Source organism: Amphiura filiformis, chromosome 12, assembly GCF_039555335.1.
Source record: "Amphiura filiformis chromosome 12, Afil_fr2py, whole genome shotgun sequence".
NCBI classification, from domain to species: Eukaryota; Metazoa; Echinodermata; class Ophiuroidea; order Amphilepidida; family Amphiuridae; genus Amphiura; species Amphiura filiformis.
In genome coordinates this window covers 57,172,371-57,244,459 of record NC_092639.1, presented here as the reverse complement: position 1 = coordinate 57,244,459, position 72,089 = coordinate 57,172,371, and the positions used below count along the sequence as shown (strand labels likewise).

At 36.3% G+C, this 72,089-nt stretch overlaps 3 protein-coding genes across 4 annotated transcripts in view; 1 reads left to right on the top strand and 2 right to left on the bottom strand.

Moving 5' to 3' along the window:
* Positions 1-11,076, top strand: part of LOC140166465 (26S proteasome regulatory subunit 6A-B) — a 14,498-nt gene extending 3,422 nt beyond the window's left edge. The window contains exons 2-11 of the mRNA XM_072189944.1: positions 1,249-1,329; positions 2,056-2,181; positions 2,892-2,996; positions 3,801-3,910; positions 5,431-5,521; positions 6,340-6,483; positions 6,695-6,940; positions 7,915-8,060; positions 8,533-8,614; positions 8,872-11,076. Of these exons, the coding sequence (XP_072046045.1) occupies positions 1,249-1,329; positions 2,056-2,181; positions 2,892-2,996; positions 3,801-3,910; positions 5,431-5,521; positions 6,340-6,483; positions 6,695-6,940; positions 7,915-8,060; positions 8,533-8,614; positions 8,872-8,982 (1,242 nt within the window). The 3' untranslated portion in view covers positions 8,983-11,076. The remainder of the gene's footprint in view (positions 1-1,248; positions 1,330-2,055; positions 2,182-2,891; positions 2,997-3,800; positions 3,911-5,430; positions 5,522-6,339; positions 6,484-6,694; positions 6,941-7,914; positions 8,061-8,532; positions 8,615-8,871) is intronic.
* Positions 11,077-14,678: 3,602 nt separating this feature from the next.
* Positions 14,679-26,534, bottom strand: LOC140166464 (large ribosomal subunit protein eL32-like). Its single transcript, XM_072189943.1, has 4 exons — positions 26,382-26,534; positions 23,855-23,977; positions 16,359-16,511; positions 14,679-14,904 (listed from the first exon to the last, which is right to left on the bottom strand). The coding sequence occupies exons 2-4, from the start codon at positions 23,951-23,953 to the stop codon at positions 14,746-14,748; spliced, it is 411 nt and encodes a 136-aa protein (XP_072046044.1). The 5' UTR covers positions 23,954-23,977; positions 26,382-26,534; the 3' UTR covers positions 14,679-14,745.
* Positions 26,535-37,314: 10,780 nt separating this feature from the next.
* LOC140166463 (vesicular acetylcholine transporter-like) lies at positions 37,315-67,902 on the bottom strand. 2 transcript variants are annotated; one of them, XR_011860865.1, is made up of 3 exons: positions 67,408-67,902; positions 39,164-41,040; positions 37,315-39,132 (listed from the first exon to the last, which is right to left on the bottom strand). XR_011860865.1 is itself a non-coding variant. In XM_072189942.1 (2 exons), exon 2 carries the CDS (start codon positions 40,903-40,905, stop codon positions 39,385-39,387), a length of 1,521 nt encoding a protein of 506 aa, XP_072046043.1. In that variant the 5' UTR covers positions 40,906-41,040; positions 67,408-67,902; the 3' UTR covers positions 37,315-39,384. The 2 variants fall into 2 exon arrangements, 1 of the variants encoding a protein (XP_072046043.1); XM_072189942.1 differs by having other exon boundaries at positions 37,315-41,040.
* Between the last annotated feature and the right edge of the window lie 4,187 nt (positions 67,903-72,089).

Sequence of the window (72,089 nt, the reverse complement as noted above, 5' to 3'; positions counted from 1 at the left end):
AATTATGAATACTTAACGTTCATGCCCATTTTACATGTAACTCAGAATACAATTGAGGACATTTACATGCTCATTCGTGGTGTACGGTCACATATTTTCTTGAACATGTGAGCCCAGCTCGACATTTTGTCAGCCTGCTATGTTAATTGCTTATGTCCTTTTTACATGTTTCTCATTTGCAATTTTGATTTTCTGAGTAATAAACCAATAATTAATCAAATTTCCAGCCACATTTTTCATTAACTTGTGGAATACATCTCTTTTAATGAGAAACATGTAACAATGACTTAAGGCAAATTAGGCAATTAGCGTAGAAGGCTGACGAATAATTGTTGGATCAGAATTTATACAATGGCAGCTAGCCTTGTTTGGTTGATGTCTGACTATCACTCCAGAAAAATTTACACAAAATGATGTTTTTAGTAAATCATGATGAATTGATGAAGAATATAGCACAATGTGTCGCTAATATGTCAAGAACAATATCTTCATATTTTTGAGACAATAAGAAACTTTAGGAAGAAGTTTTCATGTATGACATTGTACCCTGTACATGTATGGAAACTGTGTACATGTGCATATTAAAAACAATGTGACTTATGAATGTTCTAACTTAGTATCACAAGCTATTGGTTGTTCATACTATAGTTAGAACCTTTCGAACAAGGTTTTGACTGTACAGTAACACATTTGTTGATCATTCTAAAATGGAGTTAAAGTGCAATTTTGATAATGTTTGATGGGATCCCACTCCGTGATCGGCCGTGTAATACTTCCGAACTTCCATTGCTTTACACAGACTAACATGTTGCCATGCTTCATCGATTTCTACTAGATTTTGATAGTACTATACTAAGACACGGACCTCAAATGTGAAGCTATCGGTGACCATTTCATAGCTACAGCTCTCGAGTAAAGCCTTTGTTTGAGAGTTTGTGTGGAGGGTGACCATAGTGTGCAGCCCACACTTCAGAAAGCATTGTATTTAAGGGTGAGGTTAATAGTCTGTAAATTATTCAATGTAAGATGATATATCATTAAAAATAATAATCACCCAATCGCAGTTGTGAATGCACAATTCATGCAAGGTTCCAGTACCATTGGTGCCCTTATATTGTGAAACAGCACCACCCTAGTGGGTACCTAGTGCAATTACATGTGGCCATAATTACAAGCATATAAATGTATTCCTTGATCGAAATGAAAGCATAATTACAGTTGTTTTCTTTTTCTTTTTGCCATGTACAGGATAGTGTAGGAGAAGAGGTACTTCGTATGTCTACAGATGAAATCATAGGAAGAACTCGACTACTAGACAATGAAATCAAAGTAAGTCAAATCAAACATCTTGTTGTTTATTCCATGGATGTGCATCATCGGCTGAAGTATCAGCTTCTAAGAACTCTTTTGATTGGTTACAAAGAGGGATATATCATGTATTGAGCCAATCACAGATGTGTTAAGAATAGTCTGTGATAGACAGGGTTGAGGGGGATCAATTTTGATTGGTCACCAAGATGAGTATATCGTGTAATAAAGCAATCGGAATCACTAAAGTGCCCATGGGGTTAATTTCTGCAAAAACAGTCTGCTTCTTCAAAACTTTTGAGCTTTACTGTGGAGACCTGCAATGTGGATATTACAAGAACAATTGAAGTAGATATTAAGTTGGCATGCTGTAAGGAAGTTGTTACCAATTCAACCAGAGATAAGCAATGGCAAGTTGTCAGCTAGTTGTGTATAACTGTACTGATACAACAATGTATTGTGGCAACAATTTCACAAAGGGGAATCAGAGTGAAATATTCTCAACTTTTTACAAATAAAAGTCTTCTAATTCTTCAGAGATCCGGGTACGCGATGATGATTGAGCTTGTCGAGAAGAGGCAAAATTTCCGCCCCCTCTATGCACTCAGATGAGCAATGGTTCAACCCTCTTGTTGTCAACTCAAGAGTGTTGATCAGCTAATCAGTGTGGTGGTTTATCAATTTTACCTTTGCATTCGATCTACAGCTCATAACTCTGAACAATACTGTACATTTTGTATCCTGTAGATTATGCGCAGTGAGATTATGCGAATTCAGCATGAACTCCAGGCTCAGAAGGAAAAGATCAAGGAGAATGAAGAAAAGATTAAAGTGAACAAAACATTGCCATACTTGGTGTCTAATGTTATTGAGGTAAGCTCATCAAATATTTCTGTTCATCAGACGATTTCTGTTCATTTATTCTTCACTTTTACCATGTTTACACACAAATATGAAATAGAAATGTGAACACTGCTTAACCATGTGTGGTCCAATTGTTATCACATGATGTTTTCAGCTTCACATTGATGTCTATCATCCAAACATTCTTCAGGGATTCCAGATTTCCTTTAATTATAGGATTTCCTACTTTTTGTTACTCTGAATTCCACACTTATATTTATTTTCAGCCCCTTTTCAGGCTTGATAGCCCAAATTTGCACACTTTTTCGGGCTTTCCTGCAAAGTCACTTTAGGTCACTGGTATCCCTAATTCTAATTATTCCAAGTTTTGAGTTACATAGCTCCAGCGGTTTTGATTCCAGAAACAAAAATGTATACCACAGTGGCCCATATAAATTATCATATTTTTGTTCATACCACATAAGCAACATGGGTTTATTAGAAAAAAATTCACCAGATATCAAAATCTGCATTTTGACAGCCCTGGTAAAGTAGGGGATGGGGCTGTCAGTTGGATCACACAACGTTTAACATGGATCCTTTTTGTGCACATGCTGTGTTTGAAATTTAAAAAGTACTTGTTGAAAATACCAGTTCCCCTAATCCAGCCTCAAAAGCAACAAAATGTCAAAGTTTTGTCCAATTTTGGTTATGATTTAGTGTTGCTCTATTTCCTACAGCTTCTAGATGTGGAGCCAGAAGAAAATGAAACAGAAGGAGCCAATGTGGATTTGGATTCACAACGTAAAGGCAAATGTGCCGTCATCAAAACTTCAACAAGACAGGTAAATTGAACAAAACATTCATCCTTTTTTTTTTTTTTTTTTTTTTCTTGCAATTATGACTTAACTGCGGTGCAGTGTTTACTCAGATGCCATAATGGCTTGATTTTGGCCCAGTGAAAATTAGATTTGGTGCGCAAGAATGAGCAAGATTTGGGAAACAATGCTTCATATGGCGCATCCAATTTCAAGAGAGAGAAACCTATTGGTTAACTGCAAATTGTAAAATCTGAATTATCAGAAGTTTTGGGCAAGCACATACAAAGAGACATGTTCCCACATTTGCCTGAGCTTTCTGTAAAAAGTCAGTGAATGGAGAGGGGGGCGTAATAGCTATAATATTAAGGGGGTACTACACCCCTCGATAAATTTGTGTCTATTTTTGCACTTTTCTCACAAACTAATAACCCAGTGGTAACAAAACTTATGTATATTATAGGGGCAAGGAATCCAATTACTACACTGGAATTTCAGTGACCGAAGACAAGCGGTTCGTTATTTATAATAAGAAAAGAGGTACCGCTAGAATGTACCTCATTTCCTATCATATATACTGAACCGCTTGTCTTGAGTCACTGAAATTTCAGTGTAGTAATTGGATTCCTTGCCCCAATAATATACATAACTTTTGTACCACAGGGGTGTAGTACCCCTTAACATCCATAGATATGGGCTCTCTGAAGCATTAACGACAAGGTCCATTCTTGTATGCCAAATTATATCAAACCAAGCTCAAATAAAAGATCATATAATTATTTTTGTCCAGAGGATTCATGTTAAGTTGTATTGTATTGTTGATCATTGCAGACTTACTTCCTGCCAGTTATAGGACTTGTGGATCCAGAGACTCTTCATCCTGGTGATTTAGTTGGTGTCAATAAAGATTCCTATCTAATCTTGGAGTCATTACCAGCAGAGTGAGTATAATCATATAAATTTGACGCAAACATCAAAGCCACCGCCAATCCTGTGTATGGACAGTACATGCTGTATTAGGCTAGAAAGCTTGCACAGTATGCACCTGCTAACCTAATACGTACAGTTTTGTGCAAGTCATACTAGGTTGATCATGACTGCATATGTGACACGATCTGGTCCATGGGGGCCAAAGGCGGCAAATTTGAAACAGAGATAAAAGTGAAAGTATGGAGTAAAAAACAATAAAATACATAAGAAAATACATATCACAAAACCTCATAACTTTAGAACCAAGTATGCTAGACTTTTGGTGTTGTCAGTATATGATAGCCTAATGTTACTACAAGGTGATAATTCTAGTAATTAAATTTTCAAAAATGCCTCCTTTGGCCCCCATGGAGCAGATCGTGTCACATTATTTTAAGCATACCTCAACATTCGGAATGATCAAGTGCAAAAGGTGCTGATAGGAGCAGGCACAAACATGAATATATTGGTTTTACTAGGTACTTCTACATGATACATTAATATGAATATCTGAAATTATTATATTTACTTAAGGGGGTACTACACCCCTGGCCATTTTTTTGCCTATTTTTGCATTTTTCTCAAAAATTATAGAGCATTGGTGACAAGTAAGATATGTATATTATAGGGGCAAGGACTACAACTACTGCACTGGAACTTTTATTTCAACACAGACAACAGTTGTGGAGTTACAGTCAAAAATGAGGGAAAATCAATATTTGATCAATAAATCAATAACTACTTGCCGTGAATTGCTGAATTTTCAGTGCAGTAGTTGTAGTCCTTGCCCCTATAATATACATATCTTACTTGTCACCAATGCACTATAATTTTTGAGAAAAATGCAAAAATAGGCACAAAATTGGCCAGGGGTGTAGTACCCCCTTAATGACTATGAAACTTTGTGTTTGCGCATGGTATATCTGATACCATATCTCTGCTTGACTCAGCATCTCATAAAATTTAACCCATCAAGCGAGAGGTACATGTAATAGTTTACAGAGAGGTTGTGATTTTCAAACGCTGTGATCGTACACCCATCTATCTATTTAAAATCACTATCCTGTGATTGAGCAAGGTCTCATATTTAGCCAGAATTGAACGTTCTGCACATACAAAATGAATACGGGAACAACATAGAAAATCCTGCTTTACAATATATTAAAGACAGTCAAGGGTAATGAATATACGTAGGAAAGTATAATTATATAATATGAATTATGATACATTTTGTTTGTAAGAAATCATCATGATAAAGCAACAGTGAGGTGTGAAAATTTAAAATTCATACGTGTGGTTCATACGCAAAGACTGTCCCTTCAAATGTTGAGATTGGCCATATAAATTATTATATTATTGTATTTCAGGAAATACCATATGCGAAACCAATCAGATCTGTCAGAATTAAGGGTATCTCCGAAATTTGTGTTAGTGCATTATAATAGAGACTTTCAATAAAACAAATGTTTGTGTCTTTCATCTCAATTAACAGGTATGATTCTCGTGTGAAAGCTATGGAGGTTGATGAGCGTCCTACAGAGCAGTACAGTGACATTGGTGGACTGGATAAACAAATACAAGAGGTATGGTGAAGGTGACTTTTTTATTCCTTCCTCATAATTGATGATAGAATTTGACCTTATACTGGAAAGAGAATTGCCGATTTGTACCAAATTACATTAATTATAAAAGAATAGTCTAATCATGTTGGCCAGAGAACAACCTCAGTTGTGACCCACAACAGAGAATCAAGCCTTCAGTGATTCATTGCATAACATTGAACTATATAGTACACACTTGGGCCTCCAGAAACTTGCTATACTTTGCTTTATAGGGTTGTCATTGTTCATAGAAAATCAGCACGGTCAGATACATGGGTCTTACATATTATGCACCGGATTATGGTAGTTTTGCTGGTGTGTTAAATCCATAGAGGAAAGAGATAAACAGAGAAAGTACCACCAGTCAAAGTCCCTGTGTATTGTATGCTACCAGTTCTCGCATATTCATGAGGGCCGATTGTTCGATCGTGCCGTGTCAAACAATCACGCCAGCGCTGCGTTTACGCAATAGACCATGAAAATACGCTGTAATTGGTAGCAGTCTCGCCTGTCGCACGTCATGGAACAATCGGCCCTCATTATCGGATGAGGCGGAGACTTTGACTGGTGGTACGCGCTCTGTAGTCCTCTGTGGTTAAATCTAACAGATTCTATGTGATTAGGCCAAAAAAAAAGGTTTGTCTCAAAGCTCACGAGTGGTTTGAAAAAAATGCGAAACCGCATTTCTTTTTTGTCAAATCGCGCGATTTTACAAATGCACGCACAAGCTTTGAGACAAACCTTTTTTTTTTACCTTATATTTATTATCTTTATTTACATACTAACTTTTCTCTTTTCAGTTAATTGAAGCAGTAGTGCTGCCCATGACGCACAAAGAAAGATTTGAGAACATAGGAATCCAACCACCTAAAGGAGTATTGTTATATGGGCCTCCAGGCACTGGAAAGACACTCATGGCAAGAGCATGTGCTGCTCAAACGAAGGTATGGTAGTAGTAGGCGTAATGATCAAGAGTATTAGCCTAGCATTTACAAAGTTACCTGTGCTGATGATTTCAGTTTGGGTTATCAGAGTTGTTAATGTCACAGATTACAAGATATTACAAAATATTTGCATACACCGATAAGAAATCATAAATCTATTCAATTCTATTTTCACAGTTTTGTTATTCTTGCCACCTATTTTGCCTTTCAGTCCACATTCCTGAAGCTAGCAGGTCCACAACTCGTACAGATGTTCATTGGTGATGGAGCCAAGCTGGTCCGTGATGCCTTCGCTCTAGCCAAAGAGAAACTGCCAGCCATTATCTTCATTGATGAGTTGGATGCCATTGGTACCAAACGATTCGACAGTGAGAAGGCTGGAGACAGGGAGGTGCAACGTACTATGCTGGAGCTGCTTAATCAGCTTGATGGGTTCAGCTCAAGCGAGGAAATCAAGGTATGATCAATGTGTGGTATTCTATTTAATGAAACTGGTTCATCCACTTGGTTTTTAATGCAGAGAATGTGCGTTTCTTTGGCATGGTTTAGATCTCAGTAAATGCAGGGGTGTGAGAGTTCAGATTAAATCTGAATTCAGATTTTTTGATCTCAATTTTTATCTCTTTTTCTGCTCTTCCTCTGTACAAAAGTATAGGAGCTTTCCAAATTTCAGACTTTTTCAGATTTTTTCAGATTTTTTTATCTGTGGTCACTCACACCCCTGTAAATGGTTACATATCAAAGTAAAGAGGCAATTCAATATGTAATTGGTCTATTCCAGTAGAAATCCATACATCCCCTAAGGAAGATGTGACCTCCATACTCCCTGTGTAGGGATTATATGTCATGTCTTCTATAGGGGGTGTATGGATTTCAAGTGGAATAGCCCATTGTGAAATGTTAAGCTTCAGGGTGTGATTGCTTCTTGAAGTGCATGTGTGGACAATAGTTATGCTTGTTTGGACTATAGTTATGGAAACACAGCATTTCAAAAAACAAATGCATGTAATATGATGGTAGCAAATATGGTTATTAATATATAACATTAATATCACTTTTCAGGTCACCAACAAAAATCTGAAAATGGTCTTGACATGATTTTTTCACCACCTGTAGGTGACATTACGAACTATATGTATGCAAATTGTCAAGTAGCTACCTTTAACAAAACAAAAGTTATGACCCAACAGGTAAACTTTTTGCGCCAACTGCTGTCGCGTCGCGTTCATCGACCCCCGATGCCACAGATTTTCTAAGTGGACAGACTGAACAGGTAGAACTTTTTTAATGACCCTCGTAAAATGGGAATCAACTGAAATTTTGGGAATAAGCTTTTTTTTCGTGGATATCTATTGACAAATGTTATAAAAAGAGGATGCTATGATCACGAAATACTCCTTTAATTAATTCAATTTTATTTTTTATTTGTAGGTGATTGCAGCAACAAATCGTGTAGACATCTTAGATCCAGCATTGTTAAGATCAGGACGTCTGGACAGAAAGATTGAATTCCCTAACCCAACAGAAGAGGCTAGAGCTCGTATTCTTCAGATCCACTCCAGAAAAATGAATCTTGGGTAAGTAATTCACCTCGGTCTGGGCCGCACATTTAACATCACTTGTATTTAAAAAATTTAAAACTTAAAAAATTAGCACTCTGTAGGCTAAAATGGCCAAATATGAGGTTAATTTGGTCAGAAACCCACATACCGGCATCTACATTGGTGGGTGATGAATCAGATGATTGGACCACCCCCCACCCCCCCTATATTTGATGAAATAAAACTGAACTGAACTGAAAATATTTGGCAGGATTTATGCATATGGTGTACAATTGTATGCATATAACTATTTGTATGTGTAAATATTGTATTCTAAGATTAAATGAACTCCAGTGCAAATTAGTTTCAGGTCATTATGTATAATGTATTAATGTGATCAAGATTTTTGTGTTAATAAATTTTATGTTTTTATGGGCCATATGATGCTTACATAACAATTATTATGTAATGTAGCTTTATTCCTAATCATGTGTATAATTCATTGCAGGTCGGATGTAAACTTTGAAGAACTTGCACGATGCACAGATGACTTCAATGGAGCTATGTGCAAAGCTGTTTGTGTGGAAGCGGTAAGATTGATGATCACTAGTTGTATTTCATAAAATTATGGATTTAGTGCTAATTGACTCCACACAATGCAGTAGTTCTATTGTGTAGTCGCTGGGGTCAGGAATAATTAACTAATTGTGTTAACTTTGTTTCCCTTTTCAAATACTGAATGAGGTCCAATATGATTTAGCCTACATGTATTCCGAAATCTGTAAGATGGCTTGGAAGTTGGGAATAGATCGTAACTGATGTTTCTTGTATTCTTTTCATGATTCAGGGCATGATTGCATTGAGACGAGAAGCCACAGAATTAGCACATGAAGACTACATGGATGGTATATTGGAAGTACAAGCCAAGAAGAAGGCTAATCTTAATTACTATGCTTAAATTGATGAAAAGATATATATCAGGGTAGCTAGGGCCTGGACTGGATCTTGAGACTACATGGATGGTTTCTTGTAGTATAAGCCAAGTGCAAACTTATCTTAATTACTATGCCTAAATTCAAATGCCTGGATGGAAAGAGTCAGGGTAGCTAGGACCTAGAATGGACCCTTGAGGAACTCCTTACATGACTTGTATTATTGGAAGGTACATGATTTGGTAATGGAACATTTAGTTCACATTGAAATGTTTGCCAGAGTATTGATATATATTATATTGTTGAAAGTATTAAGCAGTTTAGTTAAAAGTATATCTTTGTAGTTGCAAAACAGTGTTTTACTTTTTGTTGAGAATTATTTAATTTCCACTATGTAAAATAGAAGTCCCACAGTCATGTACCTGGCAATATACTTTATCCAAGGAAAGTCAAGCTTATGATGCAAAATGTTAGATTTCAATTTATACAACAAACAATGTGATATGAGCTCTAAGCACACTAAAACAATTTACAGCATTAAGTTAATGAACAAATGTCTAATTTTTGAGCCAGTTTTAAAAGGGAGCATGTTGTATTAATTGTGTTTCAAAATTTCAAAAAGCTTTGAAATACCAAACTGACCTGGATGTTCTACCACCTTGTTTTAGCTGAAATATGGTCTGAATTGGGGGTCATTTTAACAGGATTATGAAGTGAAACTCCATAATGGTGAAATAATGGCCAGTTTTGAAATAAACATGCACCCCTATCAACCACTTTTAGGCAAACATGAAAGGGGAAATGATTGTATGCGTTTGTATTTTTCAAGCTTTCATTCATCCCTTATTAATTTACAGATTTGGACCCATTTTAGGGTTCAGATTATACTTAATTTAAGGTCATTTTCCACAAGTAAGTTTAAATTTGATACACACTACATTAAAAGTTCAATCATACTAAGCAGGTAAAATATTTGGGATTGCAAATTGGGTTGCGAAATCCTATTAATAAATGTACTTACTTTCTGCATGAAAGCTATGTCTTGGGCTGACCACCCACCATTTGCCTGGCTGTCCTACATGTCTTGCAAATATTTGTGGCCATCATGGACCATACCTAATGCATACATGGTGTAACTAAGATGAAGTCTAATCGATAATGTTATTGTTGGAGTCAGGGTTGTAGGTTGTAGCTACCAGTGTTGGATTAAGCATTTTTTTATGCGTAGCAAAATTTGCTTACGTTACTTTCTCTTGGTATATTCACATACTTCAGTGTGTAAGTCTATAGCATAAAAATGCTACTCAACTCCCAAAATTGTGTAGCAATTTATTGATAAATTGTGCAGCATTTGCTACGCTATACCAGCTATTTCCAACGCTAGTAGCTATGATGGGCAGTGAAACCCACCACTCGCTTCTGGAGCCCACCACTGAAGGTTAATTTTGATGCTAGAGCCCACCACTCGAAATAAAATAACATGTGTATTTTACCAAATTTATCCTTGCAGTGTCCAATTTTGTTAAAATCGTGCTAAATCAAGCAAATTCTGTAAATTGCCACCCGCCACTCAATTTCTGCTAGCTACAACCCTGGCTGGAGTGCAGGGGTAGGGTTAACCCCAGATCGGGGGTGAATGACCCCCTAAATTTAAAAAATATTAATTTTTCACCCTCTATATTGGGAATATGTGCAAGCTCAGGGGTGAACTCCGACTCTCTACTTTTGGACCTTACTCCTACCCGTGACTACACTGCAAAATATTTTTCACCCCCGAGATTTAATTTTCATCCCATGTATTTGGATTTTCTGCAAGCTCGGGAGTGAAAAACACGGGAAAACAACTCCCGACTTTCGGGCCTTAATGCTACCCCTGCTGGAGTGTGATTGGTCAGTTCTGTGTAGGTTCCAGCTGTGCCATACAGTGAAAGGTGCTTTGTGACAGGCCTCAACTAATTTGTGTTTTAATCTATCTAGCACTTCTGATACAAAGTTAATTTGGTCCTGCACTGCAGATGACATATTCATTGAATAAAACTGCTTAAATGTAGCATGGTTTGTAACTTCAATGCTAAAACGTTTGTATTTCTTGGGCTCATTAAAAAATATATTAAATTGAACAGCATTTAAAAAAATACAAAATCGTTTAAGAATTGCTTCTTTTCTGTCTGGTAGTATGTCACGCACATGCATTGACTTTAGCCAACGTCTAACAGGGTGTTAGCTGCGGTAATAACCATTTTGGTTTGTTGCTCATGGTGGGCAAATGAGTATCTCTAGCATTTTAATCGGCAAGATCCTGAAATCAAATGATAATTCAAGTATACTGCGCCCAGGGCCGGATTTACCTTTTGGGGGGCCCTGGGCCAGGCCAAAATTTGGAGGCCCCAAATGCACCGGGAGGAAGGCATGTGCACTCAAGTGGCCAAGTTTTTAGATTTTATTAGGGCATTTGCGCGCGAAAAAATTTCAATGTTAGACCATTTTAGCCCAAATTGAAGCTGAATTTTACTATATAACAGGCCAGTGCGCATGATTTTGCAATTTTCGTAGGTTATTTTGGCCCAGAACATGGTGTTTTTCGGCTAAAATGGAAGATGCATACTGCACAGAGCAATAATGGGGGCCCCCAAAAATTTCAGGGCCCTGGGCCCAGGCCACAGAATTAGAGAAGGAGAACGGGACTCCCTATACCGCCACGCACAATCGCGCCGTCAGCTAGGGGGAGAAAATTTGGGGTATTCGGGTCCTTGCCGACGGTGCGCGGAGACGAACGAAAACAATTCTGCGTCTCATCTGAAGCGTCTTGGTATTCGCGTGCAGGTCGCATCAAGTGCATCTCTCAAATGCGCCCATCATCCAATTTGCGCTTGTATGACAACGAATGCCTCGGCGCATTCGAGGGAAACCGAATACCCCAATTTTGCTCCATGCCTGTATCAAGATGGCGGTCGAGTCCTGGTTCTCTGGTTTTAATTCTGTGGCCCAGGCCCATCTGGCCCTATGGTAAATCCGGCCCTGACCTGCGCCCAAAATGTATCCGCAGAAGCCACTTCTTAAGACACTAAAACTGAATTGCATAACATACAGAAATTTGTTCTACGTCTTCTGATACCTCATTTGGTACAATACGACTTTATCCTAACTTGTAGCAATTTGAATAAAAAAAGCTTATCAAAAGTGACAAAAAATTTGCATCGACTTTTCCAGTTTGCAGATATTGATCACAGCGGAGCGAGCGTTCATCCATAAATAGGCTATTGAACCTGTGAGAGAAATTGCTGTGAAGGAGGAAATCAAATATTTGACACAATCTAGTCCATGGGGGCCAAAGGAGGCATTTTTGAAAATTAGGTTATCATACACTGAAAACACCAAAGATCTAGCAAACTTGGTTATGAAGTTTTGTGACATATATTTACTTATGTATTTTATTGTTTTTTACCTCCATATTTTTGCCTTTATCTCAATTTCAAATTTGCCGCGTTGGGCCCCCATGTACCAGATTGTGTCACATATCTAAATTTGTCACTTTTGAATCTCAACCATTTTTCATTCAAATAAGTATAGCTTAGTGGAATAAAGTCGCATTGTGCCAAAATAAGGTATCAAAGTACGCAGAAGCAGAACAAAATTCTCCATCTATCAACTACTTTATTTTGCAATTAAGTTATAGCTTTTGTTTACGGTGTACGGATACTTTTTGGGTGCAGCGTTACACAAAGGTTTGCACACTCTGCGCACATTTTTGGCAAAACGCTTAATTCACTGTTGTAGCGCACGTTAGTAACTATTGGTTACTGCTCCAAGCCTGGGCTCATACACCTAGTACTGTTCTGAATTTTGATATACCATAGGCTTTGTGTTGTGATCATTTCGATCAGTTGCTCGTAACAAAGAAAGCGTGATCCAGTTGACCTAGCCACGGTCATCTTCTAATGTGCACTACAACAGCGAATACGCCGGAATGCAAACACACATTGAATCAAAGTTTGTCAGGAGCATAGTGAAATTATCCTCCATGAGCAACATGCAAACCTGGAAGAATTGGTACTCTGGTTTTACCTCTGGGTTCTACCTCATTACCGACATAGGTACCCTTGGTATACCCGAGTGGAAGAAGGGCCCAACTCAACCATTTTACTAAAATGAATTAGATCCAGCATTTTATTGCCAGCAGACTGTTCTTCCTTGTGTGTGAAAGAAGGGCCCAAAATCCACTCTTTAAATAGAATTTCAAGTACTTTTAAATCATGGTTTGCATGGAAGTAAGGCCCAAATCCATGGAATTTTTTCTCGTGATGGGAGTGAGCCCTTCTTCCTCCAAGGCCTCGTATCCATAGGCTGTTCCCTTGTGGCGTGTGCCCTTGTTCCGTGCCATGTGACCTGCCACACAGACAACGAACCGTAGCGGCCACTAAGCAAAACAAAGGTTTGTTGTCTGTGTGGCAGGTAACATGGGAAAAAGTAAACACGGAACAAGGGCACACGCCACAAGGGAACAGCCTATGGATACGAGGCCTTAGGGATTCAATTGAGGGTTGCCCGTCATTTGAATACAACTGCCTGTCCTAATTTGACCTTATAACATATACCGGTACCAGACTTTGTACTTTATGTACAATGTATGAAGTCAAAAGGAATTAACACACTGCTAGGCGCACACAAAAGCATGAGCTTCTTAATACGCTTACGCAAAATGTGCATACCTTACTTCGTACTTCAAGTGGACAAACTGTATACACTGGCGGAATGATGTAATAAATCGGATTAACTACCATATCAAAAGGCGAAAACAATTTTGAAAATATCGCGCTGCACCAAAAGCAGGTTGCATTCATCACCTGTTTAAGTGTTTATGTCTGCAATCATAGTATTGAATACAATACCGGTCTTTTCACAGATACTTATCTTACAGGTGCGAGTGACCAGCATATGGTTCAAAGCACAGTGTATCCATAAATTGTTTTCACCCATTGCTATGATAGTCAATCCGATTATTACATCACTTCGCCAGCGTATAGCCCATTGGGGGTTCAGAGTTCAAATATGTGCTGCTATAAAATCTGGTCTACAAAAATGGTCAATAGCCTTTTTCAACACCTACAATTATAATTTAGCATCTGTCAAAGGCATTTATTTTGCCCGTCCCAGGAGCAAACTCCCTAAAATGACTGTCAGACAGGTGGCTAGCTAAGACACTGTTTGTAATGCATCACATTATTGTTCAACCATTTTTGCTAACCAAACTCCTCTTTGAAGTTCTCTTCGTCGCTGGGCGGAATACCCTCATTTGTGTAATTTCAAATGCAAAGCCTCATACCAAGATCAAAATATCAAAACCTCATAATTATGTTCAGTTTTGGTCAAAATCTTTTTTTGTGTGCTAAAATAACTGCCAACCCCTACATACCTACATCGAATGTTACAACCCTTTTAAATGCGAATGTTACCACCCTTTTAAATGTAAACTGGATTTAGTGTCTGTTGATGCCAAAATAACCAACATCATTTTCTACACAAACCCTGTTAGTTTTGATTTGAACAGTATTCCGTACCTCCGACAAAATTGTATATGTGAGATGTTGTCATTGGGGCCCACTTTTTATATTATGAGGTTTTGCATTTGAACTTGGAAATTTTATAAGGCTTTTCCCACCCAGCAACGTTATTTCACTTCACTTGACACTCAAAGTAACACAAGTTAACAAAGCAAGTTTGATTTTTTCCAATCGTCTTTATATTTTATTCATGACTAAATAATGTACACAAAACATAAGCCCCACTGCCTACTCGTTCTCTTCGCTTCTGATACGAGCGTGTGCATTTGTTACATGTACTGCTAGCTGTTGTGCCCGTTCTACGATGGTCTTGCGCTTCTTTGCCGAGACGCCATGAGCGATTTCTGCTGCGTACCTTCTGTTTGTCATCATGAGGATTTCTAGTTCCTGTGAATGAAAGAAAATACACAAAATAATATTAATATTAGAGAGATATTCATTCTGCACTCGGTACAATGTAGTCATATTTCACATATCAATCCGAATGCCGAGTATGAGTTGATGCAATAGTACTTTTCAGTTTAATCGCTCAACACCAAAGTGCTCAACACCTACAACTGTTATAGTCCAGATTTGCGGTGCATTTTCAGATTTATTGATATAAACTTTGGGTCACAATTATCAGAAAACTAGTCTAGAGATGGGATTGTTTTTTACTTTTAAAAGTGTAAAAAATATTTCAAGTCAAGATTCTTCATTGTTAAACTATATAACATAGAATAGAACATAAATAACTAAAAAACAAGTATATTTTAGGGTCTCTTTCAATAAATTGTGATATTTTGGGGTATCACTACCCCTGCCCTTAAAGTATGATACAGGCAGCCTCACTAGGACCTCACAAGGACTGTCTTTTGGAATTAACAGGAGAGCATATATAAGGAGCCTTCAAGGAGAGCCGTTTAGAGAATGGCAACTAAGGAGAGCTAAAATTCATTCTCCCATATATTCTTCATTGTTAAACTATATAACATAGAATAGAACATAAATAACTAAAAAACAAGTATATTTTAGGGTCTCTTTCAATAAATTGTGATATTTTGGGGGTATCACTACCCCCTGCCCTTAAAGTATGATACAGGCAGCCTCACTAGGACCTCACAAGGACTGTCTTTTGGAATTAACAGGAGAGCATATATAAGGAGCCTTCAAGGAGAGCCGTTTAGAGAATGGCAACTAAGGAGAGCTAAAATTCATTCTCCCATATCAGATTTAAGGAGAGCAGTAGAGAGCGAAAGATTTGCTCTCGCTCTCCTCAAAATGCAGTCCCTGATCCATTGTTCGAAACAAGTACTTATGCTCGTGTCCTCTTGTCAAACATCATTGAGGACAACCATATTGAACTTGATGTACTTATCCCCTGGACAACCACTATATTTTACCTCCAAAATCATGATTTATGAAATATAAAACGATGAAGTTTTCACTTGTCAGGTTTACAAAATGTACCACTTTGAGGCTACAGATTTTCTAGAGCAAAAGACATGAAACAAATTTGATTCTTTGCACTAAAAATATGACACATTTTGAGGACAACCAAAATGTTTTGAGGACAAGCAGAATTTATGATTTAGTTGTCCTCGGGACATCCTCAATATTTTCCTTATTTCGGACACTGCCCTTCTCAAACATGTTCATCTGTCACAAAACGGTTGATGGTTCTTTAAATTTAACCCCCAACACGTTTGCATATTCACAGAATGACCTTTCAATGTTTTGGGTACAAAACTAACTCTCCACAACTGGAGGTCAAATTTTGGGCAATGGGTAATAAATGGAGGTCAATGAACTATGCCACTGGAAATGAGGCTATTATAAAGGCTTATAGTGTGTTCACTTACTTTTACATTGTGTACAATGAATTTCTTGAAACCACAGGGTAGAGTATGCCTGGTCTTCTTGGCACTGCCATAACCAATGTTGGGCATGCGCTGCTGGCCCTTGAAGCGACGACGGACACGATTGTCAATACCCTTGGGTTTACGCCAGTTGGGCTGAAGGTAACAAACAAAAACAATGCAATTTATACTTCATGTGGAATGAAATGATTTTAAATTAAATACCGGTACATTATTTATCCTTTTAGTTATTTTTGCCTTATTTTCTTCTTGTGCCCCTTCGATCTGAAAATTTAGAAAATCCCATAGGAAAATTGCAAAAAGAAATGGAGAATATGAGTATACATTGTATGTTTCAAAACATGCTCAGCATTTCCTATTTTCCAGGACATGCTCCATCTCACCTCGTTTGCACGGTTTTAGGGGTTTGATTGTTAATAGAAATTGAGGCTACGTTGGGTTTTTTGCATGAACAACGATAATGCCCTTAATTCTATTTAAAACCCCACCCCACCCACCATCCCCATTCATAGTTTTTTTTCATACATTTCCCCAACATTCAGTGATTGCAATTCATCAAATAATAACAAACAATCAGATAAAATGTGACGTGTCATGTCAAAAGGAGAAAATTTTGGGCAGGATCGTAAATGGAGAAATAGCCAAAAATCTTCTCGGGGGTGATTTTTTTTGGGTGTGAATTTGGGTTTGTTGCGAATTTGTGATACATTTATTAATGTTTAAAATATTGTCTGATAGTTTCAGACCGGAATATTGTAACGGAACCCCCAGTAGGCACCTTAGTAGGCCTACTAATATTGAAAACCATCATTTAAACTTCGGCAGCGCTAATCATATTTTTATCATATTTTATAATCTATTCATTTAAATCTTTATTTCATTTGCTCAGGTATTGCGTGCTTGCTTTGCAGGCGCAGCGCAGACGTCACATAAATTGCGCGACCAAATTGTTTGCGATATAGAAATGAAATGCCGATCGTGTTGTTTTGGAACGGCTGAGTTGCGGCCCAGGCTTTGTACCGGTGGGCGTGTTTTGCATGTCTTGCAACTCACACTTCGGCACGCGGACATTCTGATAAGATTCGCTGATCCTTTTAGGATCAGCTACGTGAGTGTTGTAATAATTCGTAATGATTCGTATTTAATATAATATCTGACTAGAAATGTGCTTTTAATTTACTTATAATTTTTGTATACTTTTGGATCACGGAGACTCAGTAAGCGCGGATTAATTCCGAGTGAGTTCTCGCTTTAAATGGCGTGATCAGGTTTTTGGTTTTTCTATTTTTAACTTCAGTCAGATAAACAAAATACGCATCATCAATAAAACATAAATCATTAATTTCTTTAGTTAATTCATCTCATTAATTGTCACGATTTTCTAATCAATACTTCGGCCTTTTAATAAATAAGTAATATAATAAATGTATTTGAGAGATCGGCGATAGAGTCCGATACTCTAAATTTAGTCATCAATTGGAGCGTGGGAAATTACAGCAATCAGCTGTTCATTTGTAAACAAACCCACGATGATTTTATAAGTGAAGCTTTTATGCCGATGCATTCGTGATTTTTACAGGATGAAGTGACTGATTTTAGTGATTTAATAATGTCGTTATTTTACTGATAATTTCAGTGATGAGATTGGAGTTGTAAACTTGATACGTGAATATTGAATATATTGTTGTGCATTGTGAAGCTTACAGTTTATGCTGGGAAACCAGGAATCAGTACAATATAATATTGCTAAATTCATATGTTGTCATGAGTCACCTTTATTGATCTCATTTCTTTAACTAAGTTACTTAAATTAATTAATTCACAATCCGTGGCAAATCACAATCAATTCTACAACCATTTTCATAATTAACGACCAGGTATTTATGCTATTTATGATCCTGACATTTAGGCCTATATTTCAATCGATCCTTTGTTGGGACTATCACGCTACCATTATACATAGTCCATATTTGTATTTGTAGGCCAAGGCACATCCGTTTCATTTGGGGGCAGCGGTGGGATAGAAAGTCTTTTTATCAGATTTTCGACCTGCATTATTATAAAATTGGCTACAAATAGTGTTAGTAAAGGATCAAGGAGATTTAAACGATGGATCAATAAGTTAAGCATAAAAACCTCATGTTAAAGAGCAATTAACCTCAACAATTTGAAACTCGAAAATCAACTTCAAATTCGACACGTGACTCGAAACTTGAAAATCGGAATCGAGATCACAATGAGGTGTTCTTTGATACCGACTTGACACAAAGTTAAGGGCATTTGACGACAATACTGTAAATAAGCAGGTCAAACCCTTCATGCCAAGAGCATACAGAATCTGTCAAATAATTTGGCTGAAGTCAAGAAAATTGAACTAATGCCATGACAGTCACCACTGCCAATTGCAACGAGTCTTCGGACTCAGACATGCAAGAAAAGCATGAACAATGGCACATAGCCTCTTTACACAGTAAAGTTGGTCAGATTGAAGCAGCTATAGAATGCATTGTCAAAATGTTGACTGAAGCTCGTTTCAGTGATCCAAATGTGTCGGCTTCAAAGTACCAAAATAGTAACGAGCAGGATAACATGGCATCATTCAGTGAAGCCACTGCACACTCTCAGTCTAATGACTATGAGCATGCACCAAACAAGCCTGACATCAAACTAGATAAATATGATGGTACAACATCATGGTCCAATTACCTGCTACAATTGAACTGATAGCAGAATACTATAATTGGAACGATTATGATAAAGCTATGCATTTAGCTGCAAATTTAAGAGGTACGGCACAGGGAGTATTAAGTGACGTGAACGTTTCAAAAAGACACAACTTCCAATCACTGGTAACTTCCTTGAACCTAAGGTTTGGTCATGAAAACCAGGAAGAATTATTTTGGATGAAATTAAATAATAGAGTCAGAAATCCTAATGAAACTTTACCTGATCTGGCTCATGATATTCGCACAATGGTTAAAATAGTCTTTCCTACAAGGCCGGATTCTGCCACACAAGCATTGGCAAAGAAATACTTTGTAAATGCAATACAAGATAGCCGGGTAAGACTGAACATTTTACATGCCAAACCTGCCTCTTTTAATGCCATGGTACAAATAGCAGTGGAAACAGAGTCTTTTTACAAGGCCGAAGAACTCAGAAAATGTCATATGGAGTCAAAAACTATCATTGACAAAACCATCACTGACTTGATAGAGGACATTACGGAGGAAATATTTCAGGTCCAATTAACACCTGAAAGAACAAAGAAGAAATCTCCCTCCGCTCAAAAGCGAGCCTGGAAAAGGCGCGCTATCCGTTAATTTGATGGAACATTTGGTGGCTTCACATGTGTAACATGCGCAGTTACACAAGTTTCATGGTAACACCTCAACCATGTTAAGAATTGTCACCACAAGAAATAATGAAAAGAGGTTTAGTGACTTCACATGTGGAAAGTAGCACGAGTTTCATGATGTATTTCATGATAAGAATTGTCACTATAATTAATTAATATCAAATCAAGGGTTGAAGAGTGCACTTACCGAGGGCCCCGGTAATGGCATGATTTTTCTTTTGATTTGGTATGATGCAGTTCAAAAGTTTAAAATGCTTTTGAACAAACAATATTGTTCAATGACAACAAGAACAATGTATTTTATAATTTAACCTCATCAGATTTGTACAAGATTTTCATTGTACACCAAAACTTGCAATAATTTGATTGCAAATGGTAATTTAACTTACCTGTATACTGCTCTAAAAATGATGGAAGTTACATAGCTTCAATATAATGTATGCATATATCCATCGACCTGTTGTGTGGACACAACAACGCATACAATTGAGCAGACTAAACTGAAATTTGAGGTGTCCGCTGACTCATCAAGAGAGTCAAGAACTCTCTAATCTAACACTACAGCAGACATAAAACCCTCAGAAATTGTCATAGAATACAGAAAGTAACAAACCAAAATTACTTTCGACATTCTGTGGCACCTCACTGGCATCAGATGTTTAAAACTACCAGGCGACAACGATGGTGTGATGTTTCCAGATGGATGTTCGACCAGTTCTACCGACTCAATCTATGAAGACGAAGTTTGAAAGCAGGCTGTTCTACGACTCATTCTCACAGACATTTTCACAGACATTTTAAAATTACTGTGGAAACCTCAAAAACTGAGAACTCTAAATAACAGCACCTACAAGCCATGCACTACAACTACAAGCAGAAGAGGAAACTACCAAGAACAATTTATCATTTGCAGAACTCATGAACATGTGAACTTAAATAATTTCTTCTTGTGTTGTGTGATTCCTGATAGAAGTGCATCGTAGTGGCAACGAAGACAACAACGAAGTCAAAGACATTGGCGAAGGAGATTACAACTTCAGTGCAAGTGTTCCAGTTATACAGAGTTCCTACCTGAGGATGGAAATTCAAGATTGGACACAGCCTGACACAGTGCATGAGTGACAGACGTCATCAACCAGGAATGATGGAAGGATGGATAAACCTTTTTATATTGTTTGATGAAATGAATTTGTATGTTTACTTTTATAAGCTTACATGTCTGTATAAACTGTAGACCAAAATTGCATTAATTTGTCACCACTTTACCTTTCAGTCTTCAATGTTTCACCATGTAACAATACCATTCTGTAGTCAGTCAACTTTATATAGAGAGACATTATAATATAAATCCACAGAGACATGGATGGACGTCATCAAGCAGTGTTGAAAATTTCACATTTTTGTTGTTTATATTCCTGTCCATATGGCCATGATGGCTGGAAAACATTGCTGGAAATCTTTAAATTATTATTGGTGAACATCAACCATTCATACAAGTGTTGATGTAGAAAGTACATTGCTCGCCGGTACATTTTTTTATTGTAAATATCGTACAACTGTTTTGACAGTTCATTATCGATTTTCAAATGTTATTGTTTGGCGAACAGCTGATTCAATGAATGAAATGACATGTACGCATGTACGTGTCCGACGAACTCTTCACGCTGATGCACATGTGTGTACATGTTTACAACTGCACATGTTTGTTGCCTTGGTAACGTTGAGTAAAATTGAATGTTTCTGGAGATAAATTTATCTCACATGTTTAAAATGTGTTTATTCCTCAACATTAAAAGATTTATTCTCTTGAATTATTATATGTTTTTGCAAACACTGTTAAAAGTGTGTTTATGTAGATGTGAGAATCAGAATTAGTACAAGAATTCATTATTTTGACTGCTCAATTTTGCAAATTCTAAAAAGCTAGCGAAAGTAGTTCCTGCTTATGGGATACGGGCTGTCAGTAGCAGCTCAAACATTTGCGAAGATGTACGTAAACATTGGAAATAATTTGTGAATGAACTGTTTGTTATTGTTTCAATCATTCGTGTATTTCATACTTCTGGATACAGTTCTCGTGTGCATTTAACGAAATTCAACTGAGTTGATCGTTTGTTCAGGAAGTTAACGTAAGCACTAATTAACTCTCGTTCTTCATGACTTTTTATACTGTTGTCTTATTATTATTATTTTTTTTTTTTGGTAAGCTTAAAAATATCTGAACCAGGAGATGACTGCAGATTCGCTATCCTGTGACATTATGATGTTGGATGTCCGTAAATAGTCCTGATTCCTGAGATGAGACTGGATGATGGTGGATTCCTTTGCTCAGGAATGGCATTACTGGTAATTGTGATGTAGGACTTGGTTTTGTATAATGTGGCAGTAGATCTACAGTCTGAAAACTGGTGTTTATTTATGTATTTTTTTTTTCGTGTATATCTTTTCAATATTACCTCGTATTTTGAGGACAAAATGTTTTCTTAGAAGGGGGTAATGTAACGGAACCCCCAGTAGGCACCTTAGTAGGCCTACTAATATTGAAAACCATCATTTAAACTTCGGCAGCGCTAATCATATTTTTATCATATTTTATAATCTATTCATTTAAATCTTTATTTCATTTGCTCAGGTATTGCGTGCTTGCTTTGCAGCTTAGCGCAAGACGCATAAATTGCGCGACCAAATTGTTTTTGCGCGATATAGAAATGAAATGCCGATCGTGTTGTTTTGGAACGGCTGAGTTGCGGCCCAGGCTTTGTACCGGGTGGACTTGTTTTGCATGTCTTGCAACTCACACTTCGGCACTCGGACATTCTGATAAGATTCGCTGATCCTTTTAGGATCAGCTACGTGAGTGTTGTAATAATTCGTAATGATTCGTATTTAATATAATATCTGACTAGAAATGTGCTTTTAATTTACTTATAAGTTTTGGATACTTTTGGATCACGGAGACTCAGTAAGCGGATTAATTCCGAGTGAGTTCTCGCTTTAAATGGCGTGATCAGGTTTTTTGGTTTTTCTATTTTTAACTTCAGTCAGATAAACAAAATACGCATCATCAATAAAACATAAATCATTAATTTCTTTAGTTAATTCATCTCATTAATTGTCACGATTTTCTAATCAATACTTCGGCCTTTTAATAAATAAGTAATATAATAAATGTATTTGAGAGATCGGCGATAGAGTCCGATACTCTAAATTTAGTCATCAATTGGAGCGTGGGAATTACAGCAATCAGCTGTTCATTTGTAAACAAACCCACGATGATTTTATAAGTGAAGCTTTTATGCCGATGCATTCGTGATTTTTACAGGATGAAGTGACTGATTTTAGTGATTTAATAATGTCGTTATTTTACTGATAATTTCAGTGATGAGATTGGAGTTGTAAACTTGATACGTGAATATTGAATATATTGTTGTGCATTGTGAAGCTTACAGTTTATGCTGGGAAACCAGGAATCAGTACAATATAATATTGCTAAATTCATATGTTGTCATGAGTCACCTTTATTGATCTCATTTCTTTAACTAAGTTACTTAAATTAATTAATTCACAATCCGTGGCAAATCACAATCAATTCTACAACCATTTTCATAATTAACGACCAGGTATTTATGCTATTTATGATCCTGACATTTAGGCCTATATTTCAATCGATCCTTTGTTGGGACTATCACGCTACCATTATACATAGTCCATATTTGTATTTGTAGGCCAAGGCACATCCGTTTCAATATAACTGGCATCTTGTATTTTTTGAGACATTTTTCAAGGTAATTCCTATTCTCAACATTGGCAATAATATTTTTATTTAGATGATATCTCAATTTTCAATTTCATACTACCATATAAACTTACGAACTCAATATCCTCGCTTTAGGAATGTCCAATTTCATTGGGGAAAATGGCGTTGTGGAGCAAAACATCTCTATATTTACGACATGTAAAAACCTTAAAATTGATACCCTGCCCAAAAGTGTTCTTTTGACATGACACGTCACAAATTTGATCCAAAGGAAGAAATTTTTCTATCACACACGCTATCACTCAGATATGTTGTGTATGAACTGATGACAATTTATTGTACTATGGATTATTGTTTACATACCTTCACTCTAGCATATCGGTCAGACTGATGGCGGCGGAACTGGCCCAACTTCTTCTTGACAATCTTATGCTTGACCAACGGCCTTACAATGGGAGCCATCTTGTAATGTGTGCCAAATCAATTCTGATGGTGGATAGAAAATATGATCAAATTAATACCGATACACAATTACACAAAATACATACAAGATAGTCATAGTGAAAACAAAAATTGAATGCTGATCATTATCATAAAAATAATACCGAAACTTTAACACCCTAGATACAAACAAAAAGGATCATTTTGCGAGGATGTCCATAGTCTAGAGCGGGCCATGATAGTCTAGAGATAGAGATGGAGATGTAGTTACTGTAAATGTAGAATTCTACACCCGGCCACCAGAACAGAATGCGTGATTGCCAGTGCCGTACTATTACGCTGACTTTCGTATTCGGCGAGGAGGACGATTTCGACCTCCTGGTTTGTTTACAAACAGAGAGGTAGACAAAAAACCGTTCCGCTTGTCCAAACACTCCAGTATCAGAAGGATGGTCCACAATAGCGTGATTCACGTAACCTGAATAGGGATTAAAAAGCTGTCACGTAGAACCATGTGCTTCTATTGTCCAATTTGCCATCAAGATTTCATATGGAAACAGTTCAGACCCAGTACACGATCATGTCAGAAATTAATATTTTGTTCTGGGTCTGATTATTCGGACTACGTGATTGCGTGAATGCATTAGCTCGAGATAGTCTAGCTAAAATACAGGTTTACATTTACTATCTTACATTATCTTGCTGTATTTCAGCTAGAGCTCCAAACGACAAGCTTCTGGGTTTTTTTTGGAGAACAAAACTGTTACGCAAGATGAAGAAGAAACCCGCCTTGGAGCCCGCCCTACTCATTATTTCATTGTACTTATTGCAATTTGCCTCCACACATTACGTAATCAACACAAAGCTTTTGTGCGGATTAGTGTGAGTGGATAAGAAATTGACAGTGGAGGATACGAAGGACACGCCGATTGTTAGTTGTCAATCATGAATTGCCGCAACGTATTAATATTTTACTGCATGGCATTCCGCAAACACCAAGACAAATTATGCCGTATTTTTCCAAAGATCATCTCATATGAAGTAAGCTGAATGCGATCTGTACTTATGTAACATTCCGATTGTTCGAAAATTTCTAACTTTCGTATGAACAACCGATAGCTTGTGATACGAAGTTAGAGCGCAAGGATTTGCGCTCATGTAACGCGATACCTTCACTGACCTTGTTTGGTACATGTACACGGTTGGCATACAGGTCCCAATATCATGCATATGAATAAAAACTTCTTCCTGTAGTTTCTTATTGTCTCAAAAATATGAGGATATTGTTCTTGACATATTACCGACACACTGTGCTATACTCCTGCATCAGTTCGTCATTATTGTACTTACTAAAATCGTCATTTTGTGTAAATTTTTCTGGAGTGATCGCCGGACATCAACAACATGTAGCGGCCGCCATATTGTAATTAAATACATACTTGCAACACTGCCAATTGATGACGCGCAGCCAAATTGTGTTAACTATAATTTTTCACTATCTTTTGCAAGTTTTCTGAGGTGATTGATTACAAATATTACAAATATTGTGATTAAAATAAAATAGCATTGGTATTTTCCCTTTCTTTGAATTTACAAAAAATTATTTCATTATAAGTTTTTTTCGTTAAAAAAAACCCAGGTGACCTATGGTACCTTGCAAGCTTGAGGCTCCATGAAGCGGGTGGGGAAAAAGTCGTGGGGGACCGGCGAACCAGTCAGTCGTCAAAACAACTGCGATCAAGAAAGATCGCAGAACTACAGGATCTATTACTGTTTTTTAAATGGTCAGAATTTGTACTTCGGCACCTGTATTTCCGGTTAAAAGTAAGCAAATTATCTGGCGAAGATACATAAATGTTAGCCAAACTAAATTGTAGCCAAATTTGATAATTTAAAAAATTGTTTTAGAGCGTTTTAAAACAGTCGACGAATCTCTGACTCGGGCAGGTATCATTGCCCATTCTAACTTTCGTATCACAAGCTATCGGTTGTTCATACGAAAGTTAGAAATTTTCGAACAACATTCCGATCGCTTTTGATAACCTATTATCGGCGAATTTGCTTGAAAACACGTGAGTTCATGTTGTGTAAACATAATTAGCATAGACACAAATGAAATTACGATGCAATACAATGCAATTTGAATGCGCAGCAGATCTATAGAAATAACTTTGCCCGGTTTTATGCAGAATTAGACCCTGTCTGGAATGCATTGCAATTGCATTGCCATGCATGCATGCCCATTGATAGCAACATTTTGTACAGGGCGACGATGCATCGCGGGTTTGTATTTGCATTAATGTGCATTGATCGGCACGAAAAGGAACACTAAATCACTGATATATAGTAAATTAAGTAATTAAAGTTCATTTTCAGTTTGAAACCTTTTACATATATCACCCAGATGAAGCGATGTGGGGCGATATTTTAGAGCATTTCTATTACGTACCACACGCAAATGTGAAAGATGGCCGAAGAGGCCCTACAATCTCTTTCACAGCGCTAGATAAACGACGGGCTTGTGATAGCGTGAATCCGTATGTAGCAGAGACTACACATTCAAATTCTTCACACTGCTAGAAAATGTGTGTACCGAAAATGGTCTATGGTCAATGATGGTTAAAGGCACATTCAGTGATTTGCTCATCCGAACGATCGTAAAAATCATCAAAATTCAGATTTTGGTATCTTTGTCATTATCATAGATGTGCTAACATAGCTTGCTATATGTTATTCAGCCGAAAGCCATGTATTTAAAGGGGCATTTCGTGATACAGCCTCATCCCCCCACTTTTCCCAAAAAAAGTTGAGATTTTTACACCACTGGATACCTCTGGCTACATAATGTTTATGTACTAAATATTTCTTGCAGATTAATTCGTTTAGCAAAAATATCGCCAAATTTGAATTTCGTTCTGGTGCAACAGAACGAAATTACAACACATTGCCTATGCATGATTATACTGCAGTATATACTGCAGTAGGGGGCCTATATACACATAATCATGCATAGGCCTAACTCGCAAACGCAAAATCGGAATCAACTGAAATTTGTGTACATCCATATCAAAACGATGCACTGACTTGTCGGCTGCTACATGTGTCTCATTTCACATAATAGCTAGGAATAAACTAACAGACTCATATCAAGTGTAGGTCACTTCAAATCATCCCCAAGTCAAATTGTATAAGGAATGTTCTCTGTATTCCTAAACCATGTGACTTGGGATGATTCGAAGTGACCTCCACTTCGGAGATGAGTCTGGTATTTATTCCTAGCTATTATGTGAAATGAGACACATGTAGCAGCCGACAAGTGCATCGTTTTGATATGGATGTACACATTTTAGAAATAAGCTTTTTTCGTGGATATCTACTGAAAAATGTAATAAAAAGAGGATGCTAGGATCACGAAATCCTCCTTTAAGACAGAATAAGGCATTTACATGTGTAATTGGTGTCAGGACGTTTCGCCCCACACCAGTACATACCACTACCAGTTCGCCCCAATACACGTACATACCACTACCAGTTCGCCCCAATACACGTACATACCACTACCACTTCGCCCCAATACACGTACATACCGCGACCAGTTCGCCCCAATACACGTACATACCGCGACCAGTTCGCCCCAATTGACTCACTGTGTAAACTGTAAAGTGCCGTGAATGCAGTGCATGCGGTCATATGGCCAATCAATACAACTTCCAATTGTTTGCATTTATATTCATGTATTTATGGAATAATCAATACGAACTATTCATATACGGGGAAATAATAATTAATACGGTATTATAGTAAAAATTATAGTATTATTATTATTTTCTTCTTATGATAACAATAAAAAATAACTATCATTATTATTAATAGTACTATAAGTATATATTAATCATATCTTAATTATTATTATATTATTGAATCACTTTACATTGTGTTGTTTAATTTGTTTATTTACTGTATAGGCCTATATCTTTAAGCTTTGTAAACAAATTTGACGGTGTTCTATGAATTTTATGCCATTAAAATGTATTTATGTATTTTATGAATTTGTCATGTTTTTACAATCCATTGTTCGTAACTAATACAATTTGTATTTTCGGTAGACAGTATGCAGTGCTGTTTTTAAATAAATGTTGAGTATTTGTAACAATTTGGCTGGTGCTATATATAAACATGTAATGCTATGAATTTGTTTAGAAACCCATGTGATTCAGCCCCGAGATTCAGTTGAGCTGACTATGTTTATGTTATGAAAACATTTTATTTTTGATCATGTACTTTTCCATCCATATGGTTTTTTTTTACTTACCTATTTTATCGAGTATGTTTTAACAAACTTTTCATTTCGAAAATACCAAATGACAATTTGAATGACTTATCCTTCACTTTTAAGCAATTTATAAACAATTTTTTTTTCACTTGAGCTGGGATCACTGAATGGGTCTTTAAACCAGGGAACGACCCTTCCTGTTAATCCACGATTTGGTTGGGTTGGGTCAAGTATAATGATAAGAGCTGATGTGTTCTAAACACACAAAACTAGATTCGGTTTTCTCAAATTTTTGAATTTGTTCTTCGTTTTAAAAATATACTTTAAAATATCAAACATTTTGGTCACTAAAAACATTTTTGACCTTCTTTGACCCATATTTTAAAATGACAAAAAAATTCAAACATTTGAGAAAACCAAATCTAGTTTTGTGTCTTTAGAACACAAAATAGGCCTATGCAATTTTCATCAATTTGGATATTTAGGGTACCGGTAAGTTGTTATGGTGGACCGAAAAAAATTGGCATGGAAAATTAAATTTGGCACTTTTCTCAAAAAATGCTCATTTATGCATGAATCCGCCATGCTAGTTGGATTCCTTGCATCATTTCCTTTCTGAAAATGTATACTTTTATATACCTATGATCATTACTTTTAAAGATACAATACAAAACAATGTAGGAACTGTATTGGTGCGTGCATAATTATGTAATCATTAATTTCTTCTCAACCAGTCAACCGAATCAAATACAATTTGCGTATATCAGGGATATGAGTCCCTGCGTATAGACGAATCCAATTTCACGCATTCCTATTTCCTACACCTCAGTGGCAGCCATTGGCTGAGTATATCTCACCTGAATTGTGAAATGATGCGTCCTTGGTGGGAATTTTAAACTGCATTTCATCACCCGTATTACACGTAGACAAAAGAATGATGAAAGTTTGCAACACAATAAAATAAATAATAGATTTTTAAGCGGCTTTAATCCACCCAATTGGGCATTCACAACACCCGCTTGGTGAGCCGGGGACCCAATAATGGCCGACCAAATCCTGACCATGACTTGGCTCGTTGGATTCGTCTATGATGCACGATAAAATAAGCTATACGCTACATTTTTAATTGTTTGATTCCGATGTCTATTTCTCGACTTATGTCCAAAGTCATTCACCCGATAATTTTTTATGGGACACCCTGTAGGGTCATTCGGTGAGAGATTATCAGAAATTTATTCAAACTTCTAAAGTTGAAAAAAGTGATCTTTTCAGTGACAGTAAAAAAAAGTTAAGTGGGGGTCAATGGGGCCGTAAATCCCCGTCACTCATTTTTAGTAATATCCCCTCCCCCCTTCGGGGGATGGAATAAGTATTTGATATGGTAGTATGATAAGTGAGAAAAACCAGCTGCATCCCCAGCCAGCTGTATACCGGGAGTTTCATTACTTCCGTTAACGGGGCTGTAACATCAGAGCCAAGGCCGGCCGCAAGCTCGGCAGGGCTGAGGCCGTAGACTTCCATAGTAAATACTTGCAATTAATGGAGTCCAATATATTAGAGCCCCGCAGGGTATGAAAGCTAAACCGTCACATGATGGGTGTGGCGAAGGGGTGGGGCTGGAAATTTAAGGGCAAACCACAAATATCCATTATCCAGCCGTAGTACAGCCCCGCTACACGGAAAGTAAACAATTTCTGGCAGAGGGTTTTCCCACACATTATACCACCATAATATGACCCTCATATGTACAAGAATTCACTCGTTAGACAACAAAAGTTGGAAATTATTTTTATTTATTTAACACCACCTTATGCATGTTACCATGGTTACCCGGACATCCCGTGTTTCCATGTTTCAATATGGCTTAACACTCTATTCTTACGCGTAATTATACAATGTACAATGTATGCATATACTAACTTCGTTTTTATGGCCCATATAATACCACAAGGAAACTCAATGCGCTTGCAGGAAAATTAAAGGCAGCAGAGAAATATACAAAAAAATTTGCGAAATTGAAATGAGGGCAGTTTTATATTTAGAGAATAAAGGTATTGTTTTTAGCCGCTGTCGTGCATCTATCGTCTCATATACGTCTAGCCCTTTTCTATTCACAGATTATCCATTGTATTCCTTTTGTTTGAGGTTCGTTGCCTCGACCATTACCTAGAGTAATGGAGTAGCTAGCTGCCCAGAGACCATTATCAACACAATAGCTCAAGATAACGGTCTCGGGCAGCGAGCTAAACAAAAGGAATACCATGGGCATTCTAGAAACACTATGGAAAGGATCACAACATACATGTAGAATCTGAGTTGGTTACTAGTCTCAGATAGAATTTTGGAAAAAAATGCATTTACAGCTCGATTTAAATGCAAATGTTACATGGCAAGAGAAAATTATAGAGGGCTCCTGCAGTCCGTATAACAGTAATTCATATAACAACACTGGTGCTCAGTTAGATTTATGCAAATTAAATTTTAATTAGCATAACGAAGTAAATATTCATAAATAAAAAGTAACCGTTTCGTTGAATGTAAACTCAGTACATGTATATAAACTTTCCATTGGTTCTTAGAAGGGAATCTGCCTTTATCCTTGCCCAACCCAAAACGCTCAACGGTCCATGCAAATCAGCTGCTAGGCAAGAACCCCGGGATAGTACCCGACCAGGGAGCTTCGCAAACTAACCTGCGGTACTCATTACAAGTCAAGAGGCTGGGGGTGCAAAGCCTTACTGTGACCTACCCATAATGGGGAGCACCATTGGACACAACGTTACTTGGTCTTTCAAATATCTGCTTATACTCACATTTTTCTAAGATATAAATTTCATGGTGTTGAAACAGATTGTAGTCCAAACTCTATATAATTTGCATTATTCATTAATCATTTGAATAACAATGGTCACGGGGTGAATAAACTCCAGCGGATTAAAGCAAGTGAATAACCTACCAAACCACTTCAAATACAATTGTCAATTGAGATCAATTGTGTATTGATTTGATTAAATCTCTTGCATTTGTCATTAAATAGACTCGCACGCAGGACACATGGGAAGAATATTACACTATCTCGAGGTGTTTTTATTTTGGGAAAAACCCACAACTTTTACAAAATAATACATCAGTTTTTTCCATTTTGTTTTTTGGAAAATTAATACAATTTTACAACAAATTCGTTTATTTTTGCTCGCCGTATATGTAAGATAAACGGTTCAAAACAGACCATCACCATAGATAATCGTGTCTTGTTGAGGTATGGTTCGCATGTTAGTCGCTCTGAAGGCTCGACCCCTTCGGGGTCTCGCCTTCCGAGCGACTAACATGCTCACCATACCTCAACAAGACACCGATTATCTATGGTAATGGTCTGTTTCTCACCCTTTATCTACTACATATAACACGGGCGACATCATTATTTTAAGTAAAACAACGAGGCGAAGCCGAGTTGTTTTACGCCAAAAATAATGATGTTGCCCGTGTTATATGAGACGATAGATGCACGACAGGACGACAGGAAACATCAAGTTTACCTATGAGGAAGAGTGCGATGGCAAGATCCCGTTCCTGGACACACTGCTTGGTGATCGATTACACATTAGAATGTATGAAGGCTGCCATGTCCAGGCCATCTATATTACACTATAATGGTAATCGCTATACGTATACATATAAGTATAGGCCTATAAAGGTTGTTTTTAAGAAATTTCCATTTAATTTTATTTTAAGAAGGAGATTGGTATAGAAATAGTGGCGTACCCAAAGAGGGGAGGGGGTTGGGATTCACCTCTGTGAGAAGTTTTGGGAGGGGAGGAAGAGGGGTGGAGGGGATATGGAGAATGAGAGAGGGCTGGAGGAAGGGAGAAATAAAAAGATATAATAAAGACATGTAGATAAATAGAAATATAAGGAAAATGATGGGAATGAGAGAGGGAGGGGACAATGAGAGCGAGGGAGTGATAAAGTGTAGGCCTAGGAAAGAATAAGTACAGAGAGCTACAGAGAAGGGAAAAGAAAGGAATAATGAATACATTTAATAATAATTATTAGGCCTATATAATAACTAAACACATAACAGCACTGGGCAGCCATTCGACGATGTCAATGCCTTTATTCGTTACGTAATTAAAACGCCCAGTCAGATGTATTTCACACCTACCAAACACAACTCACCCAATTTCGCAAACTGGACGTTGAATGTACACTCTCATGAATATTGATTAGCAACATTTTCCAATGTCAGCGCTCTAATCGGAAACAATAGAACAATAGACCCTGCAGAGCGTTGGTTATATCACCTGTAATATAGGTGATCATTGTTTATGGTTTGTTATTGCAGAGATTAGTGTCCGATCTCTGTGAGAAGTTTTGGGAGGGGAGGAAGAGGGGTGGAGGGGATATGGAGAATGAGAGAGGGCTGGAGGAAGGGAGAAATAAAAAGATATAATAAAGACATGTAGATAAATAGAAATATAAGGAAAATGATGGGAATGAGAGAGGGAGGGGACAATGAGAGCGAGGGAGTGATAAAGTGTAGGCCTAGGAAAGAATAAGTACAGAGAGCTACAGAGAAGGGAAAAGAAAGGAATAATGAATACATTTAATAATAATTATTAGGCCTATATAATAACTAAACACATAACAGCACTGGGCAGCCATTCGACGATGTCAATGCCTTTATTCGTTACGTAATTAAAACGCCCAGTCAGATGTATTTCACACCTACCAAACACAACTCACCCAATTTCGCAAACTGGACGTTGAATGTACACTCTCATGAATATTGATTAGCAACATTTTCCAATGTCAGCGCTCTAATCGGAAACAATAGAACAATAGACCCTGCAGAGCGTTGGTTATATCACCTGTAATATAGGTGATCATTGTTTATGGTTTGTTATTGCAGAGATTAGTGTCCGATCTCTGTAATGTAATGTAAATGAAGCATATTGATATGCAGGAAGAATCGACCAGGGCGCTATCTATTAGGGAAAGATAAACACTATTCAAAATATCAATAGACAAGAAGAAAGGGATGTAGAGATTTGTAATTGAGTCATGCATGATTTAACAGAAGGTTCTTTCCAAAACCCAAACGTAATGTCAGAGAAGATGTAAGGAAAGGAGGGAGAACAGAATTATATCCTTGAGATAATCCCGTAGGTAATCCTGTTGCACCTATTCATAGTCCTTTATTCTCAAGTGGTGGGTTAACCAACAATTAACAATGAGAGGACATTCCTGAACCTCGTTCAGTTGGGGATGATTTGAAGTGACCGCCAATTATGACCATTTGATATTCAATACCAGCAATGTGAAAAAAAAAAAAAAAGAAATAATGTAGTGCCAAAATAATGTACCCTTTTACGGAAGGAGCAAAGTTTAACAAGTTATAACTCCGCTTCTGCAGTACGAATGTCAGCGGCGAATGTCAGGTTATTATTTCCCAGTCAAAAAAAATTGCAGGCAGAGGTGGGAATCGATCTCGGTACCTCCCGGTTAAACAGCACTGTGCAAGACCACTAAGCCAACTAAATATCTGTTGTGAGATGTGTGACATTAATCTTTGATATTGCTTAATGGAACAAATCGCGGAATTAAATCAGTAATAAAAGAAGTAGATTCTTATATAGCGGTCAAATTGGATAAAAGGGAAATATTTGTCCCTGCTCTAAAGAAAATATAGGTTAGAAAATTATCAAATAAATTTAAATTAAAAATTGAGATTTTATATTTATTTCTTTCACGAGACCGGATTATCACAGACAAACACTGTATAAGCTAAAAACTCGACCCTCATCACTAGATGCTGTCATAGCTCAATGGTAGAGCATCAGACTGCTGATATCAATATCGTTGGTTCGAATCCTCCTGCCAGCAATGGTTATATTTATTTATTTATTTGTTTGTTTTTGTTTATTTATGTAAATAATTTGATATATTTGAAAGAGGTATTTGAACAATATTCGAAATTTTGATTTTATAATCCTATGGGGTCATTTTGAACCCCACCCCCTCCCAAATTGCCAAACGCACAACACCTATGAGTTTGCATCATGCATAATGATCAGTACGTCCATGTCATCATCATAAAAAAACCATTCTATGTATACCTGACGCCGGCAACTAGACTACTATAAAAAAATAGTATCACATCTTTCCTGCTCAATCAAAATAATACTTGCAAATAGATCATAGTTTACTAATCTAATCCTGTATTATATAGACCTGTAATATCACCTGTAATATAGGTGATCATTGTTTACATGGTTTGTTATGGTTGGGATTAGTGTCCGATCTCTGTAATGTAATGTAAATGAAGCATTGATATGCAGGAAGAATCGATCACGGCGCTAGCTTTCCTATGAGATGTAGGGCCTAGTGCGAACTGTCCAAGCTGATTGTTCATTTAGTATCATATTCTATTAGGGAAAGATAAACACTATTCAAAATATCAATAGATAAGAAGAAAGGGATTTAGAGATTTGTAATTGAGTCATGCATGATTTAACAGAAGGTTCTTTCCAAAACCCAAACGTAATGATATCCAGCCGTAGTACAGCCCCGCTACACGGAAAGTAAACAATTTCTGGCAGAGGGTTTTCCCACACATTATACCACCATAATATGACCCTCATATGTACAAGAATTCACTCGTTAGACAACAAAAGTTGGAAATTATTTTTATTTATTTAACACCACCCTATGCATGTTACCATGGTTACCCGGACATCCCGTGTTTCCATGTTTCAATATGGCTTAACACTATTCTTACGCGAAATTATACAATGTACAATGTATGCATATACTAACTTCGTTTTTATGGCCCATATAATACCACAAGGAAACTCAATGCGCTTGCAGGAAAATTAAAGGCAGCAGAGAAATATACAAAAAATTTGCGAAATTGAAATGAGGGCAGTTTTATATTTAGAGAATAAAGGTATTGTTTTTAGCCGCTGTCGTGCATCTATCGTCTCATATAACACGGGCGACATCATTATTTTAAGTAAAACAACGAGGCGAAGCCGAGTTGTTTTACACACACTACACAAAAAGTGTTCCGATATCTTTACAATGATCTCTAAATGGTTTAATTGGTTTCGGCATGTTATCAGAAAAATGGTGGTGGGAGGATGATTTATGGATGTGTCGGATTAACAAATTAGAAGACAAAGGTCCTTCAAAGTCTGGAGGACTCAGAAGAAACATAGGTCACGTGGCTAGCCTATAATGTAACGGATGACCTTGAATCGCACCAGAAATATTGTCTTGTGTGTTCATTACGTGTTTAAATGCATTGTATTTGTATCCTTTAACCACCACTCTATTACCCCCACGACCCATTATTCAAAATCGCGCACTGTGATTTGTTGAAACGCGTCACGTGAAAGACCATTAATTAGCAATAAAGTGACCAGGCCAACGAACTTTATCACTTACGCTTTGGCTACGCGTAGGCGCTCCACATTGAGGTAACCAACTTGAAATATTTGAGCAAAAAATGTGATATTTTCTCTTTAAATCGTACTATTTTGTGGTAATAGAATAGAAATAAAGGGTTCAGCATTATCCTTTATACGCAAATAATGTGTCCTCGGCAGGAAAAACGTTTAACTAATGGGTTCGGCTGCGCCTCACCCATTATTTACGTTTTTACTGCCTCGGACATTATAATGTTCATGTAAAGGATAATGCATTACCCTTTATTTCTTAATTATTGCAATTAATAATTCCCTAGTCCCCCAACCCTTGCAAGACGTCAGGAATCTTTGTTACTGTTTCGTTCAGTCACCATTTCGTGCAACCATCTTCCGTAACCATTTTCCTGCTTCCTTGCCGAAACCGATTAAACCATTTGGCAAGCATTCTAAAGGCATTATCCAAAGTTCTTGATATCTGATCCAGAAATTGCACTTACTTTGTGTACGTTTCAGCAACACTGTTGCCTTTGTCAACACTTGATGAGTGACTCCTACTGACAACCGACGCAAGATGTATCTCCAGTGTAGGTCTTGGTGTTCAGAAAGGGGAGGGGTACCACCATGAACAGAGACGACGGACAGTATCAACGCTCACATATTTTTGATGATTTTCTAGGGATCTACAATGATCAAGAAAATCTCCAGATGGAAAATCAACTGGCAACATCAAGACCTACGCTGGAGATACATCTAGCGTCGGTTGCCAGTGGGAATCACTCATCATCAAGTGCTGACAAAGGCAACAGTGTTGCTGAAACGTGAAAGTAAGTGCCATTTCTGGATCAGATATCAAGAACTTTGGTTAACAAGGTTAATGAGTTTACTCTACCGACCCTGAAGAATTTATTCAACTGCATTCTAAAGGCATCTGGACATTTTGTGGATAAAAGTTTCTTTGTCTCTGCATTCAAACGGATTCCCGTTTTCCGCCATTGTAAGCACTGGAATAGGCGCATGATGTCAACTCAAGTGACACCTTCCATCCCATCTCTTAGCCCAATCTTACTTATTCCATGCAAAGACCATTTCCATGCAGTAGATCACATGAGAAAACTTTGCATGTTTTGAAAATGCCCCAAATTACCATGATTACAATTCTGGTATTGATCTTTCAATCTTTGTCAATTTAGAGCTTTTGGTACCAAATGTTGTATTAATTAGAGTTGATAAGATGCTGCACACGATTGTGTCAATCAAATTATCATAACATGAACAGGAGTTACATAAGTGAGGACTTGTGTGTGTGTGGGGGGGGGGTTGTGTTATGTTTAATTATGTTACATCCATCATTCATGTTTCAATATGGCTCAACAGATACAATAAACTATATATTACTTATGCGAAATTATATATTATAGCAGTCACCCGTCTTTCGCGGTCACTGTCTTTTGCGGTACTGATATTTTATATAATTTGTTTTAATGATTGTGTCAATCAAATTATCATAACATGAACAGGAGTTACATAAGTGAGGACTTGTGTGTGTGGGGGGGGGTTGTGTTATGTTTAATTATGTTACATCCATCATTCATGTTTCAATATGGCTCAACAGATACAATAAACTATATATTACTTATGCGAAATTATATATTATAGCAGTAGAGAGTTGAGAGGATATTGTCATTTAGAATTACAATTGAGAAGGTCAGGTGCAATTCCAATGTTTGAGTTAATATTTTTACCTTGTGTGCACCCCATTTTGAAAGTTGTAGTGCAATTACACCTGATGCAGCGCAGTTTGAAGTGCAGTCTCAGAACAATCAAAATAAATTTACAATTTTGTAGGACACTTACGTTCGACATGGGCCTAAATATTTTGCACAGCACAGTCCCTTAGTTGAATAAATGTAGGCATCCAAGGCATCCAAATGCCTAGCCTTACCAGACTTGCATCTGCATTGCTGAAAACTCACCCAATGTTTTTCTTAACCATCTGTTCCTATGGGACATGAAATTGTCAAAAGTCTCAGGGAAAATCTTCAAAAGTCACCAATTGGCAACCCTGATTAATTTGTCCTTCAACACAAAAGCATCAAACACTTGAACTAATTCAATAAACAAACACTCTACTGTTGACAATAGGTTCTCCATAAAACATGCTGATGTTGACAAATTAGTTGAATAAACAATACATGTTAATGAGTTTCTAATGTGTGATGTAATAGTTGATGCAGTGACCGGAGCATGAGACCAAAAAGAGTATGCGAGTGAAAAATATGGCATTGTTATTTTAGGCTGAAAGGCCTTTTCAGTGCTTTTGAAACTAATTAACTTAATTTGACCCCCTTAACGTATACAAAAACAAAATTCGACGTTTTATTGGGGTGCGCACGACCTTGTTCTTCGCATCGCAAATGTCTGTTTTCCGAAATAATGTAAACCGTAAAAGTTTTTAGCCTTACCAATTCACCAGTTTATACAGTAATTTATTATAGATATTAACAACAGTATACAGTGGAGGACCTGCAGTGATGGGCTGATCCATTTATAGTACACACTCTTTTCAAATCAGCGGAATTAGCACATTAAGCAACTATATTTGAAACTCACTGTTGAAGTTTCAGGTTCAATGTATGTCTTCATGTGCAAGATGCTTCCAAAATCTTCATCAAGGGCAGTGTGGATTTTCATGGAATAGCCCAATCACCAGGAATGTGCATAACGGGCTGTGCAATAATTATCCCCAAACCCCCGCAAAAGAAGGAGCAGGGCAAAGGGGGAAAGATAATTATTGATGCCGCTTGTGTTATTTGTGTAATGCTACTAGATTTAGCTTACACTAAATTGTGGTCGCCTGCACAGGTACGCCATGCATCGCCAAGGTACTTGGCTAGTACTGTGCAGTACCAGGGGAGCACCAGTGTAGTACCAGTGCAGAGCCACTGCTGGTGACGGTCATGCGCAGTAACAGCATTGGTACCATAGGTACTCTGCGTCTACCAATGAGGTAGTACTTTAGCGACGGTGTACCTGTGCAGGCGACCACAAGTAGTGTAGTGTACTTGCATTCCTTGTAGAATAAAAATCCCTTTAAAAAGGGATGTGCTGGGACATGGTTGTTCACAATAAACTTCATATTTCTTTTTATAAAAAAAAAGTCAAAATCATTTGAAGTGCAAAGATTCGGTTGGTTCCAACCTCAAAATCAGACACTTTTCCCCAGATACTGATGACTCAGTTGGATTCCTTACATCAATTCCATTCCAATTCTTATATACTTTTATGCTCTTTTAATACGTTGTTACTCCTCCTCAGGTTTATGTTCACCAACTTAAAGCCCAATACGAACAATTTTATAATTTGAACCCTAGATGACAAATGATCGAATAAAAACCTATTTAAAACGTTCAGCCACATACATAGCAATTGGGGCTTGATGTTGATAGGAGATTCACTAAGTAGCGTGAGTCATCGGATTTTATCTGGTGGGGGCACCGAGCCTGATGGATTGACGTGGGGAGGAGCGGCAACTTTTTGGAAATTTTCACTTCCCACAATGACGCTACGCCATTTTCTGAATTGATTTATCAATAGTATTAATAATGCTGTTAATTGTAATAACACTTAATCTTTGTATGTAATGTATCGACCAATAACATTTTGCCATTAATTTTTATTAATTAGTTGATAGCTCGTTAGCAGGATCCCAAAATCGAACAAATTTGGCTACAATAAACGCGCGCGGCCTGGCTTTATGGTAAATTGTAATGCCCGGGATCGTGCAAAGATTCTCTAGATATGCTTGACGTCACCAAATAGGTTTCCTCGGTAATTTCTTTCTTCTCATCGTTAAGTTTCCTTAACATGGCAATAAATGGCGCGACAAAAATATGGAAACCACCCACGCCTAAGTTGATAAACCTAAACCCTATTTGCATAAACAATTCTGAAGCGAGCATAGGTCCTATGAAATACGCTAGCGCGACCGCCATAAAAGAAAACCCATGGACAGAACTTGACTTTGGGCATCCATATCTTTTGTCTGCGATTTTAAGAAACATAGGAAATATGGTAAATCCTGATATTGTAGCAGCAGCTACTTGAAGTGCAAAAATTACTGAGAAGCAGACTATGTTAGGGGAGAAGGGGAGGGTTATTACACTTATACCATCAATAGCCAAGGAAACGGCCCCTATAGCCCAGGCATATTCTTTGCATTTCGTCAGCAATCTTTCGGCGATTACGACAGAAATGACAAATGCTACAAAGCCTGGGAAATACACGATACCCGTTACCCATGCTGACGTATCGAATTTATCCATGAGCAATATACTTCTGAGAGGGGCAATCATTGCTTTAGGTAAGATAATTAGGAATATTGCAATAAAAACTACAATGATGTAAGGATCTTTAACTAAGGTTAAGTAAGGAATGTCTGTCTTAATTTCCTCAATCGTTTCGTCTACATTGTTGTTTTTAGTTATTTTACAATTTTGTCCGAAGATGAAGAACACCAAGGCTGTAATAAGACCGATTACGAGTAAAGTAAGGAACGGCATAGCTTGTCCGTAAAGGTGATAAAGGACTCCAGAAAAAGTTGGTCCAAAATAGTCAAATCCAAGCACCGTGGAGTATAATCCAAGGAATCGCGCTCTCATTACGTCATTCCCAGCAAATAACTGACCAATCATGTGAAGGTAAGACACTTCTGTGATGGTGGTAGATATATTGATGAAAATACGAACGAGAAGATAGGTGAGAAATCCACTTCCGTACGCAAATGGAATGTCTATGAAAGCCGTTGAAATTAGACCGAAAAGAAGAAGAGCATTACTACCGATGCGATCACATAACAATGCTACAAATGGGCTTGAGAGGACTTCAATTGGTCCGGCAGCAAGGTACACCAAAGAAATTCTCGGATCAAAATCTTTCTTTGTGCAACTGGAATTATCTATAAGCACCACTGACGTCACTTCAATTAGAGTACTTGCATCATATTGCGTTACCTCACTTGAATTAGTCTCTTCATCAGTCCACGTTGATTCACTTGATGACATCGTAGTTGTTGTATCGGTAGATGCGACTGACGTTATATTGACCTCATACTCCGTTACATTTATCACCGTAGGCGTTAATGGTTTATCATCGCACCATCCTAACCACTCTGGTGTTATTGGCACCAACATCTGAGGCGGTAAAACATCTAGCAAAACTGCCATTAGCCCGCAGGCTACCATCACATACGTTCTCCAACTTATCGGCATTTGCATGGCGCTTTTTTGTCTTTTCAAATCGTCACTAATTTGTTGAGAGTTGCTTTAAGTGGCGCAGATCAGATTCTTTGAAGCTTTTCTGAGAACAATAATGGTGCGATGAAGTGCCACACAAAATTCGACAAGTACGTTCTGAAAGAGAAAATAAGACAAGAAATATTATGAGATTATGTTGAAGGAAGTTTGATAATGCCTTGAACTTTGGCTATGGCGTTATCCCGGTCAGGTACCTCATTCAAGCTGAGTATTTGTATTATTGTTTTCATTTTGGTTCTCTTCATTCTCTCGTATGTCATTTGCGAAAGTTCGATTTTGTTATTGGCTTATGTTATTGCATATTAATGAAGCCGATTTTGTATTGGCATTATCCTTCCTTCTTTCCTTCTTTCCTTCCTTCCGTCCTTCAAAGTCCAGGCTTACCTTTATTTTAGTACATGTATTATTAACAATAACCCCTCATTGCGCCCTCTTTTTCTCCTATTTCTGAAAAGTTGATCAAATATATTTTGGTATGTAAAAAAACCTTAAGTTGTTAGCTTTAATAAACCAAAACAATTATATCAATCGGCTCACAACTTTTGAAGATATGCTCTTTTAAAGAAATGTACCCGTTTTTCACTCTGTCCACGGAGACGATTTGGCTACTTCACAGATTGAAAGGAGTACACATACCATGCATGAATATCAAACATTCCTTAATGATAACTTTATAAAATAACTTTATTTATGGAATGGGCTTTACCGGTGGGTTTATGGGCAATGGATTTTGTTAATAGTGTCATTAATTTGTGGGTAAAATGGATGCCGAATGGGACTTTTTTTGCTTTACTTGCGATTACTTATTTTTTCTTGGTTATTTATGCCTTTTTGTTTTATTATGTTTCTTACTTTCTTAATTTGTTGTTTCTTGCTTTCTTTTTTTCATTTGCAATATAAGTCATTTCTCTTTTTAGGATAAAAGGTAGCCCTAAAAGGCTGTTTGGTTTGTCTTTGGTTATTCTGAAGTGAGTTTACTGTGCTGCTCTGCCCTCTACCTGGTTGCCTCCTTGGCGAATACAGGTTTCAGCCCTGGTCCTCATTGCATCAATAGCGTTGCGTACCATCCTTGTGCGCCGGATACTTGCGAATGCATTCAGTAATACGTTTGCGAAGATCCTGGATTTTGCCACAAAGGAAAAAATCAAGTGGTGTGAGGTCTGGTGATCGTGCAGGCCACTCCACAGCATAAGCCAGCCCATCCACTCTGTTTGCTATCCGTGGACAGAGTGAAAAACGGGCACTTTTATTCAAAAGGGCATATCTTCTAAAGTTGTGAGTCGATTGAAATAATTGTTTTAGTTTATTAAAGGTTTCTTTACATACCAAAATATATTTAATCAACTTTTCAGAAATAGGAGAAAAAAAGGGCGCAATGAGGGGCCTCATTTTTTAGGGGGGACACCCTGTATATTCATATATCATTGTATATCTTTTATATCATTTGTACAACGTTTTAAAACCTAAAAAGTTCAATCAGTTTCTAAAAATAAAGGAGGCTTCTTTGCACTGTTGCACTGTTTTTGCCTCACCCCGTAGTGTGGGGGTGTATACAATCTGGAATCAAATTTTGTGTTCCAGTTGTCGCAAAGAAATATTATGAGATTATGTTGAAGGAAGTTTGATAATGCCTTGAACTTTGGCTATGGAGTTACCCCGGTCAGTTACCTCATTCAAGCTGAGTATTTTATTATTATTATTATTATCATCATCATCATCATCATCATCATCATCATCATCATCATCATCATCATCATCATCATCATCATCATCATCATCATCATCATCATCATCATCATCATTATTATTATTATTATTATTATTATTTAATTTCAAATTTCCATCCCTCCTGAAGTTATCTTTATTCTGCATATGTGAGAAGTGTTATCAAGACACAGTGGATAGGTATGATCACCCCACAACTATACTTGATAAGTTGATATAAACCTTCATCCTTAGACCATGTTTTCTTAAGGTTAGCAACTATTTTAAGCTGTTGCGATGGTAGTTCATAGCATCTTGCGAATGGTAGTGAGCTTTGGCAAAATTTTCATTAATCAATTCATAGCGAGTGTATAGAAGAATATACTTTTATAGGTCCTGTGGTTCTTGAGTTATGTTGTAAAGAGGGCTAAAACAACAACACTTTTATAAAACGTACATCAAAGTGTTATTTTTCAATAATATATTGATTTAGATAATGAAAATCGACTTTGTTTTTTGGCTGCTTCGACCAACAATTCTGCGTCTACCCTTAACATGCGTAATGAGAATAATCGGGGCGTTGGTATTATAAAGCATAGAAGCACATTCTTCGTTTTTTCAAAACGAAATCCATATAAAGCACTTTCCACTTCGAAATATGTGCCAGAAGCTCTATTTTAACAGTCAGAGATATGAGGTCTATTTCTGATATCCACACAATGTAAAATTTCCATTAAGATATGAGCTTCACAAAAATCCCTTTTGTTCACCTTTTTATATAAAATCCTATAGAGTTTTATGATAAATGACTCTTTCTGTATTCACCTAATGCATGAGTGAGTATTTTCCACCACATGCATCATGTTTTAATATTTTATGTAATTTAATTTTCTAGAAATGAATTTGTTGGCACGTTTTAGCTTGATATACGCCCATGCAACAAAATTAGATTAATAGGAATTCCATTTTAGTCTGGTGTCTAAGGCAAAAACCTAAAAGTAGCGTCCACACAATGTTTTTTGGTGTTTTCTATATCTCTGAGACCTACTGGTTCAGAATCTAGAGGATGTCACCCTGGCACCCTTGAGCATTTTGAAATAAATGACCCTAAAATGACCCCATAGGTCTAGGCCCAAAGATCACAAATATATAATTTTTTCTCAATACCACCTTTGGTTCAGAAGTTATGTACCGCAACAGGTCAAGAGTCAATTTCCAGTTTGCATAGGGGTCCAAAATTAAACTTGCTCCGATTTTCGTGAAAGTTGTTGCAAATTGTTTGTCTACCAAAAGGAATTCTTTTTGTATACTTATGACTCGATTCTTGTTGTCAATTTTTTAAACCTAGCTTGAACTCGGATGAAATTACACACCTGGTTCACTAATGACAAGTTAACGAATACAAAACGGTAATTGCACAAAATGCACACAGGTGCCTACAATTTCATAAAATTACTGGTACAATCTCTATAAAAATGTAAACCAAAAATGTTTTCCCTTTTTTTTTTAGTAAGGTAGGTTTTTAATGTAAATTCCTTTAATTGACCTGTCGATCATTATTTTTACTTAGCTACAGCTTGATGAAAGTACACATCTGGTTCACTAATGCCTAGTTAATGATTAAATAATATACCCAGTGACTGCAATTTCATAAAATTACAATTTCTGTAAAATGCTAATCAGAAAATAAAATTCATTTTAAAATTTCAATCCATTTAATTGAACTGCAATTTTGTACCTTGCTGCAGTGCGATGAAAGTACACAGCTTTCTTACTGATATCAAGTTAAATGGTATTATGTTTTACAAATGTTTATAAGAATGCAAAATAAACTCTACAAAGTTGCATAAAATACAAGCAGTTTACCACTCTGCCCCTACGCCAGTTGCGCATCCCTTGTCCCAAGGCTTTCCACCTTGAGTGATCGAAAAATGGGGAGAAATGGTGTTGCCAGAGGCGTTGTAAGAAAATATTTGCTTGATTTTGTTCCTCGCAAAATGAATAGTCGGCTGATCACTTATGCTTATTGGTTAAAACTTGAATAGTATAGAAATATTTTAAGCACGGATTTTTAATTATCACTGCACGGATTTTTATTCTCACTGCACGAACGTGCCAAGAGGCACGTTAAAATAGCTCCTGGGAAACGACCATACCTTAAGCTCATATAATCATGATAATCAACGTATTGTTTAAAAAAAAGTTACATAAGGAATCAAGTAGTTACGGTAACACCACCCTGTCTACCCACCCCAACCAAACCCTTCGACATCGCGGTCTTCGCCAATACCATGTACCCGGGTAGGGTAGTAATAATCATCAATGTTGCTTTGACCGTAAGGATGGTCCTACAATTACATAGAAGACGCCAGTAACATCTTTAGCGCCCGCTTTTAGCGTTTAGTAGTCTACAACGTATTAAGGGAACACCATTACGCGAAGTAAACTTTCCTCTCGCAGTAGTCGAGGTATAGAAGCCATCAGTAACATCTTTAGCGTTTAGTACAACGTAAGGGAACATCATTACGAGAGTAAGAAGTAAACTTCCCTCTCGTGGTAGTCGAGGTATAGAAGCCGTCAGTAACATCTTTAGCGTTTAGTACAACTAAAGGGAACATCATTACGGCAGTAAGAAGTAAACTTCCCTCTCGTGGTAGTCGAGGTATAGAAGCCGTCAGTAAAATCTTTAGCGTTTAGTACAACGTAAGCATGGTAAGGGAACATCATTACGAGAGTAAGAAGCCGGGGTAAGAAGTAAACTTCCCTCACGGCGGTAGTCGAGGTATGGAAGCCGTCAGTAACATCTTTAGCGTTTAGTACAACGTAAGGGAACATCATTACGAGAGTAAGAAGTAAACTTCCCTCTCGCGGTAGTCGAGGTATAGAAGCCGTCAGTAACATCTTTAGCGTTTAGTACAACGTAAGAGAACATCATTACGAGAGTAAGAAGTAAACTTCCCTCTCGTGGTAGTCGAGGTATAGAAGCCGTCGGTAACATCTTTAGCGTTTAGTACAACGTAAGGGAACATCATTACGAGAGTAAGAAGTAAACTTCCGTCTCGTGGTAGTCGAGGTATAGAAGCCGTCAGTCACATCTTTAGCGTTTAGTACAACGTAAGGGAACATCATTACGAGAGTAAGAAGTAAACTTCCCTCTCGTGGTAGTCGAGGTATAGAAGCCGTCGGTAACATCTTTAGCGTTTAGTACAACGTAAGGGAACATCATTACGAGAGTAAGAAGTAAACTTCCGTCTCGTGGTAGTCGAGGTATAGAAGCCATCAGTAACATCTTTAGCGTTTAGTACAACGTAAGTGAACATCATTACGAGAGTAAGAAGTAAACTTCCGTCTCGTGGTAGTCGAGGTATAGAAGCCGTCAGTAACATCTTTAGCGTTTAGTACAACGTAAGGGAACATCATTACGAGAGTAAGAAGTAAACTTCCGTCTCGTGGTAGTCGAGGTATAGAAGCCGTCAGTAACATCTTTAGCGTTTAGTACAACGTAAGGGAACATCATTACGAGAGTAAGAAGTAAACTTCCCTCTCGTGGTATAATCAAGATTTAAAGGTTGCAACCCTCCATATTTTATAACTCTTTTTCGCCCTGAAACTTCTATAATAGCTCGTCATTCAGCAGTGTACTTCGGTTATTTTTATAAATGCGCTTTTATAAATACGCACGTGACCCATGGGCATGATATACAAAGACCAACAAGCGTGACCAAATCCTCATGCATTGACCACTATATAGAAAAGGATAGGAAGTCAAATTTAGGTATTTGAATAGCAAAATTATTCCACATGGGGGGTTCTGAATATCAAAAACAACATTTTGAAAGCATTGACGACGGAAAAATATTCAACGATGGAAACGTTTCCAATATAATCACAAAGTTAAACAAAATAGACAACTTTGCTGCGCAGTAGTCTCATGTTGTTCCGCCTTTGCATTCAAATGTCTAGGAAGACCAATGTATAGGAAGACCAAGGTCACTTCAAGACTTACTGTCTAGCTGTTATGGCAGCGCGAAGGTGGTCACGTGCGTATTTATAAAAGCGCATTTATCAATATAACCGAAGTATACTGTCCAGGGTGTTACTGTGGCGCGAAAAAAATTTCAATTTACAAAACATTTAAGGGGTGGGGTATTAGAGCACATCAGACATATCGAATTGCATTCTGAATACAAAGAATGTCCTTCTGATATCAAATTTTTTTTTTTTTTTTGAAATTCGCAATGTAATACACATTTTATGGCAAATGATTAAAATTTATATTTTTGATATTTAACAGTACTCGAAGTAAACTTTATAAATCTGATAATTTATACTTAAAGTGTATGTAGGTGGGATGAAAAGCCGACGATCAATTGAAAATGTTGACCTTTCGTATTGAAGATATGGATTTTTTTCCCAAAACACAATTAGGTTTTTTGGGGGAAATCCATATCTTCAATATGAAAGGTCAAAATTTTCAATTGATCGTCGGCTTTTCCTCCCAGCTACATACACTTTAAGAATATGTCATTAGATTTATAAAATTTACTTCGAGGACTGTTATATATCAAAAATGTGAAAATATCAAATTTTAATAATTTGTCATACAATTTGTATTATATCGTGAATTTCAAAAAATGAAAATTATTTGATATCAGAAAGACATTCTTCGTATTCAGAATGCAATTCAATATATCTGATGTGCTCTCATATCCCACAAAAAATACTGTCGAAACGCTCAAAACGCTCATTCCAGATCCCTTAAAAGTAAGCTCCATAAAAGACACAAGTATACAGATACAAAAAACAAACAATGAACTCAAAATTCATCCCTGTATCTTCAATTAATTATTATTGACAATAAGTGTTTTTTCAAAGACTGCGACATTTTTAGAATGACCAATCTAGGAAGCTACATGGAGCAATATGGAATTCCATTAGATGGTCTAATACGCAATACTCTTCCGGTGACATACTTAATAAATATATGGCCAGTTTTAATTAACACACGTTTTGAGGAAATAATCATAGAATATGAATTGCTTTTTGGACAATAATTATCATTATTATAACCATTTATTTTAATCAACTCTGCCTTTAATAGTGCATCAGGTAATTTTAATTAAGCTTTGAAGCACAAACTCATCATTTAATATCGGTCATCTCTATATTCAATAGAGTGACCCTCCCCATCAGAATTGTAATAAGTCATCATAGACTTAAAATTTTCCTTTATCCACAAAATATTTATATAAAACATATCTTTAATATACAGTAATTATTTTTTTTATGTGTTGGGTTTCATTGTGTGATCCATTGAATATAAAAAGTGCTTTTATATTTAGTTGTCAAGGTTAGTATTGAACTCAAATTATTAAAATACAATTTTATATAATTCTTCATGATTCAGTTGAAATCTCAGTATCACTGATATGACCTTTTTTGAGGTTGTTCGAACCTCGACATTATTGGCTTTTTTGCACAAGAAGACATTTTTATCATATCAAACTCCATTCTCAGCTCAGATATGCTACAGTTTTGTCCCCTGGTTTGATGTATCGTAAGATTAGGTTTTTGAGATGCATAAGAAATGTACATCCTAAAATACATACAGTATTGATAAGTCTCTAAGATATAAAACCTGAGAAGCGTTTCCCCGAAGATTTTTCCCCATTTGATTGGCAGTTTTGACCAGATTGAGGGGATACATCACAACTATTTTCTACCGATCGTTGGGGAATTACACAATACGCTACATACAACTTACCAAATTTTTTGCTCTTCTTCCCAGTTTTTTTGTGTCGGGGGGCAGCTTGCCCCCACTGGTTACGCCACTGTCTAACCGAGAGGTGGTCCCTCGCGTGGCAGCTCGTGGCTCAGCCACTGTGACTGCTGTGTGTAGGGTTGCTTAAGGTTAGGGTTAATGACGGTCAGAAGTCATCCCTTAAGGGGGTACTACACCCCTGCCCAATTTTGTACCTATGTTTGCATGTTTCTCAAAAATTATAGCGCATTGGGGACAAGTAAGATATGCGTATTATAGGGGCAAGGACTACAACTACTGCACTGGAAATTTTATTTCAGCACAGACAACAGTTGTGGAGTTACAGTCAGAAATGAGGGAAAACCAGTATTTGATCAATAAATCAATAACTACTTGCTTTGAGTTGCTGAATTTTCAGTACAGTAGTTGTAGTCCTTGCCCGTATAATATACATATCTTACTTGTCACCAATGTGCTATAATTTTTGAGAAAAATGCAAAAATAGGCAACAAATTGGCCAGGGGTGTAGTACCCCCTTAAGGATTTGCCTTATTGGATATGGCAGAGAAGATGTAAAGAAAGGAGATAGATCCAGCTATCCTCAAACAAAATATGTGTGTTGCCGCTCATTCAAAAGCAATCACGCTATTTAGGTTTAACAATAAAATACAACAAAAGGGTTCGAACCCATGACGGGTGTGATACACAAGTTGCTGCTTACTAGTTTTAGGAAAGGTCAGTGTCTGTATACCATCAATACTATGCATACCATGCATGCAGATCCTAACATCCAGTTTATTTCAAATAAAATATGACCGAAGTTCCATGGCAAATAATAATTTTGCACGCTTGGTTACGCTTTCAACCTCTACGATTTATGATACAGACTATTTTCAATAATCAAAATATCTTTATTAGGTTTGCAGGAAATGACAGGAAAATACATTAAAACAATGAAATATAGATGATCAAAAATTATCCCGTTTCTAACAAAATCCTAAAACACTCTCCTAAATAATTAATATATGTTCCAAAATGGGCGGATTTTTTTGGAATCTTTACAAAACTACATTTCTTTCTTAAAGTATCCACGTGTGGTATCCCTGCAGAGCAACATCAGGTACTTAACACACACGTGTCATACTTTCAAGGAATTATCTATAGAAACATTGGATATGGCTTCAATTCTGGAGTGAAAATTAATCAACCGTAGTCGGCAACACACATCACATCAAAGGCTACTTTCAAGTAGATGTGTAACTACTTGAGAATAAAGGACTATGAATAGGTGCGACAGGATAACCTACGGGATTATCTCAAGGATATAATTCCGTTCTTCCTCCTTCTTTTTCAACTTTCCTGGATATGGCATCTATATTTTGACCTTTTAATAAATAAGTATGGCTACATGTATTGATTATGCTGACCGCTTGATTAGCCAGGCATGAACTATGATGATTAAAATATATGTTTAATCATTACATGGGTGCATTCAAAACCAATTTAATGCATATCATTATGCCTGTAGTTTGTTAAACACAAAACGTTTTTAGAACGTTTAATAAAGGTTATATTTTGGGTTTTTGGTTTTGGTAATAACGTTTTAATAACATTAAAATGTCGGGTTATATAAAGGTCATGAAAACGTTATGAAATGTTTTGTATAAAAACACACTACAAAAATATTTGTAAAATGCTTTAAAAATGTTATTGTATTGTAAAATATTTTTTGAAAACATTTTTTGTCAAATAGTTTGTCAACACTTATATAACATTATGTTAAAATATTTGCCATAAGTTATCATAAAATGTTTTTGAATGCTATGAAAACGTTTTATACCCTGTATATAACCTGACACTTAAACGTTTACTGGCAACCTTTTCTAACCATTTGCGAAAGATGTCGAAAACGTTTTGTGTTTGCTGGGGTAATCAACACAGGGCAAAAATGCTGAAGATTTTACAGGATCAAAACACAGTACAGGAACAGCCGGCACAGGAATTGGGGAATGTGATTAACAAAGAAAACATTTGATTTGATTTTATCTGCGACCTGTAATTCTGATTTAGTCGTTTTAATGTTTGTTTAGTTTTGTTTTGTATCGTCTTCCATACATTTAGTACACGCCTTACACTGTAAACAACATCAAAGTGAGATGATCTTGATGAGTATCATATTTCAAGTGTTAGGGACCGTTCAATATTTACACCAGGGGACACGGTTGTTTGATGGCATGTAGTCAATTTTAAGTTAAGTTAAACGATGATGGCTCTATTCATCTTAAATCTCGTTTGCCTCTTTACAAGGGGTAAACCAGGGATGCAAATTGTGATTTCTTCCTCAGGAGCAATGTTTTAGGCTCAACATTTCCACAATCATACCAGACATAAATAGCTTTATTCTGCACTTCGAAAGATGAGAATGGTAACAATAGCATGTTTTATAGGGATTCTTAGTTACATGTAAAGTCTTAGAACTAATAATTCTACGCGGTTCGTAATTAAGATGGCGCCACACATAGGTGTGTAAACAAGGCTTGTAATTACAAATGAAATATGCAATATGCAAATCAGCTCATTAATATTCATAAATACACAAATAACATGACACAAAAGTATACAGCACATCGGGCTACCATATCAAATCACCAAACCTAGTTTGAAATTGATCGGTCATTGCGTTTAAGTCAGGGGCTATTATACGTTCGTGCAGGAAGAATTAGCTCAGTCGATAAGGCGTTCGACTGTGGTGCGAGTCGAGGTTGCGGGTTCGAACCCTGGCGGTGTCTAGTACCATTACGTTTGGGTTTTGGAAAGAACCTTCTGTTAAATCATGCATGACTCAATTACAAATCTCTACATCCCTTTCTTTTTGTCTATTGATATTTTGAATAGTGTTTATCTTTCCCTAATAGATAGCGCCCTGATCGATTCTTCCTGCATATCAATATGCTTCATTTACATTACAGAGATCGGACACTAATCCCTACCATAACAAACCATGTATTCAATGATCACATATATTACAGGTGATATAACAGGTCTATATTACAGGATTAGATTAGTAAACTATGATCTATTTGCAAGTATTATAATATATTGATTGAGCAGGAAAGATGTGATACTATTTTTTTGTATAGTAGTCTAAAGTCTGCACAAAAAGAAACTCAGCTGTTATAAATACGCCTATAGCTTGAGATCTAATAATAAGTTTTCACAATATTTCAGCATAGAAAGAAGGATGATTTATTTACGCGCATTTTGATACCCCATTTGTCAAATGTCGTTCAATATTAACAACACAGTAGTGCTTTAAAAAAAAAAAAACCCGAATTTAAAAGTTGCAGTTTACAGCGATCAATGGTTATTACGCAAGCATTGTGGCACGTAAAACCCTCCATTTATCTTCGCGCTGACTTCAAATCAATACAAATAACTGCAACTTTTAAATTCGGATATTTTTTCGTTAAAACGCTGCTGTGTTGTTAATATTGAACCAAATTGGACAAATGGGGTATAAAAATGCGCGTAAATAAATCATCCTTCTTTCTATGTAGTAATATTGTGGAAACAATTATTAGATCTGAAGCTATAGGCGTATTTATAACAGCTGAGTTTCTTTTTGTGCAGACTTTAGTTGCCGGCGTCAGGTATACATAGAATTTTTTTTTTTTTATGATGATGACATGTATGATGCAAACTCATTACACCCATCGAATGTGTGTCACCGGCCCAGTCATCGGCCCTCAGACACACACACACAGGCATAGAGTTCTGCAGCAGCATGTTTTGTTGACATTAAATACTGTTTACTTCATTTGACAGTAACTAATCCATAAATTTGACAACTCAAATACAAAGGATATAAGTTGGCAATCTTAATGTTATGCAATCAAGTTTACAACACTGTCAGCTACTTTCAGTCTTACATAAGTTACAATGAGCAGAAGTCACTGACCAACCAACCAACCATACCATTCAAGTACCAATATTGATTATCTCAAGTGGCCTGCTGCAATTGACCAGAAATGAACTGTATGATTTTCCTGTTATTTTGTAATAACAAAACCATGTTTTCCTTGATTTTGGTATGAAAATTAGCAAATAGAATTTAATGTCTTGTCAATTTGGAGTTATTAAGGGCAACTAAAACTGATATTAGGTAAGTTTCATCTGTCTGGAATCTGTATTGCCTGTTCTGAGGGAATTAATGCAATGTAAACAAAACCAACCATGGCTGATGTGGACATTGTGTAGTGTTTTTCAGTACCCTGTTTTCCATGGGTGACTGTAGGAACCCATGGATTCGATCCATGTACAAACTCATAGGTGTTGTGCGTTTGGCTATTTGGGAGGGGTGGGGGTTCAAAATGACCCCATAGGATTATAAAATCAAAATTTCAATTGCTCTTTCAAATATATCAAATATTTTACATAAATAAACAAAAATAAATAAATAAATAAATAAATAAATAAATAAATAAACGAAAAAATTGAACAAATTGTAGCGTAGCATTAAAATCATAAATATAACCATTGCTGGCAGGAGGACTCGAACCAACGATATTGACATCAGCAGTGTGATGCTCTACCATTGAGTTATGACAGATGAGGGTCGAGTTTTTAGCTTATACAGTGTTTGTCTGTGATAATGCCGCCTCGTGAAAGAAATAAATATAAAATCTCAATTTGTAATTGAAATTTATTTGATAATTTTCTAACCTATATTTTCTTCAGAGCAGGGACAAATATTTCCCCTTTTATCCAATTTGGCCGCTAAATAAGAATCTATATACTTCTTTTATTACTAATTTAATTCCGCGATTTGTTCCATTAAGCAATATCAAAGATTAATGTCAAGCATCTCACAACAGATATTTAGTTGGCTTAGTGGTTTTGCACAGTGCTTTTTAACCGGGAGGTACCGAGATCGATTCCCACCTCTGCCTGCAATTTTTTTAAAGACTGGGAAATAATAACCTGACATTCGCCGCTGACATTCGTACTGCAGAAGGGGAGTTATAACTTGTTAAACTTTGCTCCTTCCGTAAAAGGGTACATTATTTTGGCACTACATTATTTCTTTTTTTCCACATTGCTGGTATAATGGTCATAATTGGCGGTCACTTCAAATCACCCCCAACTGAACGAGGTTCAGGAATGTCCTCTCATTGTTAATTGTTGGTTAGCCCACCACTTGAACAGGATTTAGCCAAAGCAAACAAAGACTTAAGCTTTTTACTAATGCTATACATAAGTATAAGCTTATTATCCTCTTCAACAATAGGATTAAAGATTGGTGCTTGACTGGAATTACGTGCTAGTGTCATTGGTTATTGTTAAAAGGCAATAAGGTGTGTAATTGCAATATTTCCTCTGAATAGGAAAGACTCTCTACATCGAACCATGGATGCTGAAGGTTCGCAATACTGTTATTAGCTGTTATTTAGGGGAAGGTATCTTCCAACCCCAATTTCAAATGACGATCTCGTGGAAAAATTGAGTTAGCTTGAAATTCCCCTGGACAAGGAACTTACTGCTAATTGTCTCGTTGTAACCCGTACGAAACTCGGGGAGCTGATCCTGGTTGCGATGGTTATATGTGGAATGTCTAGGGTGTGCGCTCTTGAAGCAGCAAAGTCTCTGATTTGTTGTTAAATGGTTAATGGAATGATGTGGGGCCGTAGTGGTCAGCGACAACCTGTTAAGTGTGCTGTGGCTTGTGGATCAACGTATATGCATTGTGCCTGTGCGTAGCGCACTATAAATCACTGCGCTTTTTTTTAAGAATAAAAATACGTGCAGTGAGAATTACAAATCCGTGATTATATGTCTATACTATTCAAGTTTCAACCCGACTAAGTAAGACTAATGGAGTCAAAATTCTTCTGCAGGTATAGTTATGGCAATCAGTCAAATATTCATTTTGAGAAAAATTCAAGCAAGTATTGCCTTAGAACACCTCTGTAAACCCCCTTTCTCCCAAATTATTCGGCCACTCGTAGGTGAAAACCTCGGGACGAGCAGATGCGCAATGATATAGGGGTGAGAGAACGGCTTTACCGGACTCTATCTACCGGCAGAAATGAACTAGAATATTATTAACAACTATTTAACCTTGATTTGGGGGCAAATTTAACCTTGATTTGCCCCGTATTAACACAACATGATCACCTTGATTTTGGCGGGGTTAAAATGGGTAGCGTGCTCCACACACAATTGTCTCAGTACAAAACGCTGCCCACCCGTTATACACCAACCGGGGTAGTCAAAAAGCAAGTTATGGCATGCAGGACAGCTAACCCCATTAGCTGTCCTACATGGGGTGTTTATAAACCGAGGAATGAAAAACGAGGATCGAAAAACGAGGATCGGAAAAAGAGGCTGTGGTATGCCATATATTATAACTTGCTTTTTGACTACCCCCGTTGGTGTATAACGGGTGGGCAGCGTTTTGTACTGGGACAATTGGGGGCAGATTGATAATCCTTCTGGATCAACATCGGAACAAGGTCTTTTAGACCCATTTATGACCACATGACCATGCTCAAGGAAATCCCTTTTAAGACTATAATAATCTATTTATTGGCGCTTAATTATGGTATTTATAGTGAAAAAATCTGAATTTTTCGCGCGCTTCACGCTTATTCCAAGAAAGATACACTTTATGAGAACCTCCGGCGAGAAATTTACCTTGATTATTACCATATTATAGTCTATCCAGGGAGTCTGTCTCAAGTGTTGAGAGTAACGTCATGTTGGATTTTGGCTTTCTAAACTAAAATATTTTCAACACACTTCTAAACACCAAATGATTAACACATCAAATCATGTGTATATATCTTATTGCGTGTGAACTAAACATCTTAGTGTTTAAAGTTAAACGCAATATAGACGTTTAGTTAATAAGCATTGTGTTTAATCTTTTGTAATAAAATTCATTTGCAACTTTGCCGAATTTTATACAATTTGCCGATATCTTAATGCACCTTTGCGTCACTTAAGGGAAGGGGTATGAACGTTTGGACAGTATTTATTGTGGGACGGAGCACCTCAGACATATCGAATTGCATTCTGAATACGAAGAATGTCCTTCTGATATCAAATAATTTTGATTTTTGAAATTCGCAATGTAATACACATTTTATGGCAAATCATTAAAATTGATATTTTTGATATTTAACAGTACTCGAAGTAAACTTTATAAAGCTGATGATTTATATTTGAAGTGTATGTAGGTGGGATGAAAAGCCGACGATTACCGTAATTGAAAATTTTGACCTTTCGTATTGAAGATATGGATTTTTTTCCCCAAAACACCAACAAAAATTAGGTCCTTTTGGGAAAAAATCCATATCTTCAATATGAAAGGTCAACATTTTCAATTGATCGTCGGCTTTTCCTCCCAGCTACATACACTTTAAGCATATATCATTATATTTATAAAATTTACTTCGAGGACTGTTATATCTCAAAAATGTAAAAAATATCAAATTTTATTAATTTGTCATAAAATTTGAATTATTATCGTGATTTTCATAAAATGAAAATTATTTGATATCAGAAAGACATTCTTCGTATTCAGAATGCAATTCGATATGTCTGATGTGCTCTCATGTCCCACAAAAATACTATCGAAACGCTCAAAACGCTCATTCCAGTTCCCTTAAGTTGAGAAATTTACAAACATTTTGAGAATTTACATGACTGCGTGATATTTTAAGAAATTGTAGGCAGTGTGCATTTTAAGCAACTATGCAGAGTTTTTATGTGTTTTTGTATTATGATTGACATTTTAAAGCGTTATTCCATATCAATAAACCGGTGATCGAGTTGCAGCTAGTTAAAAATCTTTTCTGATAATCATTTTATAGTTATAGACATTGTAATTTTATATAGGCACATGTGTGCATTTATGCAACTTTGCAGACGTTTTATTCGTTTTTGTATTCTGATTAATAACATTTTTACGTAATACCGTTAGCTTCACATTAGTGAACCAGGTGTGTACTTTAATTGAGCTGTAACTTTTTATCAAACATCCATCGTCCATCGTATGACAATAAAAAAAATCACATTAAGGGATCTAAAATGAGCGTTTATTGCGTTTCGACAGTATTTTTTGTGGAACATGAGAGCACCTCAGACCCCGGCATCAGACATATCAAATTACATTCTGAATACGAAGCATGTCTTTCTGATATCAAATAATTTTAATTTTTTGAAAATCACAATATAATACAAATTTTATGACAAATTATAAAAATTTGATATTTTTCAAATTTTTGATACATAACAGTCCTCGAAGTAAATTATATAAATCTAATGATATATTCTTAAAGTGTATGTAGCAGGGAGGAAAAGCCGACGGTCAATTGAAAATGTTGACCTTTCATATTGAAGATATGGATTTTTTTCCCAAAAAGACCTAAATATTTTTGGTGTTTTGGGAAAAAAAATCCATATCTTCAATAAGAAAGGTCACAATTTTCAATTGATCGTCGGCTTTTCATCCCGCCTACATACACTTTAAGTATAAATCATCAGATTTATAAAGTTTACTTCAAGTACTGTTAAATATCAAAAATATCAATTTTTAATGATTTGCCATAAAATGTGCATTAAATTGCGAATTTCAAAAATCAAAATTATTTGATATCAGAATGACATTCTTCGTATTCAGAATGCAATTCGATATGTCTGATGTGCTCTAATGTCCCAAAATAAATACTGTCCAAACGTTCATACCCCGCCCTTAAAAATATGACTGTAAAATATCGAGTCATATTCACTTTAAAGGAGCATTTCGTGATCCGCAGCACTTTTCTCAAAAAAAGTTGAGATTTTGAAAGCTCTGGCTACAAAATGTTTATGTACAAAAGATTCTTGTAGATTAATTCGTTTAGCAACAACTACAATTTTGAATTACGTTCGGGTACACAACAACGAAATTACAACACCGTGGAGACTTACAATACACATAAATCATACATAACTCACAAACGCAAAATCGGAATCAATTTTTGGAATAAGCTTTTTTAGTGGATATCTACTTTAAAATGTCATAAAAAGAAGATGCTAGGATCACAAAATACTCCTTTAAAAGGAAATATATACCCCGGATATATACCCCACACACCGACATCGCCTGGCTAATAATTACTTGGAACAGCTCAGAGACACTAAAATCAATACCCTGGATCGATACACGTGAATGTGCTATGCACGATTTGATATTCAGACGATAAATCTGTGGATACCGGGATAGAAAACGATGAATATCTCCCGTAATTTTGTTTTATTCTAAATAAGCCATATTTTTTTCCTTGCACTTGAATATATGTGTTGAAAGGATATGATAGTCGTTAGCTTGCGTATTGCGAAAGAACCGTGCGTATGGAGCTCAAAAACTGACAAAATTCTGATTTTATATGTGTCGAACTATAGCGCAGCGTAGGCCACTCGCGGAGGCAGTCTTAAAGCAGATGACCTCATGGCGCATACCATGCAGCACTCACACGCAGAGAGGTCAGTCTCCGGGCTATTGTCAGTAGCCTTAGTCGGATGTTCCTCGGCCCATTATGCATCTCAAAACTATTAAACAGGTCGGAACAAAATGGCCATGCGTGGCTGTGGATTCAACCTACCATGGCGATTTCTGCCATGAAGATATCGGGGCGATGACATTGTGCCCCACTGGTTGTATCTTGCGCGTATTTTGGGGGGGCTTTGGGGGCGCCAGCCCCCCGGGGTCAAAGTAGGGGGCGACAAAAAGAAAGGGGCGGCGGCAGAAGAAGGGGCGGCAAAAACAGGGGCGGCAAAAACGAAGGGGCGTCAAAACGAATTAGCAAATAAAAAAGGGCGCACAAAAATGAAAAAGCATAAAAAATTGGGTCAACCTTTTCGGGCTTGTTAAGGAAGGGGCGGCAAAATTGTTTCTTCTTCAGCCCCCCCCGGGTTGGGGCGGCCACGGTACGCCACTGTGTATACACCCCTCGACACCCCGCCAAGTGCCCGGCCAAGTGCCCACACGCAGCCTGCTTGTTAGGCGTTGAGAAAAAAATAACTAACGGTCTGTTTCTACAGAAAAAAAACCCGCTTCGTCAACGGCAAAAACCTACTCCAAAGAGATTTCTGTTGGCGTTGCAAAAAGGCGTTGGAGGCTGTTTCCACGCAAATGATTAACGGTTACATACCGTTACCATAACGGTATTTGGCTCTGTTGGAAAACTCTGTATAAAACGTCGAGTTTTATAAACCAACGTTGAGTTCAACTTCAAAACGATGACGTTGAGATTGTAACCAACGCCGAGTTTGTAACGCCCAGTTTTATTCGCGTTCAGAATTTTAAACGTCGAGAAGCGCTCTCTATTGTTTCTCAACGTTATCCTTTCATAAAACTCGATGTTTAATGACCGCTGTAGCATTCCATAAACGTGCAGTGCCCTTTTCTCCTTAAAATAGCCTGTGGCTATTAATGAATATGTAGGCAAAATATGCAAATCAGCTCATTAATATTCATAAATACACAAATAACATGACACAAAAGTATACAGCACATCAGGCCAGCATATCCAATCACCAAACCAAGTTTGAAGTTGATCGGTTTTTGCGTTTTAAGTTTTAGAGTGGATTAATGAAAATGTAGGTAAAATATGCAAATAAGCTCATTAAGTTAAGGATAAACACTTGTATAATGGAATTAGAACATCAGAAAAAAGGCTAACAAATGGCAAGGATATTTTCAAAAACAATTTTGTCAGAAAATATAGCCTAAGGAATAACTGATATTATTTGGGTAATTTAAATATAAAATGTATGTAAATAGCGCCCTCAATTTGCACATAAATGTGCAGTTTATAGAATAAAAATTACCACATTAAAGCAGAAAAAGATGAATAATTTGATATTAGAAACGAAAATCTATGTTAAAAATAGCTAAACAATATATGTGTCTATAGTGTGTTGGCTGTTGGTATTGTCTAGGTCTAGAATTGAACATGTTTTGTTAGCAAATTTAATAGATGGTCACATCAAACAACCGTGGGGAGTTGGAGTTTTGTCCAAAATTCGACAACAATTTTCACGTTCCGCCTCACGTCCGCTCAAATTTTTCGGATTCCCCTTGATTTTCCCTTTTTCTCTATTTAAACCTTAAAATTCAAAATCAGATTTCCCACACAAGCCCCCAAAACATCGCATTGTCTCCTTAGAACTCCCACTTCCTCCCGGCGTAATTGACGGTATGTTTATGTCACAAAATTAGTCAACTTTGTCACAAAATTTTACCCTTGGAATGATTTGAACATCGATATCACGTATTATCATAACGAAAGCGAGGTCAAGATGGCAATCACTATAGGGCGTGGCGCAGATGATGGTGGATGCGATATCGCTATTTTGACGTCGCCATTGGATTAACACATAATCATGAAATCTTCACAAACAATTCTAAATTTGTTATGTGGTGTCAAAGCAAAATTATCTTACTCTAAAACCGTTGGGGTTCTGCAAAGTACCCCACTGCAAGTATGTTAATTGTCCATTTATAATCGCTAACCGTGTATTGTGAATGGGGCTGTCAGCGCTGTATCTTCGCCAGCCTCGTACGTCCGTGTTGCGTGTCCTATGCCGCCTGGCGTGGCGTGATGTTAAAGTGCACGTCATCAACGGCAGGAGAGTGCGAATTATAGGAATGTGCTATAACATCAAGAACCAAATAAAATACCTAACATTATCTAAGCGTTATCTGTTTTAAATTTCCACTGTTAACACCGATGAGTGTTATGTTTATCCACCATCTGTGAGTGTTTCCAGTGCATGAACACGTAGACAGTCCATTTCTGCGTCAAAGTTGGTAGAAGATAAGAAGGTAGGAACAAAGGCATCTTCAATTATTTTTAAAACAAAACAAATGTCGTACGAAAATAAATTACGGCAACCTTCTCAACTTTTTAATCTCAGCGCTAGTATACATGGTAAATTTACCTTGGAAACCCATCTTTCAATACAATTACATCATCATCAGTCAGAAATGGTTTTATCCCCTTTATGTCGCATTAATTAAGGTGTAAATTAGGAAAGGAATATTACCCCAAAAGTCGGGTTTATTATTAGAGATGCGTTATGTGTAAGTAAAACGGATCCGGGAAACGGACTCGTGAATGAATTTTAATTTTGGTTCTAATAAAAGAGAACGAAAGTGCGTTGCCTTAATTGGAAATTTGCGATCAAGGTCGGTGTTGATATAGATAAGAACTTGTATTTAAAGTAAACTAACCTTCCATTTTTATTAAAATGTTATAAATGATAGGGCTAATTATATAATTAATGTCTCTAATATTGAGAACGTTCTCCATGCTCAATAGACCATAATGTATGAGCCATATATCATGTAGAATCTATGTATTTTACACATAATTAGTACAAAATGTGGTTCAATTATTTCATTTTTACATTTATGCTACATACTTGGTTAACACATGTACTTTATAAAAATCATAATAATGTATGATTAATGTCAATCATAATGCCTTTTATTTGTGTAACTGTTATTTTAAGTACTCTTATTACTCCTTGCTTCTTCTTTTTTCTTGTAATAAACATAACTTGCTTCAAGATATGTCTCAATAGGCATATTGTGTATATATTAGCTATAGCACTTACGTCAGCCTAGATTATTATGTTTCTAAAATCTCTATTGTTAAGGGATGTGAACAGAGCGAACTGTGGTTTGGATTCAAGAGGGGGGTGTCTGTAAGAGGCACAGCTATCAGAAAATGAAAAACTGATGTCGCGCGCCAAATAATTTTACTGCAGTAATTTTCGTAGTCTTTAAAAAATTTTTACAAAATTAGGCATAGAATCTCCAATTCTTTGTACACCTTAATTATACAGTGATTCAATCACCTGTACAATCAACGTAATCAAAGAAGTATATTATTAGGCCTAGACGCGGGAAGTATAAAAGTAGTCCCCACTCTTGCACTTTTTGGCTTGGCTTCCAAGCCAAGTCATATTATCATTCGTTTGTGACCTCGACCTTTGAACTGAAGTAGGACACTAGTCTTGTTATCATGCACTTGCTTCTTCCTCAGTAAAACAATGGTGTAGGATAATGCTTAAAATTTTAGTGGTGGGTTTGCAGGAGGCTAAAGGGTAGCCTCACTCCCCCATGACAAAATTCATTTAGCTATATATTCAGCAGTGCACTCTATGACTTGACCATGTTGACCCAGAGATGAAATAGCAACCTCCCGGGTAACCTTGTTTAGGGCCTTGTTTCCCTCATAAGGCAGTGCTCAGTAGTGATTGTTATTGACCTGGGTATGATGCGTTTTAATGACTGTTGACAGGTGTACAATATAACATCTTGAACTTGCTTCCTCCAATAATTATCATATCTTGGACATGGAACAATTGACCAAGAATAATTTTGGTGGTTAATGAACTTTTGCATTATAACAGTATAAGAGAGTGCAATACCACAGTCTATTCATGTGTTTTACTTCCATGGTCTATGGTAGGCCTACTGCAAAATTCTTGATTTAATATGTGGTGTCTGTCAGTCATGTTTAACGTTTGGGAGAATGGATAGCTACTGTTTTATAGGTAGGTGGGTATTTAGGTTGTGGGTTGGTAGTAAGCTGTAGTAGATTGTATAGGTATAGGTTTAAGGTATTTTATAGCACAGACCATCTATATGGTCTATGTTTATAGATAGGTGGTAGCCTAGATGGTAGTTGCTGTTGGAGCAGGTGTGTATAAAGGGCCAGTGCTGACTTGGACAGATTGAATCAGATCGTTTCATATAACCGAGTATAGGCCTACTACAATGTGAGTTCCTATAGTGAAGTAAGTTCTTTGTATTTATTTTTTGATATATTTCCCCGGGGGGGTCACTCCCATTGTGGCCTGTACACCATCCGCGATAATGAAAACGCATAAAAAGGGTAGTTTTTCGTGGGTAGGCATGCACGATCCGCGCGTAACGCGTTTAGGGTGTCAAAAACATGAAATATTGGAAAAAAGGGTAGCAAAACTGCAATTGTTAATACGCGGAAATGAAATTTAGGGTATGAAATTTGATGCAAGGAATAAAATCCCTGTTTAGGGTATTGTTTTAGCCAAGGGTTAAATCCTTGTTTAGGGTGCTTTTCAAAAGTTGATTATCGCGGATGGTGTACAGGCCACAATGGGAGTGACCCCCCCACCCGGGTATATTTCATTCAGTTTGGGTATTCCAAGGCCAAGCTCTCCCTTTTAAAGGGATTTTTATTTAGACTACGGCTTTTCCGAAAATAGCCTTGAACCCTGAATTCGGAGGTAAATTTTAGGTTGTCACATGGAAGTAGTAATATAATGAAAAGAGCCACCGAGAAGACTACGATACTTATTCAGAGCCAATCTACATTCGCTTCTTCTCTCCAGTTACCAGTACTTTAAGTTTGCCCTTACCCCAGCCCTTAAAGGCATGTCTAAGTATTAGCACAAATTTGTCAAGGCATTTTTACAGTGTACAGAATTCCATCAGCGAATGCATTTGCTGGGTTTTCATTTTTTGTATAAATTCATCAAACCATGAAAGGCAAGGAGAAGCTAATTATAAATACATTTGATAAGACTAGAAAATATAGATGGAATATCAAGCTACTGCCATGACAACTATCGGGTAATGTATAAATATAAGTCTAATATGATGTACTATTATAACTCGGTCCGAAGAGGGTGACATTGGAAACCTATTAGTATTATATTAGTATTATACAGGTATTAGTTGATACGAGATATGATGACCACTAATGGTTTCCGAACAGTCCTAGATTTGTATCAAATAATGGGTACTATGGTGTACAAAATAGGCCCAAATTTGGAAACCTTTGTTCTAAAAATACAAATATCAATGTCAAGAACCACTAGTCCAATTATATTTACCACGTTAGTTCTCGTTAAATTTTTTTTAATTGCAAGTAACGTCAAAGACATTTTGAAATTGTTTTCAAAAATTGTATAGTTTTTGGACCTACCGATTGCTCACGATATCAGCAGATAAAGGGATAACCTATGTATTAATTTCAAAATGATTGTCGTATTTGTTTTGGAGAGGAGATGTGCTTATTACCAGACATAAAACAAAAGCACTCTCTTTCATCATCTTATAGTTAATTGTAATATTTTGAAAGTGCGGGATCGTAGGGTTTTCCCCTTTTCTTCAACTTTTCTTCTTTCTTCAAACTCACTGCATGATATTCTAACATGATATTAGTTGAGTGTTGACAAAATAATTGGCAAAAAAACTTTCGCACAAAATAGTTTACAATATCATTTTGACAACATTTTAAAAATGTTGTTATAATGTGTTTTCATACTAAAACGTTTTCATAACTTTTATAAAACCCGACATTTAATGTTATTGAAACGTTTTTATAAAAACCAAACCTCAAAATATAGCCTAACCCATTTAAAACGTTTCAAAAATGTTTTGTGTTTGGTGGAAATGGCTGTCATTTTAACAATAATGTTAATTCATGATATTCCGGTAACGGTAAATGAACATTCTGTGTGCTTTTCCCCTTCAAACTTTAAGAAACTTCATTGTGTGTCTACAATTAAGGATTAGGGTTGGATGCTTGGAATTATTTGCGTTTATAAATCTCATACTCATACCATTTACGCCATTGTCCATTTTACATTTATTTCTGCGGAATAGTATATCACTATAACGTGCTTTGTTGGAAATTTATTTGTTGAATGCAATTAAATATTTTCAGCATAACTAATTACTTTCTTGATAGTCCACTTATAATGACAAATGAATGGATTGCAAATTTAACGACGAATTATTTTGAACACCTGTGAAAGCGAGTAAACCCGCCTTGGAAGAGCCAGCAGAGGTCGAACCGGGGACCTTGTGAAAGCGATTGTAGCCAGAACCTCTACGCTAACCCACTTCCTAACAGCACACACACATACACCCTGCATTGAGGTACAACACATGTTATCATGGAAGTCAATAAAATAAAAGACTTCGCATGGCGATTCCACAATAAAACCAAGTTTCCTGAACACTTAAATATTATTTCAAAAACTGTTGTAGACAGAACTTCGTGACCACAGCGTCATCCCCTCAACTTGCTTCAGAAAAGGTTAGATTGTCCACCAGAAACCTACTTAATGAAAGTGTGCATGAAGTTTTGTGCGGATTCGGTCGTTTCAAAAACCCGCAGTGGCTATGGAGCGCTGTATGTGATTGTGATAAATGCAATTATATACGTAACGCGCAAATTCAATGTCCAGATCAACTGAAATGTTGGAAATAAACTTTTTTTCGCATACCACACTCTAAAAAGAAACTGCTGAAATCAGGAAATACCTTTGATGAATAAATAAATATAAAATATTACCTATGAAATTTATTGTCTTCTCGTTCTATGAAAAGACCCCAAAAAAATATATTTAGTCTTCTCAATTTGAATAAGGTACTGATTGATTTATTTGTATATTTTCTGAGAACTTTGTTGTGGTAAATGTTGTCATTTCCTATAATGAATAAATTATTTAATATAAAAATAATGCAAGCAATTTATGATTTTGAATTGCTAATAATTGTTTCATTAATTCATCAGCTTTTGAACGCACTCTTATGTCGCTTTAGACGTTTAACATTATTCGTCAAATTCCAAACATGCCTGTTCAATTACTAAACATTACCCATCAATACAATAAACATGTCAAGCTTTATCCATTTGATAGCAAAAAAGAATCTACTTAGAAAAATATTTAAACTTGAGACACCATGTACGATCTTTTAAAATGAGTTTGGTCAATTATTTTGAAACCTAATTTTGTTGGCATATTTGTGATGTTTATACCCAGCAAACACAAAAACGTTTTAAAAACATTTTAAATAAGTTATATTTTGGCTTTTGGTTTAGGTAAAAACGTTTTAATAACATTAAAATGTTGGGTTATATAAAGGTCATGGTAACGTTTTAAAACGTTTTGTATAAAAACACACTACAACAATATTTTTAAATGTTTTCAAAAAATGTTATTGTAAACTATTTCTGCAAACATTTTTGCCAAATATTGTGTCAATACTTAAATAACATTATGTTAAAATATTTGAACCCAGCAAACACAGAAATGTTCTTAAAATGGTTTTTTTTCACAACCTTTTAATAACATTTAAATGTCGGGTTATATAAAGGTCATGAAAACGTTTTTAAAACGTTATTGAAAATATTTTGGGCAAACATTTTTCGCAAAATATTTTTCAACTAAAATAACATTCTGTTTAGAATGTTTTGTATCAAGTTTTCAAGAATGTTTTTGGAATGTTATTAAAACGTTTTATAGCCTTTATATAACCCGACATTTAAACGTTTTCTGTAAAACATTTTGTTTGCTGAGCAGTAGATTATCAAAAATGTTTTTAAGGTTATGAAAACGTTTTATACTCTTAATATACCCTTTATATAACCCGACATTTAAACGTTTTCTGACAACCTTTTATAACTTTTTGCGAATGATGTCGAAAATGTTTTGTGTTTGCTGGGTACATGTCTCAACTTACGCCTAATTCATTGTATTGTTAGGACAACAGAGCAACTTTGAATTAGAAGACATAATTGTGACTTTAAGGTGGTACTACACGCCTTGATAAATTTGTGTCTATTTTTGCATCTCAAAAAATAATACCACACTGGTAACAAAAGTTATGTATATATTAAAGGGGCAAGGAATCCGGTAACTACACTGGAATTTCTTAACATATATGAACCACTTGTCTTGAATCACTGAAATTTCAGTGAAGTAATTGGATTTCTTGCCCCTATAAGATACATAAATTTTGTTACCAGTGTGTAGTTATGTTTTGCGAAAAATGCAAAATTAGTCACAAAATTTATCAGGGGGTGTAGTACATGTACCACCTTAAATCCTATAGAACACTACATTGTTAAGCGGCTAAGATAGTAAGTGAGTTTTCTTTCATTTTACCTCATTATTTGGACTTAAAATGACGGGAAAACGCCCCTGACAGTTGTTTCCAATACAAGTATAATATTTGGCAAAGACAATCCAATTTAAAATGTGACCAACGTCGTATATTAAGGCTTTAATGTGGTACTACACCCCCTGAAAAATGTTGTGACTACAATCCACGAAAAAAAGGTTGGCACACTTTGCCTGCCTTTTGGTATATTTCTGCCCCGCTCCCCCAATTCAATGTTGGACCAAGCCATGTTGTCAACAGGTCCGTGAGACCCTCCAACATTGAAAGATGGGGAGTGGAGAAGGGTGAGATATAGGGGTGAGTCTGTACTTCACATAGGCCTATATCGCATGCATGTTTCCCTCGCCTCCTCAATTTTAATATAGGGCACGCATTTCCATTGTTTTGTGCAAGTGTGCCAACTATTAATTTCGCGGATTGTAGTTTTTCATTTTTCTCAAAAAATAACTACACACTGGTAACAAAAGTTATGTTTATTATATGGGGAGGGAATCTGATTACTTCACTGAAATGTCAGTGATTCAAGACAAGTGGTCCATCATAATGTTAAGAAATGAGGTACATTCTAGCGGTACCTCTTTTCTTATCATAAATAGTATACCGCTTGTCATGAGTCACTGAAATTCCAGTGTAGTAACTGGATTCCTTACCCCTATATATGCATAACTTTTGTTACCAGTGTATTATTTTTTTTGTTGAGAAAAATGCAAAATTAGTCACAAAGTTTATCAGATACACCTTAAGCGGCTAAAATAGTAAGTGACGTTTTTTTTCCATTTCACCTCATTATTTGGACTTAAAATGACCAGAAAACTTTCTTGACAGTTGTTGTTATTAACAAAGTCTATAATATTTGGCAAAGACAATCCAAATTAAAATGTGACCAACATCGAATATTAATTGGTTTTAATATAGTTTTTGCAGTCCTGCGTTAATATGTAAAATTTAAAATAAAAAAGCGAAAGTAAAGAAGACCTCTTACCTGTTGCTAACAACTTGGTGTAAATCCACACTTTTGGTATCTTCAAGATCCAATCTGATCAGCAATAGCATTGGTGGTACAATAAGCGCATAATATTAACGATCAAGTTCAAAAACGTCCACTAACATCACGCATTGTAAAAGCCGATTGTCATTTTGTCCCAAAATTATAGCAAATGAATATTTCGAATTTATAAGAACAAAACGAACGTGACATAGCATGTGGCGTAGTGGTGTCAAAGGAGTTTCCAGGTAACATGCATATGACCAGAGGCATCTGAAATGTGTTGAAAGTACCTATTGCTTCTCACGTTGTAGAAATGATTGATTGTACCACTTTGCATGTACGTACTATTATAATTTAGACAACCCCAAGTATTCACTGAAATAATGGTTTTACCCGCGCATTAGTTCATCAGCGGCAGGCAGCGCTTTGAAATTGGTTGAAAAATCATGCGTACGAATGATTTTCTAAAAGATGATATAAATAAAATACGGAAGAGAGGTAATGATGAAATATTCACTTATGTTGTTTGGTTGTGAATCCGAACAATACACCGGTGACTGAAAAACGCGCATGAGTAGATATAATCTTATCTTCATGAAAATTAAAATGAAAATAAGACGATGATGTGGGGAAGATTTAATGAATTGGATGAAAGTGATGTGACTGCAAGGAAAAAGCAATTAGGAATGCATTATGGATAACAAAAGGGTTACTTTGTTTGGTATCCATTTGACTCTTGATGTGTTACCATGGTAACATGATACGTCACCATAATAAGGTCTAACCATGTTTTTCGATATCTCATTCGCAGAATTAGTCTATGAAACCACTGACGTAAACAAAATTCAGTTAGAAATTTATGATTCTACATAGCGAGGTCACAAGAAGATTGACATTTAATGAGTTCCTGTTGAACAAATTAGGGCTGTAAATTTGAAAATAACGAGTTAAAGTGAATATAAAATGAACATAAATTATATCCGTCACTCTCAAACATGTCATTTTTTTAGAATAATTATTACCAATGTAGTAACTAAACCCTTCAATGAATCAGCTATAACTGATAGATAGCTACTTCATCAATACTGACTCAGCAGTAGATAGTTACTTCATCAATACTGATATCAGCAGTAGATAGCTACTTCATCAATACTGATATCAGCAGTAGATAGCTACTTCATCAAAACTAATATCAGCAGTAGATAGCTACTTCATCAATACTGATATCAGCAGTAGATAGTTACTTCATCAATACTGATATCAGCAGTATATAGTTACTTCATCAATACTGATATCAGCAGTAGATAGTTACTTCATCAATACTGATATCAGCAGTAGATTGTTACTTCATCAATACTGATATCAGCAGTAGATAGTTACTTCATCAATACTGATATCAGCAGTAGATTGTTACTTCATCAATACTGATATCAGCAGTAGATAGTTACTTCATCAATACTGATATCAGCAGTAGATAGCTACTTCATCAATACTGATATCAGCAGTAGATAGCTATTTCATCAATACTGATATCAGCAGTAGATAGCTACTTCATCAATACTGATATCAGCAGTAGATAGCTACTTCATCTATACTGATATCAGCCGTAGATAGTTACTTCATCAATACTGATATCAGCAGTAGATAGTTACTTCATCTATACTGATATCAGCCGGTAGATAGTTACTTCATCAATACTAATATCAACAGTGGATAGTTACTTCATCAATACTGATATCAGCAGTAGATAGTTACTTCATCTATACTGATATCAGCAGTAGATAGTTACTTCATCAATACTAATATCAACAGTGGATAGTTACTTCATCAATACTGATATCAGCAGTAGATAGTTACTTCATCTATACTGATATCAGCAGTAGATAGTTACTTCATCAATACTTATATCAACAGTGGATAATTACTTCATCAATACTGATATCCGCAGTAGATAGTTACTTCATCAATACTGATATCAACAAGAGATAGTTACCTCATCAATACTGATATCAGCAGTAGATAGTTACTTCATCTATACTGATATCAGCAGTAGATAGTTACTTCATCAATACTGATATCAGCAGTAGATAGTTACTTCATCTATACTGATATCAGCCGGTAGATAGTTACTTCATCAATACTAATATCAACAGTGGATAGTTACTTCATCAATACTGATATCAGCAGTAGATAGTTACTTCATCTATACTGATATCAGCAGTAGATAGTTACTTCATCAATACTGATATCAGCAGCAGATAGTTACTTCATCTATACTGATATCAGCAGTAGATAGTTACTTCATCAATACTTATATCAACAGTGGATAATTACTTCATCAATACTGATATCAGCAGTAGATAGTTACTTCATCAATGCTGATATCAGCAGTAGATAGTTACTTTATCAATACTGATATCAACAGTGGCTAGTTACTTCATCTATACTGATATCAGCAGTAGATAGTTACTTCATCTATACTGATATCAGCAGTAGATGGTTACTTCATCAATACTTATATCAACAGTGGATAATTACTTCATCAATACTGATATCAGCAGTAGATAGTTACTTCATCAATGCTGATATCAGCAGTAGATAGTTACTTTATCAATACTGATATCAGCAGTAGATAGTTACTTCATCAATACTGATATCAACAATAGATAGTTACCTCATCAATACTGATATCAGCAGTAGATAGTTACTTCATCTATACTGATATCAGCAGTAGATAGTTACTTCATCTATACTGATATCAGCCGGTAGATAGTTACTTCATCAATACTAATATCAACAGTGGATAGTTACTTCATCAATACTGATATCAGCAGTAGATAGTTACTTCATCAATGCTGATATCAGCAGTAGATAGTTACTTTATCAATACTGATATCAGCAGTAGATAGTTACTTCATCAATACTGATATCAACAATAGATAGTTACCTCATCAATACTGATATCAGCAGTAGATAGTTACTTCATCTATACTGATATCAGCAGTAGATAGTTACTTCATCAATACTGATATCAGCAGTAGATAGTTACTTCATCTATACTGATATCAGCCGGTAGATAGTTACTTCATCAATACTAATATCAACAGTGGATAGTTACTTCATCAATACTGATATCAGCAGTAGATAGTTACTTCATCTATACTGATATCAGCAGTAGATAGTTACTTCATCAATACTGATATCAGCAGCAGATAGTTACTTCATCTATACTGATATCAGCAGTAGATAGTTACTTCATCAATACTTATATCAACAGTGGATAATTACTTCATCAATACTGATATCAGCAGTAGATAGTTACTTCATCAATGCTGATATCAGCCGGTAGATAGTTACTTCATCAATGCTGATATCAGCAGTAGATAGTTACTTCATCAATGCTGATATCAGCAGTAGATAGTTACTTCATCAATACTGATGTTAGCAGTATAATTACTTCATCAATACTGATATCAGCAGTTGATTGTTACTTCATCAATACTAATATCAGCAGTAGATAGTTACTTCATCTATACTGATATCAGTAGTAGATAGTTACTTCATCAATACTAATATCAACAGTGGATAATTACTTCATCAATACTGATATCAGCAGTAGATAGTTACTTCATCTATACTGATATCAGCAGTAGATAGTTACTTCATCAATACTGATATCAGTAGTAGATAGTTACTTCATCGATACTAATATCAACAGTGGATAGTTACTTCATCAATACTGCTATCAGCAGTAGATAGTTACTTCATCAATACTGATATCAACAGTGGATAGTTACTTCATCTATACTAGTATCAGCAGTAGATAGTTACTTCATCAACACTGATATCAGCAGTAGACAGTTACTTCATCAATACTGATATCAGCAGTAGATGTTTCTTTATCAATACTGATATCAACAGTAGATATATAGTTACTTTATCAATACTGATATCAGCAGTAGATAGTTACTTCATCAATACTGATACCGGTAGATATAGTTACTTTATCATTCAGGGAGGTAAATAAGGATAATTTAATGGGTGGGCAATATAATTTATTTTTGCCCTCAAATTAGGGAATATAATTTACTGGGTGGGCAGCGATAATTAATGGCATCTAGGTGTTTGGATTTTCGGAAATGTAGACCTGGTTTTGCGTGAAAGTTGACTTTGGATATGTAAAAAGTGGTCTTTACCCTTCCCTAAATGCATCTTGTTTAGATATTAGCATAATTTTTTATATTCATGTTTGAACTTTCAAGAAAAATTGTATATCATATTATATTTCACTTTGGACATTTAAAAATTTTAATATCAATACAGATATCAGCAGCAGATAGTTACATCAATACTGATACCAGCAGCAGATGTTACTTTATCAATACTGATAGCAGCAGTAGATAGTTACTTCATCTATACTGATACCGGTAGATATAGTTACTTTATCATTCAGGGAGGTAAATAAGGATAATTTACTGGGTGGGCAATATAATTTATTTTTGCCCTCAAATTAGGGAATATAATTTACTGGGTGGGCAGCGATAATTAATGGCATCTAGGTGTTTGGATTTTCGGAAATGTAGACCTGGTTTTGCGTGAAAGTTGACTTTGGATATGTAAAAAGTGGACTTTACCCTTCCCCTAAATGCATCTTGTTTAGATATTAGCATAATTTT

Coding starts and splice junctions, on each gene's coding strand:
- LOC140166464 (XM_072189943.1), bottom strand. CDS start 23,953: ATGGCTCCCATTGTAAGGCCGTTGGTCAAGCATAAGATTGTCAAGAAG. Junction 16,512..23,854: donor ACCGATATGCTAGAGTGAAG/GTATGTAAACAA, acceptor TGTTACCTTCAG/CCCAACTGGCGTAAACCCAA. Junction 14,905..16,358: donor TCATTGTACACAATGTAAAA/GTAAGTGAACAC, acceptor TTTCATTCACAG/GAACTAGAAATCCTCATGAT.
- LOC140166463 (XM_072189942.1), bottom strand. CDS start 40,905: ATGCAAATGCCGATAAGTTGGAGAACGTATGTGATGGTAGCCTGCGGG.